Source organism: Saccostrea cucullata, unplaced genomic scaffold, assembly GCF_032062105.1.
Source record: "Saccostrea cucullata isolate Sc308-1 unplaced genomic scaffold, CSIRO_AGI_Scuc_v1 ctg2692, whole genome shotgun sequence".
Lineage (NCBI taxonomy): Eukaryota > Metazoa > Mollusca > Bivalvia > Ostreida > Ostreidae > Saccostrea > Saccostrea cuccullata.
Window position 1 is genome coordinate 1 of NW_026935117.1, and position 64,516 is coordinate 64,516.

Here is a 64,516-nt window from a genome sequence, read left to right on the forward strand (position 1 = left end):
TCTTAAGAGAAAATGTATGATTCAATTTTTACAAAAAATCAAAAGAATGATGCAAATAGGTCCTAGAATAAAATGTGTAAAAATAAAGAAAATTGAACCAGTGGATTGAGATATTTGGGCAATTAAAAAAAAATCAATGGCAAAAAAATAAAAGATTCAGTAGATGACGCCACAATATTTGACCTTTGACCTCTTGATATGACTTGAACCCTTGTAGTGCACAAAGATAGACTCCTTATAAATACAAGGATATCACCCCTCTACTATTTATGGAACAAAAGTTTCACTGTATTTTATAACAGACTGTTACCTGCTTGTTTATTGCACTTAAATAGGGTAAATACATTCCAAAATGAAAGCTCCAAATTAAAGTGACCAATACATAGGATTCTCTGATTTTTTTCACAAATATAATGCAAATATGCCAAACTTTATTATTTTTCTTTCAGGGATCATTCATTGTTGTTAATATATTAATATTATTCTTTTTTCCATCAGTAATTTTTAAGAAATGGGTTAAAATAGAATCCACTGGTGTTTTGTCCTACCTTAAGGTTTCAAGATTCATGGGGTTGTAGAATACGACGCTCCACGCTGGCATATTTCTTGAATCATCAAAATGGAGATATCAATGATCATCCATAGTAGTTCTTGAGAAAATAAACAGTTCTACTAGTTCCAAAGAATCTTTAAAAAAAAATGCAATGTTAACATAATTATATATATTTTCAACAAGCAAATAGTTTTTGTCCTTGAACAAAAGTATTTCTCAAGTGTGTTTACGGAAAAGTGACAAATTTCCGTACAGCGTCCGTTTGCCTCTCTCATAACAAAACAAAACACTTGACTTTAGTATGATGCATTTATAACATTCATCGGAAAATGCAAGATTTAGTGATATATCAAATTGATATCGCTTATCTTGAACCTTGGCTAAGAAATAGCTGTCTTAAAGCGGAAAATGTATCAGGATTTTTATGATAAACATTTATAAGAACAACATAGTACAATGCCAAATTCTCTTTTTTCGGAAATTTTGCTAAATACATAAGTGTACATTATATATATATATATATATATATATATATATATATATATATATATATATATATATATATATATATATATATATATATATATATATATATTTATATTTATATATTTATATTTATATATATATGGTTGTTAGGTCACGTTGAATAACTTAAGAGCCAATTTATATACATACATATACTCTTCAAAAAAAGAAACGCATAGCAGGAACAATGCCCTGAAAAATGTATGATAGTTTTGTCATGCCTTTTATTTTGGTATGGATACGATGTATTCGAGTAAAATGCATAATTTTTTAATGCAATTGTTAACTTTACAGCTATTCTTTAAGTCTCACAGACAAAAACACCCGATTTTGCAAAATTTCCCCCCAAAATTTTGAGATCAATTTTCATTTGTTGAATTCCGATGCAATTCCTTCAGGTACAAAGGGGCTATCAAAAGCGGGGGTTCTCGATATTTTGTATCTGGTTATATCTGAAAAATGACGTTTCCTAAAAATGTTGCATCTGAATGTTGCGTAGCACAAAAAGGAAAATGGGCAACTGGAAGCAGGGGTACCTACAATCTACAATTGCAATAGGTTTAATGTTACACACAGAACATATCTAACTTATAAAACATAAACCATTAACATCGAACACCCAATGTTCGCAAAAAATATGGTAGATTACGTGTAGCACACAGCACATCAGCAGCACAGCATCACTTCAGAGGATTACATAAATTGCATGAATGTAATGCAAAGATGTCATCTAAAGCATAAGCTATCCCTGAACTGCACAGATCATCTAAAAAGACCGTTTTCAGTTGACTACGAATTATTGCAAGAAGATTGTTCTTGTCATTGTTCCGACCCAACACCCCAAATATCGACTTCAAAGATTTCAGATCAATAGAGTATGACCACAGCATCACTGCTGAACATGTTGGTTAACCTACTAGTCCAGAATGTTTATTTGAATACCTCTTATAAGTTTAAGAGTGCTAATGCTTTGTAATGAATGTTAGACAGATAACTGCCTCCAGGACGTTCAAAAAGTTGGTGGTGGTAGTGTAATGATATGGAAAACGGTATTATAAGAAAGTAAGATTGATTTGGTTTGAATTCAATGAACTTTGATGGAAAAAGGTACTCTAACCATGTTCTACCTACACATACCCATTAAATTTTACAGCATCCTAGAGCCGTATTGCAATCTCACAATACACAGCCACATATGGCTCGTTTGACACACCTATTCTTGCAAAGAAACAACAGCCTGTTTCAGCCACATTTATCTAAAACGCTAGATTTAATCAAAATTAAGCAGCATTGGACAAAATGGATTGACATGATTTTTCTAAAGACAATCGCATGCCCAGACTCTGCAACAGCTGACCAAAGTTCTACATTTGGAGTGGGAGAGAATTCCTATACAGTTTTTATTACACACATTTGCTTCCATTTGATGTCGTTTGTGTCTATCATTTGTGTCTGCGGGGGGCATACCAGATATTGATCTTTAATGGTCTTTAACTGACTATAATTTTAAAATTGCTGAGTAATTATGACATTTAGATAGTATTCCTGTTGCTTACCACATTTCTGTTTTATTAGTGCATCATTTTACTAAATAATCTCTATGTTCAATGTGTCACTAAAATTCTACAATGCGTTTCTTTTTTTGAAGAGTATATATATATATATATATATATATATATATATATAGTTGTTAGGTCACGTTGAATAACTTTTAATTTTTTTAATGACCCCATCCTATTTTTGTCTTTTCTTGATTATCTCCCCTTGCGAGGGGATATGTCCCTTCATTTTAACAATTTCAATTCCCCTTCACCCAAGGATGCTTTGTACCAAGTTTGGTCAAAATTGGCCCAGTGGTTCTTGAGAAGAAGTCGAAAATGTGAAAAGTTTACAGACGGACAGACAGACAGACGGACGGACAGACAGACGGAGCAATTAGGACAAAATGTGATCAGAAAAGCTCACTTGAGCCTTTGGCTCAGGTGAGCTAAAAAAGTGGAAAAGTCTAAAATATAACAATGATTTTAATAATATTTCATTACAGTCATATTAAATTATTTAATATTTATATTGATGCATTTTGTCTTTGAGTTATGATATACAAAAGTTAATAATAATCACAATCTGGATATACACAGTATAGTTGAAAAAATTTGAGTTCTAAACATGATAATTAAATCATTGAAATCCAGTCATGTGCCACTCATTCGTGCATACATGGGACACACCACATGGCACTTTTGTTGATTTAATCCTGTGAAGGTTTGTAACCAATCATTGTTCTTTCACATTTGACTTATTGTACCAGATGGTACATGGTATGGTACATGTTTTCAAACATTTTCCATAGAGTTTGGTGTGCAAGGCAGGCCCCCTATTTTCATTTGAAAAGTGGACAGACTATCTACAAATCCTGTGGGGAAAAAATAAAAAAGATTTTTTGATCAGTGACAATGCTGTAATCCTGAATAAACACGATTAAATAAATCTTCTAAGAGTTATAACTAACTTTTCAAAAATACATAATTATGTAGATCATTAACGGCCAAGGGGAACATCTCTATTTATTAAGTTGTTGAACGGCACTTCACGATATATTTATTATTTATCAGTTCATATGAATTCAGCATAGATATGAAATTGGTCGTTGTTTTAAAAATATTGGTAGAAAATTGTTTCCTTATTTTGTAAATTAAATAAGAATATAAATTATGTACTACCGTAAAATATTATCGACAGCATTCAAGAGATGTCACGTCATAGTCTGCTGATGTCTGCATTTAAAACGTTTCCATCGACTCCACAGTGTAAAGTTATAAGTTCCGAAGTAGTCAATCGAGATCATTTCGTCATGGAAAGCTTAGATAAGTGATTGATTTTTCTAATATGTTGTTATTTCCTTAAAGAATGTGAAAAATCATGATGCGACAACATTGATTTCATTACAGGAAGTCTGTTTCTATACATCCCGTTGAGGGCGCTGCAAGCGCAAGAAGATAGTGATTGTGACGTCATAAGTCGGCAGTCCCTTCGTTTTAGGTCTATGGTATATACTAGTGGCCGATGTATAAAATGCATAAAAAATTATGAAAACCATCGGGATCGATGTACGGTTCCGTAATCACGTGTAAACATTATGGCATCCTGAGACGATACCGTTTTGTACGTCCTCAGAAAAAGATTCAGTAGCCAGTTTTACTAAAGGTCGTAAGTCAAAACGTAGACGTCAGCGTAGACGTAGCCGTAACTTACGCCGATTTTGCGTTTTACTAAAAGTCGTATCTTACGATTTGACGTAGATTTACGTGAAAATCTACGCGTGCCCTATAGCTGTCGTAGAAAAACACGTAGCCTTATAAATATTACTATAACTTTATAAATATGACTGGTACTTTAATGTGAATGTATCTTTGGATGATAAAAGTCATTAATTTTTTCATTAATACGATGCTCATGTCACAATTTTTATTTCCCGTGATTTCTTTTGAAGTTTATCGAATAATAATAACATTTCAACTTGTGCAATATAATGCCCTAATGGACATACTCGAAATTTTACGTGAAGATGAACTCTGCAATAAATTTTGAAGTCTAGAGTATTTATAAAACCATTTGTTGTTTTAAAATCTTACAGGAACAAGTGAGGGGGGGGGGGGGAGGGGGTTACAGAATCAGTTATTAAATTTATATACTGTATCATGTAAAAAAAAAAAAATCGTAAAAACGGGGATCCCATGTTTAATTCGTATTACGTTGTCACGTGAACTTTTAAGAAAATATAAAATTGAAAAAAACCCAGCAAAGCTCGATTTCAATCGCTTATAAAATTTGAGCACTTGCAATTTATTAAATTTCACTATCATGTTACACCTATAAATATGAAGCCTGCATGCGGAAGAAAACTTTAAAAAATACATTGCAAAATTTTATTTGTCACGTAAAAATGACAGAGTTTCTGAACAAAGGCATTTAATTAAATAAAAATATCGCACACTGTGAAGGCCAATCTTTTTTCCCGGAGTCATATGACGTCATAGAAGAATTTACGCAATGTATATCGAAAATTACGTCATAATTTGGGAATGCAAAAAAGAATGCGCCTCGATCTTGTAAAAGATTTTTTATGCAAACATGTTACATAATACAATGTATACTCTTATCAGTACTTTGTTATTCATTGTACGTAAAGAACAAATTTCTAAAAAAAAAAAAAAAAAATCACGGATCATGTGATAATTTCTGTGACATATTATCGCAAATCACATGGCCTTCTTGTACATTGATAAAATAATAAAAAAAAACTAGATATGTGAGAGAGAGAGAGAGAATAGTAACAATCTATGAGATTCGATTGTAAGTTTGTTGTTTTTCTGTTTTCAAATTTTTACAGAAAAGAAATTAGAGAAAGTTCCATCAAACCAATACTGTATATTGTAATTGAGAAAAATATAATAATTAACAGTATGCTTTTTCTATCATGAACAATACTTGGACTTTTAATCACTAAAGACTTATAATGCACGACTAAGTAAAATATTTTCAGCTATTTATTGAGATTTATGAAGAGGAAAGTTTTTTTGTTTTTTTTTAATTTCAGAGTTTTATTTTTCAATGCATGTTTTAAAATTGGTAGCGCGCAGATACATGTACTGTAAAAACTTTTCAATATGCCTATAACCTAACTCGTAATCGTATGCAAACAGCCTGGTAAAAGGTAAGTTTTAAAAAAAATATATGCAATTATTTGGTTCATAACTGTTGATTGGCTTCTAAATGTTTAATATCTTTCTCCCATTTTAAGATTATATTTCTTAATCAAATGGATAATTAAAAATCGCAACTGTCATTTATTCTGTTTTTTTTTTTAGAAATAAAGAATAAATGCTTATTTATTTGATAGCAAATTAATTGAAATCACTTAAAAAAAAAAACACTTCGAATTTTTTGTCAGCAAAATTAATTTGAAAATCAAGAAACCCCATCATATTTCTATTATTTCTTTTACTAGTAATTATTTTAATAGATTAATTATGCTGTCTATTCATTTCAGTTAATATTTCTTCTTGATTCATCTGAATAAATATAGCTGATACGCATGCGTAGCTTCCGTTACTAAGTTAGTTTTTCTACCTTTTACTGAAGAGTTCTTGTCGTAAGTTACGTGAATCTTTACGTGTAGGGCTACGTTTACGGGTGTAGATGCGACCTTTAGTAAAACGCTATCTACGCACACGTAAATTCAGTCGTAAAGTCTACGTTTACGTCTACGTCTACGGCAAAATTTACGACCTTTAGTAAAACTCAGTACGCGTGAATTGTAAACGAGTCTTCAGATTCTGGCTCTGATTTTGATGAATATGATTCTGACAGCAAACATTCATTTGGAAGCAAGACGGATGTAGTGATGATGTCATTATTGATGATACCGAATCAACAATGTTTGAATTTGAAGAAGAAACAGGTAGGTGGATCTTGGTTTATACATGTAATACTATGTATCTTATAAAAAGGCTTGCTGATATGTAAAAAATAAATAAATAAACAATTTTGATGGGAACTTGATTATGGACAAGAGAAGATTTTTTACAAGACACTACCAGGTCTGGTACAATCACTAGAATTAGCTACGTAGCTTGATTTACCTACTTAGTTAGCTTTATTTACCTACCTGAAGTAGCTTTATTTAGCTACCAAAGTAATTTATTTCTATAAAAATACCTACGTAGCTAAATCTAGTGATTGTACTGGACCTGAATATATACCTAGCAAACCTGTCAAGAGAAATTTGAAGGTTGGTACTTGTACATATAGCAAATAAAATATCTGTATAAATTCAAGAATATTGCAAAATATTCACATCTGCAGAATTATAAATAGCATAAGTAGCCTTTGTGGGGTGATGAAGAGGGAATGAAAGTTGAATAGGTCCAGGGTTTTCAAAGATTGTTTACTAATAGGGTACATTAAGAATTGGATAGGTGGGTCTTCACTGTCAATTAAATCACCATTATTGCCTCATATGTGGGCTGCATGATTATAAAGAATATCATTTTTCAGATATTTATGAAATGTTATGAAGATGGCTACAGTTATGATTTTCGGCTTTTCAATTATGATTAAAGGAAAAAGAGTTGTCAAATACTTGTGCAAACTTTTCAAATTAAAGGTCACCATGTGTTCCTTGACAGGTTTGTGTTTAAAACATAACTAATATTATGAATATAAGTCTGGGAAATTATACTTTGTAAAGAATATTTCCTTTCATTCTTATATTTCTCGTGCAATTTCAGATTATTCAAATTCATTTCCCTGGTTAGGGCTGGGCTTTACAATGGGATTTTCAGCTGTGGAGCTATAAAGAATTACTACATGGGGTTTCCAATGTAGCTTTGTGATAAGAAGAGGAGAGACAATGCAGATGCAGCATTAGCATTACCAATTACTTACCACTGCTGAGAAAATGGTAAAGATATGTTATATTATAATACCTCTACTGTAATTACTTTGTATAAATTAATACCATAAAAAAATCTCTATTTCCCCGAGAAGTGACTATTGCCCTCATCTGAGGACTACTCCCTGGAAAATCAGAGCTACTCCCTGGGACTACTCCTTCATGAATATTTATTAGTAATTTTAACCAATCAAAGTGTTCAGTGGGTGGAGCATTCAAGGAATCTCGAGTCCGTGACGTCATTTTATTAGCAATGTACATGTAGCTATGATGTCAAAACATTTTGACGTGCGATGTCAAAATCATACTTGAATTCAACCAAAATGAAAACAACGATAATTTTTCAAAATGTCAGTGAAAATACTTTTTAAAAATAATTTAATTAAGGAATATTTTTAAGTTTTGTGTGAGTTATTGGTGTGTGAATCACACAGACTTGTCACGTAGGCATATTTCATGAAGCGCGCTAGCGCTTCATGAAAAATATGCCTACGTGCAAGTCTTTGTGATTCTCACACCAATAATAACATTCCTTATATTTACATTTTACATGTTTGGAAGCAACTGAAATATACTTATTATTTGAATTTCTCGCTGCCCTATATATCGTTGCATTTTTACTAACGTCGCTGCAGTCTCATTGTGACGTCACGTTAACGCACGTTTCTCCATGTACCGGGTATATTTCTACACGTGAGTATACACGAAAATGTTTTTCAAATCAATTTCACAGTATGCTTACTAGAAAAACACAGCGAATGTAAATATTTGTTTAAGGACACGATGCTTCACTTATCATACAATGTGTTAAACCGCATGCATTTGTAATTATGCCTCTACAGTTTTTTTTAAAATGTCGGAATATCTGGTTAAAAAAATTTAAATCGCTTATCATTGTTCTGGTATAATAAAAAGTTATGGAATGGGAACTTGGGAAATAGCAAATTTAAAGTTCCCCTTGGCAGAGAACTATTTCCTTTGGGAAATAGTTTCCTCCCTGGGGAATCATAAATTTACTATTTCCCTCATACCCATTTCATAACTTTATACTATTGTACATGGATAGGAATTGCCTTGTCTGTCTGTTGATTTGCCACATGCATTTTTCCCTACTCTGTTACTTTACTTCAAGGATATATAAAGCTCTTGTTTTCTTCAAAGATAGTTAGAAGCTTACCCAAGTCATTTGATGACATTTTCTTCAATTGATAAATATAAATGTAGCATTATCATAAACATGACATTTATTTTAAAAATCTTAGAATATGTCTAGTATGGTTTATTTCAATTTTAATTTGAAAACTGTCCTTTTTCACAGGTACATGCCTTGAGTACTACTTTTGTGTATTTGGAGACAGTCCAGTTGTTCTTTAAGCCAGAAGTGGAAATTTCAATGCTTGTTAAATTTTCTCCAGAAGTTATTGGATGCTACATAGGAAGAAAATGGGGTCATACTGAACAGAATAGATTGGATACACGTTATAGATTTTGAAAGCTTGAGACCTCAAGATCAACCTAAATGGTGTTCCAAACATCAAGAAAAAAAGACAGTTTATGATTGAAGAAGCTTGTATAGTAGCCAAAATTTCAGGGTTTTTCATATATGTTAACTTATACAATTTTATTGGTACATGTACTTAAACATTGTTAACATCTTGATATTTAATATGTATCAGGTTTAACTTGCAGGAATACACAAAAATTCAGAGTAAATTTTAAGTGTTTGTTATGTTAGAAAAGATCAAAGATCAATGTTAACAGTGCTTTGTCTTACCAAATATAACACTATTATAAAGACTACATGTAATTTCCTGTATACAGGTATAGCAAATAATTCAGAATATGATTTGGGGAAACTGTGATTTTTTATTTTAAATCTTACCTTAATTTAGAACCATGATGTATACTTAAGCAAGTAGATTTTTTTCAAGCATACAAAATTTCAAGGTCATCATAATTTTGGAAGTGAATATAAAATATCAGGAAGCAGTCAAGCATTGTAATTTTTTTGTTGTTGAATGTACTAAGTTATTGAGTAATATTCAAATTTTAATCTGCAATGAAATTAAAAATTATAAATGTTTTAATTTGTTGATTTTTAAAACTTCATGTTCATTCATTTTGAGTTTGTTGCCATGACAATATGTCTGTCAAGAAAATGGCTCTGATATTCCTTTTTGTTCTGTTTGACCCTTGACCTTTGACATTGTGACCTCAAAATCTAAAGGGGTCCTCTACTTTTCAAGAAACCAGTGTACTAAATTTAATGTCTGTCAAGCAATGGGTCCGCAAGATTTTGAATGATTAAAATCTATATAATGGTATATTGAGAATTATAACTCTTGACTTTTGACCTTTCAAGCTCCAAATTAAAAGGGGCCATCTACTTATTAGTAGGTACCAGTGTACTATGTTTATTTATCTATTAAGCAAATGTTTTTTTAAGATAAGAGAGAACACACTTGGTCTACTGATTGACAAACAGGTACTAAGCAGTATGTGAATATTGCCCTGCTTAAAGAAAATGTAAATGAATACAATTCTGGTAACCCCCCCCCCCCCCAATTAACCCCATTTAACCCCCGAAGAATTAATTATTGATTGAAAACAAAAAATGTACAATATACTGGTATTTTTCAACAGCAAAATTTAATTTTTGAAAATGTTTAAATCAGCAAAATAATTCCTTGCTGAAGTTCAGGGATGAGAAAATTTGAAAATTCACAAAAAAATGTCCAACTTTAAGTAAAAAGTACAGCAAAATATTTGAGAGTCCAAAGACAGATTTTTTATATAATGTAGACAGACATGTTGTCTAATAATTGGTATGAGATTGAGTTGATTCTAAGCGTCACTTTCTGAGTTATAGGTTTTTGAAAAGTGAATATTTTCACCAGTTTTCAAAAATCTGGATATATGCCAGATTTGTGACCTTTTTGCACTTAAACGGGAGCACAGTTTGTGATTATGAAAAATTTTCTGAAACAAGTGTATCTTGTTACTTTCAACCATATATGGATATTTTTTATCATTACCAAGTAAAATGCTGAATTTTTAAATATAAAATCCTCTAAAATTCCTGTTTTCACCCTGCGTAAGGACCAAGAATTCTATTTTTAGTAACAGTGTCGATTTAACCCCTTAAGTGAGACCACACTGAAAAAATTTTGTGGCAAAATATTTCATACTATAGAAGAAATTTACACACAAAATATGAGGTTGATCCGAGAACCTTGCTCCCATAACCTCTTGCATGGTTTTCTCGTAGACATGCTCTTAAGAGCCATAGCGCATTTGATAGTAACTTTCGCCTCCTCTAGTAGTAATTGTTTTATATACATCGTTTAACAAAAACTTTGTCATACAATGTTACTTTTTACATATCTTAAAGCAAATCACACAAAAATAATTTGCAATATTTACATTCCCTCATATGATAGATATAAAAATCGTTCAGTTTATATGGAGAATATACATGTAGTAAATACTGAGAAACCCCCTAAAGAATGACAAACTGTAGCAACAAACCACCCTTAACCAGAAAAACAACTTCTAAATAATTTTATTATGATATGACTGTACATCAATACATTTAGATAATTTTGGTTAAAGGTGGTCTTCATATTGAAAATGTTGAAAATATGTATTTTCTTCTAAAATCATTTCAAGATTCAACAATCTGTCTTAAATTTACCCACATATTTCTCACGACTTCGTCGTCATCTTCATTAACGTTTTTTTTTTTATGTGATTTTCAAAAGGGATACTACTTCTTGTACTTTTCTAATTTCAATTTGTTGACATTTTTTTCAGCTATAAATAATAACTAAAATCATTAGGATAAAATGGCTTCTGTAAGCAGAAAACGACCTTGTAATGGCTCAGGAGATATGCTACCAAATAAAAGACGCAAGCAAGAAAAAGGTATAAAAGGTATTGAGATTATACTTATATATTTTTTATATATAACTGAACATATGACCATGTAGCAAAAATGATCTTTCTCTAGAAGACACAGTATTAGTCCCTTCCCTTCCATTGTTCGTTCGTTTAAACTTCGATCAATCCTAAAGATCAATCATAAATATCTTAAGGTACATTGTATGTTTAATAGAATAAACTGAAAAAAAAACCTCAATAGCATAAATTTCTTTTTCATCCATAGTTTAACAAAATTGTTAAGGTAAATTGTAGAAATATTGTAAATATTAATAACAAAATTATGATTTTTAACATGATCAAAGAAGGCTTATAAAAATTGATATCGATGCAAGCATACATTAATTTCTTGTATTATCTGTCCTTAATTGTACTTAGATATTTCAAAAAAAGACATCTTGCAAAAATTTGAAGAGTGGTTTCATCAGAAGCATGGAGCAATAAACATTAGACATTTATACATGGGAGATGTCTGCTCAAGTACAGAAAATTTGACAAAAGGGACAAGAGTTATTGTTTCCGTTATTGAGAGTGAGACAGCTATTGAAAATGAAAAATACCAATGCGATGGAGAAAAATTTGCTGTCGTTTATAAACTTTGGAAGGAAAATACTGTGTCGGATGAAACGGATGAAAATGAAGTTTATGGTCATGAAAAGATAAAAGAAATCACCAAGTACCTGAAAGAAAATGCAGATTCAATAATGAAAAAACACTCAAACCTTGAAATGATCCGTGCATCGGGATTTCGAATAAAGCGGAACAAAGCAAAGAAGAAAAAGGCTGTTTCTGAACCTTGTATAGCCATATATTGTTCCTATAAAGGCGTTGTTCCCGTCGGTGAAGAAGAATTTCCTACAGAATTAGATGGATTCGCTACGGATATAAGGGAGGGTTGTTTTCATTTGCATGGCAACTATGATATTTGTGCAAACTCAAAAGATCAGCTTGATCCCCTAAGAATGGGCGCAAGCATATCACGTGAAAGTGGTAAGAGTCAATATTTCTCTTCTTTCTCTTATATTTTTGCAATATATCCGTTGATTGATAGGGGAAAACTTGTTCATTTGGAGATTTTTTGGAAAGGTCTACTTACACTGTACCAGTCGCAACGGATAAATAACCAGCCTGCATCTGCATGACAATTTAAAATCATATTCTTTTCCTTTGTATCGCTCATTTGTACACAACTTTGTAGGTTTGTAAATATGGATGGAAACATTTTCTTTCAACTCTTTTAAAATTTGTAATCATGCTCAGCGACCTTTACACACTGTGATGTGAAGAGCTGCAACAAACTTTCACCTCGCTTACCTATCCTGGCACAGCCTACATGAAGACCAACAGGTTTGGTGTACGTCTTTTATTCCATTTTCCACCGTTCATATACATGCTGTTTTTAGCCTCACTTTTTTTTTTGCCAATAAACGGTAACGTTTTCACTATATAGAGAGAATGAAATTGTTTGAAACAATCTGGGATTTAGTATAGTTCAAGTTCATCCTGGCAAAGTGTGTAGTTTGTAAATAATATTAAGGAGGAATGATTTCAGTCTGTGCATCCAGAACTTTTCCTTGCTTTTTCGCTGAGCTTTTGTCCATTTTGAATTGTGGTCAATAACTGCCATTTCCTTCAATTTTTGACCTTCAATGTTGAAATATTTTCCTTCGGGTTCATTCAGTTTTTTAGTCCTAATGGTCAAACGCTGATTATTAACTCTTCTTCGGAGATCTCCTGTTTTTCCCAAATTACTGTTTGGTGCAAACTTTGCAATTGATGTGATAAATGCAGTTGTCAGTATGACAGGACAAATTCCCTAGTACTTTGTAGCTGCGGCCTGTAACGGGGCTGTTAAAGCTGTGTCAGAACTGTGCTTACAGAGAGGACATCTTCTTTCAGAAAAAGTTTTAAAACCCCAGTTAGCTAATGGAATGGCCAATCTGGTTCTTACTTCCATGTCCTTTAGGTTCCTTGGGCGTCTGTATGCAGTCAATTAAGGTAATTAAAGATCACGCAGTTATGATAAGGCTGTCCCAAGGCTTAAAATGTATCGAAAATATACCTTTTTATTTTAATTTCAATACGTTATCCTTGTTTCAATTTGCAGTCAACTTGTGATGAGTTTAATCGGGTATTTTAATAAAGCATCACGTGACGGACATTTATGATTTTCTTAAACTTTGCACAAAAATCGCATCTGCACAAGTGCAAAACAAAATTATTGTGAAAAGTTTGATACATAGATCAATTCATCACGATCTCTGGTACATATAAAGTTAGCTAGGGGCAAGTGTGATTTTTATTTCTTAAGAAAATATTTGACGAGAAATTTAACTAACCAACATAAAAAGGTTTATTTTTGAGTTATGGCAGTTTATACAAAAATGGATTAACTACATACAATCCCCCAGTAAACTTCAGTTAGAGGACTTACTTCTTCTGTGGATTCACACAGAATATCTTCCATTTTTCCTAGTTAATCACTTGTACATGTCAAAAATAAACCTGATTAATAAATTTTACTCAGTTTACGGGCGATAAGGGGAGCGTTTGACCTTCAGTTTTTCGCTATTATTTAAGGAATCACTGTTTAGTTTTGAGAGTATGCCAGGGTATCAACAATAGTGGGAAACATGGGATAATTTGCATAACGGGCGACATATTAAGGTTGTTTGGAAGAGTTACTGCAGTTTGAACCGTTTGATATTTTTCGGATAGCCTTATCCTAGCCGCTGACCTCTGCCATTCGTTCCTTTGAGTGCAGAATTGGCGGGTTCTTTATATGGATGCCGATTTACTTGTTACTGAACTGTTATGCAACATACACTTAATGTTCACGTCATTGAAAAAGAAACTTACCATTTCCATACAAGCACCTTATAGCGTGGTACACGTTTCTCAAATGTTTAGCATAAATAATATAAGAACGAAATATTTGAATTTAAGATTAAATGAACGTTATAAAATTCTTGATTGCCGGGATACAGTATATGCGTGATTTTGCGTTAGAAATTCGAAATGGTATATGCGTTAAAATGCGTGACTGCGGGGAAGGGGTTAACGATGGGATGGAATGTGATTTAATATAGTATATCCCCTTTGAATCAGTTCATAATAAATTGTAGCAAAATCATTGTATTGTTTTTTAAAGTTGGGATGAAATGAATGATATATAAAAAGATTAATGTAACATCAATTTTAGATGCACCATTTTGCATGAAATTTTGTTATTGAAGTATCTAAATGTATATAATTCTAAATTGACAGGCGGAGATGGACATGGAACACTTGGTGGATTCGTCCAGTTGAATGATGGTGAAATTGGATTCATAACATGTGCCCATGTTTTGCATTCGGTAGATGAAATGTTGAGAAATGCATCTAATTTGCAATATCCTGTTGTTCAGCCATCCGTATGGTACGAAGGGTCACAAAGATGTGGTAATGTTTTTAAGTCAGTTTTTCCTTCCTCTGCCATTGTAGACGGAGTTAGTGTTGATGCAGCAGTTGTCAAATTGACAAATCGGATTCCAAAGAAAGCATTACTCGCAGATCTGACGACGGCAAGATTGAAAAGACTCGGTATTATTTTATCACAATCGTTTCATTTTTCTTTTTTTCAGTTTTTGTGTGTATATAACTGATTGTTTAATACATGTATGTAATGTCACTTAATGAATTTTTATAATAGTTAGATACTTCTGGTGTGAAATTAATGAAAAGATTAAAATAGATGGTTCAAGAATTCTTTCAAATATCCACAATAAGAAAAAAAAACATTTTTTTCTCACCTCACGAAAAATTATGAAGAATATACACACTTTTCTAATGTAGAGTTATCCTGAACAACCCTTCATTGCTCAGAAATAAAAAAAAAAGCCTTAAACAGCAAGCGCAAGTGTGCTGCTTGTGAAGCTTCTCCAGGTTATAACAAGCCTCTATATGATCTCTAAAATATGGCTTAGAATTAGAAATTTTAGCCTGTTATTAGAATTATTACAATAAATACGTTAATTTAATATTTGGCGACAATAAAAATTTTAAGGCGCAAAGGTGACTTAATTAGTAAAAAGAAATCAAGTCCTGTACTACTATGCTACATGTCTGTAGTTTTCATTCTTACTTGATTTGGTTTAATCATATTTCTCTCTTATTAGGTCACCTGAGTCACTCAGGTGACTTATTGCCATCCGTGCTTGTCCGTTGGCGTCCGTTGTGTGATAACATTTGAACATTTTCAGCTTCTTCTCTGAAACCACGAAACCAATTTTAACCAAATTTTGTATACAGCTTTTTGTGGGTGAAGGGGAAAAAACTTGTGAATTTCAGGGTCCCTGCCCCCCTAGGGCCTGAGAGGTGGGGCCAAAACCACTAAAATTATCGCAATCTTTAAAAATCTTCAATCAGCAATGAGTCCTCTACCAAAATTGTGAAATTCATGGCCCTGGGGTCAGGGGTTCTAGTGCTAGGGTGGGACTAAATAAGTAGGTAGTGAAAATGCATTATTTCTTTGAAAGTCTTCTTCTCTGCTCCTGGGTACTAAATAAACTAACTAAGTACATAGTTATGATGAGCAAGAGTGCCTTTACCAAAATTGTGTATTTTATGGCCCCAGGGTCAGGGGTTCTTGTTTTAGGGTGGGGCTCCAATGATTATATAGTGAAATGCATGAATTCTGTGAACATCTTATCCTTTGCTCCTGGTTAATGTGCTAATGATCTAATTACGTATTTAAGGCCAGGATTTATTTTTTTTTCAGTTTTACAAACCCTCCGCTCAAGGTTTTGAATTTTCAGAAAAAGATTTTAAAAAATTCTTTCCGATGTCAAATTTAAGTCGGGATCAAGATTTCAAATCTACGAACTCGCACTTTCGGTTTTACGATGAAACGGCGGGTAAATAAAGCTAGATCTGAGAAGATAGCTTGGTTTAGTGTAAAATTCATCGATAAGAGTGCCATTCAAAACGTTTCACCCGTTCAAAGGACAAATAAAATGCTGACGACTTGACGTAGCACAATGACATGCTGGTGAGATAATTATGTATTCGTTTCAAAAGTATCTGTCTGTAAATTATTTTCCTCCCCCAGGTTTTAAACTGCCCGTGATAGCTATTGCATATTGCCAGCGACATTGTTTAGGTCTCTGTTGTAGCTTACAGTATCATTCTTCAGAGAAAGGTTGCTTATGCATCAGATGTAATGAATAAAACTATGGGAGAAGTTAAGTCCATTGGAGGAAGAAATAAACAATAACCTGAAGAAAAAAAATGAACTATTAAAAGGCAAGAATATACAAATATATACAGGCATATACATGTAGTATCATTTGTATCAGCCAGAAAAATTATATCACATTTAATTGAAGAATATTCACCCTACTCCCCAATACTCCCTGTCTGTTTTATGATAGGAATTATAATTTTATGCATCAAGAAAATTTTAGAACAATGTCTACACGTATTAAAAAATGAAGATATGTTGAAAGACTTTTAAAGATTTGATTTTTTAAAATATATTTTGATCAACATCACAAAATTTATAATATGTTGACGGTGCGACCGTTAGAGCGAGCGCAAACTCTTCTATTGTTTTAATTTAGATCGGGATAGTCACACTGCACGTGACATTTGGTGCGTCTAGACTCTGACGTCACATGACGTCATATGTAAGTTACAAATACCAAGTAAAAACTGAACAGTGCTGAAAGTTGATGAAAAAAGTTACGTTTACAATTTATCTTCAATATGTATCCATTCAATCAAGGCGATTAACTTTTTGTTGAACATTTGCCGTCATTCTCGCGAGAGCGCAACTTTGCTAAGTGATGCATTATGGGTCATAATTACTGCGGCAAAAAATTCTAAAGAATGAATGTGCAGTAGTCCGAATTTTCTCTTCACCCAGGCGTTGTCATTAGAGCTCGCAGTTACGAGCGTCGCTTGACCCAAACTGGCAGATGAAATAAGCAATTAAATGTTCTACTTTCCTATTTGTAAGCATTGTGTGTACAGTGGTAAGGAGCCTATTAGGATAGCATAAAAAAGAATGTACAAATGATAATAATTGATTTATTAAAAAAAAATTTATTTTCTTCTCCTTCGGGACTTTTTATTCTTATGTTCATAACTAAGCCTAAGCATAAAAAAATGCTGGCCTTATAATGAAAAAAAGGGTCCTCTTTCAAAATAGATAATTTCAGTGCCGCTGGGTCAGGGGTACCAGGGGGGTACTTTGACTAAAAATAAATTAATGCTTTGAAATCTGCCCTTTGATAAGCAATGGTGCCTCTTTAAAAATTTGTGAATTTCATAGCTTTTGGATTAAAACACGAACCAAATACAATCGCTAGAAAGTTGTTACATGATACTCAGGTGACCTATAAGGCCCGTGGGCCTCTTGTATAATTGTACTCCTGTGTAAGATATTTGTAAAATTATTTTTATATCAGGGCCTTCTTTGTTAGATATACCATTTTTTCATCATAATAGCAAATATTCCAATTTTTGTAGGATTCTCTAGAAGTTTACTTCCAAAGTTTTGTTGTGGTAAAATACGTTCTGGGGAAGAATCACAAGATCATTCGAATGAAGGAGTCTTGAAATGTGGAATGGTATCAGGATTAACCCTTGGAAAATTGGTAGAAGGGGAAATATTTGCCAGATACCGAAATATCGCACTCTCCGATGATCAACAACGCGTTTCAACCACTTATATGTCACAACTTGTCATACGTGGAATACAAAATGTGCCCTTTTCTGAAAAGGGGGATTCCGGGGCTCTAGTATTTCAGTATAGCGATCTCAATGATTTGAAATGTATAGGTATGATTGTTGGTGGTGGTGGGGGTTTATCTATTGCCACTCCAATTACATCTGTTCTTGAAGCGTTGAGTGTGACCCTCATGGATTTTTAGTTCAACGAAAATTTAAAAAACTGGAAAAAATACTGCAATTTTTCTTTTAACCCTTTCTCTACCGGCACATTTTCAGCGTTTTTGCAAACCTTTTGACATATCCTTATAAATCAATTTATAACTTTTTTATTCAAAGAGTAATCTAGGCATAATGTATACCATTTTGTAGGGAATTTTCTGGAGATGATATTTCATAACTATGCAGGTACCTCACAACTGACCTTGCTAGTGGAAATTGAGGTCAAAGGTCAAATTAGTGCAGAATTTTATTGCATTTTTGACACATTTTAATTTTCAAGTTAAAAATTAACAGTGATACACATTGAAATAGGAAATTCAGAATAAACCCACAAAAGGGCATTATCCTGTACTACATTAATCACATAAACTTTTTTTTTTCAATTCTGCAAACAATGACTTTAAAGAGGTTGCTAAGCAACGGAGTATTTTTCAATTTTCAGGCAGTATTTCTTGTTCTTTGCTCATCCCACACACATTTATGCATTCCATTACATTGTAAAGTCAAATGTGGGGTAATGATACTAAATAATATACATCAGATAATTGTCTTAAAGTTTGACCTCATCAGATTCACTTTTTTTGGAGGTCAAAGGTCAAATAAGTGCATAATTTTAGAAATCTTTCCCAAAACTTTTCATCTTTCTTGCTAAAATTTGTAACAATGGATGCTAAAGAAGAAAATTCTGAATTTACTCTTTAGAAGGCATCATACTGTATTGCAATATCCACATATTATTTTTGTTCAAATTTGTGTTAAATGACCTTTAAATGATTGCTAAGCAACAACAATATTCAATTTTTTGGCTTTATAGGTTTCTTACTTCTTATTCTAGACAGTTTTCCATGGTAACGTTTGTAAGATATAAGGTCAAAAATAATGTATAAAACATCCAACAAATAATTGTCTTCAGACTAAAGTATTGACCCTGAAATTTCTGTTCTTTGGGGGTCAAGGTCATATCAGTACAGATATCTGCCTTAAATTGTAAGTATATATCAAATTTGAAATGCTTCAATTATTATGGACATATTGTCCAATAACTGACACATAAAATTGTAAACAACAAAATCAACAGAGATATCACAAAAGTGAATAGTTTTGTTTTACTTTGTTTTTTCTTTTTTTCAGATCTTGGTTGTCATTCAAAAAAATATATCTCTGACTTAAGTAAACTGGAACAAAAATTGTAAGATGTGTTCTCAAGTATTTCAATCTTAGTGACAAATACTATTAAAATCATATTAAGGTAAAAATGTATTGCAACCAGTATCATTTTTTAATTACACAAAAGAGAACTTATTATTTTGTCATTTTCAAAAACTTAGTCAAACACATTCTTTGTCATCTAGAATACATTGTATAAGAAAACATTTACAATTTTTCTTTTCTTACAAGAATTATTTTACATTTTCAACTCTTTACTGGGTCACTTGTTAAAACAACTTTTGTCATTTTATAAGCATATGAAAAAACAGCAAAGATGGACAAGCACAGAACTTCAGCTACAATCTTTCACTCATCCAGTTTATGTGGCATACAATGACTGAATTTCAGTATCCAAGGATTTCTTTAGTATTTGCTACTCTTCTCACAAACCCTTGACTTATGCTGTCAAAAGTCAGAATTCCTTATATCACATGACATGATCTTGAATAACCACTTGCATCATTGATAGAAATAAAGAGCATTCCTAAAAGTGAAGTATCCGGCAAAGAATAATTATCAAGCAGATAGGCTTATTTGCTAGTAAGCTTGCAGGTTTTTATCTCTAACTTTAGATTCCATATTACATTATGTGCACATCATCTTCATGTTGAATGAACTCTCTGCCATCTCTCTGAAAGACCGAGGGAACTCCTTTGATTTGACCGTGGCATGATCAGTTTCTAAATGTATTCTGTCCCGACTCCTGTAACAAATTTTAAAAAAAAGTTTTGAAAAGCTTTTCTAATCGAATATGTAGTTTTAATCAGATAATTCAGTTTATACAGAAATCTACAATTGGCACATTGATATAACTTTCCTTATATAATATTGTTAAAAAGTCTTTATAAAGCATATCATATATATTATATTATATATGTCATATTTTGTCATACTTGTAGTTAAATGGTTTGTGGAAGTCAATGTATTATGACTGAAATATTGCAAGCCTTATACTAAACAATCAAGGTTAATCAATTATAAATTTTAAAAAATAGCATAATTAACCATTAATTTTATCAAATGCATGAAGTATCCTTTTTTAGTTTCTGTTGTCAGGGTTGTTAGAGAAAGGGCATGTTGGACTGAAAACTGTTACTTCAGAGAAAAATCCCTGGGACAAGGTGTTTATATATATATGGGCTTGTTTGTATGTTATTAAATGTCTCTCTCAAGAATTTCTCTCTCAGATGGAGACGCCACCACTTGTCGGTGGACAGATGCAAATTTTGTTCTACACTCAGCACTTACAGCTATTCAGCTGTGAGGGATCTTTTTCATGCCAGCACCTACTGCGACAAGGGACCTTAATTGGGTTATATAAGTATAATATAAGATAAGATATTTTTATAGTGTCTCATCAGAAGAACAGGTCTCCATGTCTCATAGTAAGATTCGAACATGCGATGTAAGGATCAACTCCTTACTTCGTGACTATAGGGCAGAGGCTCTAACCACTGCGCCAGTCCGGCTACTCATGTACCTGAGAGTGTTGACAAATAGCCGTCCAGTGGCAATGAGGAATTTTGACTGCAATAAAATTGACTTACTAATAACTAAGCACCTATGTTCTCCACATCATGGTCTTTTCTGTGCATGGTGGCCATTGGTGGGATTAGCAAGTGGGTCTTCATAGATGAAAGTTCTGAAGCCTAAATGGTACCAGCACACTACATGTGCTAAAAAAAATTTATGTATTTGTGTTAATTATGTCATGTTTCATTTTTCTTTGAATGTACTTAGAGGTGGTCAAGAAAACTTACCCACTTCAAAAACAACACAAAAATAAGTCAAACTTATTGGAATCCATCATCGCAAAACACGGTTTGGATGTTCCGGCCCACAATACAAAAATTGATTTGTTTGATGTACTCTGACAGGTCCGGCACAATGTCTTGATTAAGCTATATAGCTTGATTTAGCTATATAGCTTTATTAAGCTATTCAGAATAGCTTAATTAAGCTATTTTATCACAATTTTTTCTCAAATGTTTTATTTTTTCAGCATGTGCAAAAAGTCGCACCTTGTTGCAGTGGAAATATTAAACTTTGAACTCTTCTGAATACAATGCATGTAAAAATCACTCACCAAATTGTGTCTCCTTGAGAGACTTTGTATTCAAATTTTTTAAAGTTTGGGGGCTATTGATGAGTGACCACACAGTTATTTCTTGAATGAAATTATAAAGGAGGTCAGTTATGGCCAACAGGATAACTGATTGGTAACAGTTCAACACAATGAGAAGCAATCATACTTATCCACGCCAATAATTTTTTCAGCACTGTAAACTTTTATTTTTCTTTTTAAATTTACTAAAATTGTTTCATTTTAAAGCAAAGATGTATAATTTCTATAGGATGCTTTTTGACTGAAAGTTTTTATAACAATAAACTTGTGTAGCTAACAAACATGTCAAATGTGTACTGCTAAGAAATCTGTGATTTTATGACAGTTATCAATTTTTCAGCAGTGTAAACCACACGAAAATTAACCACCTACCTACCCATCTTGAAAATGTGGATCGGAGGGGACAGAGTACATCGAACAAAAATATTTTATTGATCAGTCAACACAGTATTCAGATTCCATATTGAGAAAACAGTGACATTGTATTGTAAACAATTTTGTCATCGGAAAAAAAAAGTTTTTGTGATCTTTGAAAGAACCGAAAAGTATCATTTTTGGGTTACCGACGATGTCAAACCAGCGAACGGCTTCATATCACATGTACATGTGTAGTAGAGGTACTTTTATTTAAAATAATAAAAGTTAAGTGATTTTTAATGATATAAAATAAATATTAAATATAAATTAATATAAATTAAATAAAGTATTAAATAAGTTATAAATGATAGTTTTCCGTTAAAGTTTATTCTTTTCCTTCTTTACTAACTTGATTATTTAGTGCTATAGTTATACACCCCTTTGGATCCACACCTGTACATACACTTTTACATGACCACACACACATCTACTGGTCAAGGTTTGAAATACTCGGTTTTCATTGGTTGGATATTTAGTCTTTGTGGGGTAGTGAGTTTTATTCAGTTTAAGCTCTGAAATTCTGACTTCTAATGGAGAAGACCTAGTTTGTTTTGCTGTTGAAATAATTTATTTCCTAAGACCTTGAGACCTAAGACAATTCTTGAAATGTAAGTTTTTACTTGTTTTATGCTATTAAATATGTTTTCTATAATATTATGTTAAAAATGTGGAAAACAAGATATTTTACTTTTAATTGTTACATTATGAGTTATCTGTCTATTTATTCAGATATTGATAAATCTGATGAAGTTTTCCAATAAATTAAATAGTATATAAACCTGAAAATAGTTTAAAGTGAAGATTTTGGTAATAAGATAATCTAAATAATTATTTAGTTTGAGAAAGGTATTTGTATAGAGCAAGTCCTTATTATTACATTTATTGTACATAGGTAACACCATAAAATAAAGAAATGTATAGTTGAATTGGAAAAATTTCAGTTCCATAAATTGGTATGTCTATCTGTATATATATTTTTATGATTTGTAAAGAAATATCAAAGAAAGATAACTCTTCACAAGATTTTAAAGTGTAATTGTGTTATAAGAGTTAACTCCCTTATATCATGTGTAAAGTATATTTATGTGTTATCATAGTAAATGTTGATAATTAATTGTGGAAAGGGAAGACAGATAATTTGTTATATTTTTTATAATCGGAATGTTTAATTGAAATACTATTTTGTACATATTTTTATGACGCAATTTGTATATTGCAGGACTTCCAATATTTCCACTCATTATTTCCATTATTGTCCGTATTAATCAACTAAGATGTCATCATAATAAACGTTAAAACTACAACTGAGTGTTTTCCATCATATGCCGGGAATACCCGCTACACATGTGTAGACAGGGTCCAGTCTACTACTATAGTATATAGGTCCTTGGTAGTCTATAATGTCGTTTCATTTCAGTCAATGTACTCTAAAATACTTTTAAACTTTTCAATCAATACTTACTCACATCATGCCAAAGAAAAGACCCGTCATATCTGATGAATTGACGTGTTCTCCATCGTAAAATAATCATAAAAATCCATGCTCATGATGCTGTTCAATAGCCTGTTGTTGTTTACTGCTACAGCGGAAACACGTGTTAATCTCAAATAAAATCAACTCATACCGTAATGAGTCGTGTAAATGCGAGATTTTGTATTAAATCATTGTGTTTCAAAGTTTTTAAAATTTCATGTCAGTATATGTTTAATTGTATTTTATATTAAGAATATATTTTAAAGCAAACAGCAATAAATCTGATTTTTTTGACGTAGACCTTTAGGAATCAAACATTTTTTTTTATCAACACTGAATGAACTTATTGCACATTGCATATATAAACAAAAATACATATGTACTATATTTCTCTAAAGGTGTAAAGATAATTACTGTTATTTTAAACCATTTTTTTTAAATAATGCATCTATTTAAATAAAAATATTTAATTAAATATAATAGTACTAAACATGTTGTTCCGAACGAGGCGCAACGAAAACGACCTTGACGTTAAATATTGACTACATTCAAATTTTCTACAAAAATTACGCGGAGGTTCAAAATTCAAACTATGGTAATTCAGAAAATACAGAAAATAAAGAGACCAGTGAAGGCTTGTTGAAATGGAAATTTTCTCTACTTATACCAGATGTATTTTGTTTTCCATATTTCAACACAGAAATAAAGGTAAAACTGCGTTTAATTTAAATATTACGAATAAAACCCAGAAAAATCACATGCGTGGAAGAAAATTCTTGTTTTTACAAAATATTTAAAAGTAAAAGCAATAATTTTTACATATTTTAAAAGCAGAGAAAATATCCTTTTTAAATATATTAATTTTATTTAAATGATTTAATCAGGAAAAAATATACCTATCGTCAGGATATTCGTCCTTGCTTTGGAAAATTGCGTCATTTTCAAAAAGTCATGAATGTCTTCAAAATGTAAAATCTATTCATTACCGATTAATAAGGCTCGAAATTTTCACAGGGTCTGAAAGTAGAGAAAATTTCCTAAAAGATGATATATAATTTATATACCTTAATGCTATTATTAAAAGTATACAGAGGTCCTGTTATCGCAATGTCGTGTTTTAACGCGCTATCGGTCATATTGACCGATGCGGTAGAGAAGGGGTTAATTAAGGTTGCTTAGTTCCCTCGGTTTCCTGATTTATTATGCACATGTTAAGAAGACTTTAAATTTATTTCAAAATTTTAAACATTTAAAAAAGTCTTATTGACAAGAAAAATGTCTATTGAATATCAAATAAATTAAGCGTAGGATAAGTGCAGTATTTGAATTTACATGTACTTAGTGTACATGATATCGAAAAGTGATATCAGTAATACTTTATCCTTTGAAAAATATGATGATATTGTCTAACATTTACTCAAGTTATTGACGACAAAAAGTTCGAATTCCTGATCAATGAAAAAAAAAAACGTTTTTAAAGTAAATTTGTTCGAAAGTTGTTTTATATTTCTGTTTTACAAGTTTTATTCAATTCAGAAGTTAAGACGGGTGTCAAGGTTTTATAGTGAAATGAGGTAAATGTGAAAAAAGACAAGATTGGCTAAGGCCCTTTCTGGCTCCTGATTTGTGGGGTCTTTCAGAATTTACTTATCTTGTTTTGGTCATTTGCAAAATATTTTGCTAAACAGATTCTGATTGCACACACAAATACTCTGAAGTGGACATGAAAAAGATGCTTGAGTTTCTGATTGACAGTATCTATTTGGTTTTTGGAGACCAGGTTTTCGACCAATTTATTGGAATTTCCATGGTACCAAATGCGCTCCGTTATTAGTAGACCCATTTTTGTATTCATATAAAGCAAACTTTGTGCAAATGCGTAAAAGAAGAAAACACTAGGCCTTCAACTCGACATTTAGATATATCTACGACGCATTTCAATTAACAATGGGAATTTCCATTCCTATGTCGATACGATATATCCTGATGAGCTTGAAATAAAAGAGTATGACAGATCTGTTAATACTTGGATGTTTTACTTGAAAAAGACATTCATGGTAATTTTGCAACCAAGTTCTATGATAAACATGCTGACTTTTATACATTTATCACCTGCATGCATACAGAGTTTATTTATCTCAGTTGATTCGATATGCAATAGCATGCTCTATGTATGGACAATTTCTAAAACGAGGTAGATTAATGACAAAAAAGTTGATGAAACAAGAATTTCGGCTGTCTCCTTTAAAGTCATTATAAGGTCTATGACAGATACAATGACCTTGTCAGCAGATACAATTATGAAGTCAACTGCTGATTGACGTTTTTCATACTATGTTTTATATTTCGATTATGACAAGGAGCACACGGTAGGTGTGACCGGCCGGCAAGAGATTCTTACTCTTCCATGGCACCTGATCCTTCCTACGATGTTTTGGAGGTCCATGTTTGCTCTGCTCCTATTTTGTATTGTTTAATGATTTTTTTTATCTTGAATACTGTTATACTGTCTGTTATCTTCATATGTTTTTTATTTTTCTTTACAAAAGTTAGTTTGGTAAGAAAATAATCACGAATCTTCTAAATAAGGATTATAAAGTGTCACTTTCAGTTTGACGTGATATTCCTATATTGCAGAAAAATGTTGGTTTAGTACACTTCAATCGCCCTTGAGTCTGTTCCAAAGAAATATTCTTGTTTTTTTTTTATGAAACAACGTTTTTGTACAAAAATCAGCAAACTAATGTATTGAAATTGAGAATTTAGGAGGAAATGATATTTAACATTTATTTCAATGTTTGCTAATTTTTCTAATGACTTGAGTATACTGCATGTGTGCATCACTTAAGAAATAAAGTCTGCATTATCGTGAGTGATGTAGGATAACCACCGAGGTCGAGAAATATCTGAAATATGGAAGCCGAGGCATTTCAAGACCGAGAAGGTTGTCCTGAATCATACACGACAACAAGGACTTCTTTCTTTTCTGCTAACAGCTTAATTGGCTTACAAATATCCTTTCCTGATTAAAAATAAATTTGTTTGTAACATGCATTGATTAATTTTTATGAAACAAAATCAGTTGTTAATTTCATCAGTTTTAAAAATCATCGAACGTAAATGCTGTGGGTATTTCCATGTAACAGCCCCACTTGGCTATAAAAAGTATTATTTCCTATCTAGCTTGTAACACGAGCTTTGATTGGTTACAAATTCGGGTGTAAATATCCGTGCACCCGACTTGAGCCGGGTGTAAATAAAATAAAACGTGACGTCACAATGCATACTTTCTCAGTACGTAGATATCTAATCGATAGATTGAGACACATTCTGATGTTTACAAAGCATTTTTATTGGTACAAAGGAAATAAATTCGTTATCCAGGTTCAATCAAGGGTGTACGGGGATTTAATGATTCCAACACATGGAATAAAACCCGGGGTAAATCCCCGCACACCCTTGATTGAACCTGGATAACTAATAGAATTATCAACTGTTCATGCAATATACTTTTTTCAGACTGCATAAGATGACACATCGTTGTAGTCTTAAGTATTGGATTCTAAAGTGAAATTTCATTTTTTTAACTGTATAGGATTGACGATGTGTTTCTGATCTGATAATTTTTTGATGACCGTCGTTAAAACTGTAAATATACCATAATTATAACCCTTTTTGAAATCCCACGCATTTTAAACGCTGGAAATTGAATTTTTACTACCAATGACAGAAGAACAATTCCATTTATATATCCTACACTATGCGTTTAGCAGGAAGAAATACTTTGTTTAAAATCCTGCAGTTTTTTCAAATGTTGGCAATTTTTTTTTCATTCTTGCACTCTATTACATGTAATGCTTAATGGCCTGCTGTTTCTATTGCCATACAAATATAGACATTTTATGAATTTTTTTCAGTTCATTGAATTATATATAGATGACTTTTGCATACCGAACTTTTAATTTATTGCAATATATTGAAATATATTGATTGAAACATGAATAAGTAGCAGCAGTAGTACGCGGGCCGTTCAAAATTTACGCAAACTGTGCTTTTTTTATACAATTATGGACTTCAGTGTAGGTCGATATGTGGTTATAAGGACTCATGGCAATTGATATTGACCGAAGACACGGAAAGTGATAGCGACCGAGCCTGCAAGGTCGCTATCATTTTCTGAATCTGAGGTCAATATCAATTGCCATGAGTCCTTATAACCACATATTGACCGTTCACTAAAGTCCATAAAAGTTATATTATATAATCACTTAAATTGAATGCACTATACAGTCCTAACTGAACGGACTCGGCTGTCATTACGTCACAAAGGTTAAAAACACGCTTCTTACATTATGACGTCAGGTCCTACGTAACTTTAGTGCAACCGAACGCTATGTCGTGCGATATCTTTTTCCATGGACGCGCTTTCGCGTCGCTATCGTAAATTGAGGAATATCACGTGACGTCCTTTCGGCCAATGAAAACTACGAAAATAATCTTCTTATATAATATTTACTCATAGAGGTAATCGTGACTTGACGGAGCGCCACACTTTAGTTAAATTGTGTATAATGCTCGAGATCCAAAATATGCATAATAAAACATGTAGTAAAAGTAAATAGGAATTTTAGACCATAAGACCTCTGTAAAACGGCTATACGGGAGTACGTGAAGAGGATTATGGACGAAAACTTTATCTGGAATGTAAAGAACGTGATTGAGAGTCATCAACATCACACTATACCTCATAAATACCTGCAGTTTTTGGTTTTCAAACAAAAAGAATATCCTGCTTGTTTAATAGATTTTAAGCTTGACGAGAAATGATGTTTTGATGTGGAATAGATAAGATGACTCAAAATGTACAGGTACTCTTGGGAAAATGTTGAGAAAATGAAAGCTCAATCACATATTTTTCTATAATGTCTGTGACGTCGAAGATTTTGCTGCTCCGTGACTAAATGATATGTCTTGAAAAATCACTCAAAATTACCAATTTACAACATTTTGATATAAAATTTTGTAGACCATATAAGTAAAGATTCTTTTATATTATGCGCAACATTTTGCCCGATTATGTCGTCAAATATTTTTTTTTCTGTGCAGCAAGTCCTCGTAATTATTGAACGGCCCTCGTAAAATGTGAAAACTTGGAATGCACCGTTTTCATTCCATAAATTTTTTTAAAAAAAATACCATTTTCATTTATTGACATTTTCACTTTACTTGTCAACGATGAATTACTAAGCAGATTTTTTTTGTTTGTGGCGGCTCGGAATTTATATTTAAGGCAGCTCGGAATTTATATTTGTGGCAGCTGGGAATTAATTTGTAGAATTTTCATAAGAGTTATAATTGGAGATTCTGAAAGGTATGTGATAAATATAGTTGAATTTTTCAATCATGAAAATGATTTTAAAATGATTAACAGGAAAGAAAGACATATAGAAATCAACTTCTTGATATACATTCCTTTTTCTACTTATACATGTTGGGACTTTTTTTCCGATTATATATATATGTATATTATGCATATTTTTTTTATATGATTGACAAAATTTTGTACAATGATGGTAGTTACGACTGTTTTTATTATTATTATACTTAGAGTAATGTGTAAAAATTATACATGTATGTGCTTTGAAAAACTGTGTATGATATATTGATTTTACGGTGAGAATTAGCATCTCTTTGAAGAGCTAGAGAAGAGGAAAACCTAAATTCCATCTAAAAAGTACCTGATGCTATTTCCAGTGAACATTCCCTTTTTGCGACAAAATATCAAAAATTTTTAGCTTATTGGAGCTCGAAGCTCAAGTAAGCTTTTCTGATCATAATTTTTCTAGTGTTTCTCTTTTTGTCTAGCTGTCCATCTGCTTGACAACTTTACATATTTTACAATTCTTCTCAAGAATCACAGACCTTATTTTAAGTAAACCAACAATACATCATCAGATTGAATTTAAAGTTGTTCAGTAAAGGCTTAATCCACTTATAATGGGAGATCATTAAGAGTAAAAGAAAAATTAAATGGCATCTATTAAAACCTTAGGAAGATCTACTGGACAAGAAAGGATGAAAGGATTTTCATGTAGTGCAGATTCAAGTTTGTACGAAACATGACCCCCAGGAAAGAGTAGGGTCACAAAGGAGGAACAAAACTTTACATAGAAATATACAGAAAAACTCTTTAAAATATTCTTTAAAAAAGGTTATGATTACTCAAATGTCTATAGAAGCATATTCAAATGATTTAGAATCAAAATTGCTTAAATATCATGAATCCCAGGTATAATGTTTTGCCAAAATGGGTGATCGAAATATTACATAAGAATTTTAGGGTAAAAACTTTTCAAGACCACCAGAGCCATGAATAGTCATACTTTTATGAAAGCATTCTTAGGTAGCATGGATTTAAATTAATTTTAATTAAAATTTGTCGACATTAGTACCCTTTGCGAAGTCAATGGCCTCAATGGGTAATCAGAGAATTACAAAGTAATACATGGAGAAAAATTCTTAAGATTTTCTTTTAAAGAATAACAATTTCAAGTTTAGTACATATTTATAAGAAGGCATCCTCAGGTTGTGTTTAATCACTTTTTTCAAATCATGGCCCCATGTGTTGGGTGATGCCACAATATCACAAAGGTTTTAAATAGGAAACACAAATCTGCTGTCTAAGACATAGATATTCAGGTGAGCGTTGTGGCCCATGGTCAACTTGTTTTATTTATGCATGATTTAATTTTTGAAATTGGTGTTTAGTAAAATATAGAATTTTTGTATTACATTGTGTATTTCATCTTTTGTATTGCTTCATATTATCATCCATTTATTGTTATTGTGTGACTTTTACTTTGTACTTATCAAGTAAAGATTGCTCACATACCATGATAGCGTAATACATACATATTGTAAATTCTGTATGTGGTCAGTGTTGTTCTTAAAAAACAATCTTAAAACTAGTTGAGTAAATCAGAAATTGCCAAACATATTGAGTTTACAAAGTGTGAAATTAAAATTTTGGCAAACGTTAACTTTAATTCCAGTTGCAAAACAGATGCTGACCACATTTGGATAAGTAACATGGGTACCAAGAAAGTCAACAAGTTATGGCATCGTCATTCAAATTTGTTCTGGGGAATATAATATATGTGCGTGCTATAAAATCATTGGTTGCAGTTTCTTCAAAATTAATTCGTAAACTTTTAAAACTTGTTTTCTTTCAATGTACATAGTTCAATAATGATATATTAGCAATATGTATGTTATCTTATTTTAATATTACAAATTTTTTTCATTAATATTTTTAAAGTTAACCCAACTCAATTATTACATGATCAAATTTTAAATGTTAAATATTCGTAATTGTGTTTTTACTTTTCAAGGTGTTTTTGTTAAAATTGTTATTTTGTTGTTAACAATTATAGTTGCGGTTTCTCCATAATAAATTTGTAAACATTTATAAAGTAGTTTTTCCTTAAAAAAAGATAAAGGTCGTTAAAAAATATTTACAATGATTTTGTTGTCGCCCATACAAATCAATTAAAAAAAACAACACAGCTAATTTCTTATATATACTTAAAACTAATCAAATTATAGGTAATACAAAACAGAACACAACAAATACTAGTATCTAATATAGAACACAACATAGACAATATTAAATGAACAGGTCGAAGATAACGAACAAAAATCGATTTACCAGAAATCTATGAACAATACAAAACTGTGAAGAGGACAGAACACACTCGACCCCTGGAAAAATTCAAAAGGGGTCAGGTGCCTAGGAGGAGGTAGCATCCCCTAGCTGTTGACAGGTCACACATGCCATGAGCTATGTGTTGATCAGATAGAGCGAACATTCCAAAGTCAAACTTAGTATAAAAAGGGCCTAGCAATTGGTATGAAAAAAAAAGCCAAAATACGACCTTATGAAAGTAAATCTGGAATTTTTTGTTGTAGATAATTTATTTGCGAGTTCGCAAAATTTTGAAACGTAAAAATGAATCAACAGGTTTTTGACCAAGATTCGCAAAATAAAATCGACATAAGAATTTCCAGATTTACGGTATACGTGAAGGTCATTATAACGACCATAGAAATTACAAATGTTAACTTTAAGGTAGCCGACTCACATTAGCCTCAGATTCAATGGAACTGAATGCATAACAAACACGTATGAGCATAATACTCAGCATATGAATAAATATAATTTTCATGTTTTTGTATCGGTATATGTAAAAACGGAAGTTGTCCTGTTTATAACCTTGTCCCGTCTTTGAGGTATTATTTCCAGTTTTTACTCATTAAAAATATCACATGCTTGATTGATTGATTGATTGTATATTGTTTAACGTCCCTCTCGAGAATTTTTCACTCATATGGAGACGCCACCATTTGCCGGTGGAGAGCTGCAAATTTTGTCCTATACTCTGCACTCAGGGCCATTGAGCAGGGGGGAATCTTTTTCGTGCCAGCACCTACTGCGACACGGGACCTCGGTTTATACGGTCTCATCCATAGGACCGACCTCCACGTCCCGCAGTGGGATTCGAACCCGCGACGTAAGGATTGCCTCTTTACTTCGCGACTCTAGAGCAGACGCTCTAACCACTGCGCCACGCGGGCGACCCCCTGCTTGAAAAGTAGTTTTTAATTAATTTTCAATTCCGAGTGATTAAATGCATTTTTCCATCACGGCAGTTATTGATATGCTTAGTCTTTATTTTTTCCAATCATATTCAAAAATGCCCCTTTTCGAAAGACTTCAAAGCAATCTTCACTTATTTAAAATAACTGCTTATCAAATTATATGATTTTCGAAAAATTAAGTAAATCCTTTTCTATTATAAAATGCTTTGAAATACCATCAGTCTGAGAGTGTTTATAAATGTAATAGTGGTCCTTTACTTATAAATAAGAATAAGTCGCCACTTGTGGGTTCATCATTTATTACATCATTCAAGTGTTGATATGGATGGATCGATGATATATACAGGTGAAGTAGTATGTAGAATAATAAAAATATAGCCCTGTAATAGGAATAAACAATAGTCAGCATAAAAGTTTAACAATAAGCTTGCAAGGGAATATATGCACAATAGAAGAAAGATAACTCTTGCACTAGTTCAAATTACTTTACAAGTTATTCCCCTTGACTGCATAAAATATAAAATCATTAATTCTGATAATGAAAATTATCCATGTACAATATTGCTGAATAAATATATACATTCAAATGCAACTATTTTATGTTACATTTATCTATAGTAAAAACATAATTGATTATCAATTAATCACCTGTTTATGGAACAAGGCTAACTCAACATAGTTCTCTGAATATGTCTGATGTAATTATCAACTGTAAATAATAATTCAACTATATAACTTCAAAATAAATAATCGGGTCACATCAATGAAATTGATAACTGATATTTATAAATTACCAAGATCAAATGATAAAAGTAAGAGAAAGATACTTTACAATCAAATCAACTGAATTTACTCATGAATGATAGAAAATGCATAAATTAGATAATTTACAGAAATATTAAATATGATATTAATTAAGATAATAAAATATAGAGTGCACTTACTATCTGTCAGTAGTCAGTAAATCTGGTCATTCAAGATTACTGGTACTAAATATGGCAGACTACATATAGATACAGTCTCTGATAAATAAAGCACTATATAGGACTTTCCTCTATGAAATCTAACTTTGTTATGAACAAAGGCAGTTCACCAAAAGCGGGAAACTACATACTGTAGGGTGTGAAAATAAAGACATCAATCAGCCAAACTTGTCCATGAAATTTATTAGGACCCTACACTCTAAACCAAATTTTGCGACATTCTTTTGCCTTTGGAAATATAAACATTCATAAATGTATATTGAAATATAGTAAAGAAGTATTTATTGGCTACTAAAAGCACATGACATGAATCGCATGTCTGAAAATGACCACATAGGTAAAATAGCCATAGGCATTAATTGAATAAGTCAACTAATGATCAATGTATAGCACAATAAAAGAACCAAGGGAGAATAGGGCAAAACAGTAATATGTATCCAATTGTGTTTCAATTCAAATATATACAAAATGATGATGATGCTGCAAATGATGTAGATGATGATCAAGTGAAATAATAATAAAATCAAGAAACACAGTATTCCTAAAAGATCATTTATTAATCATAAATGTATAGATAATATCACCCTATTACATAAACACAATTGATACTTAAGGTGAAAAAATTAGGTCCTAATATTGATTAGATACCTTAGACATGGTGTCGAAATCCTTTTAACATCAATCTATTCATCAGTAACTTGTCTCGATTTGGATACTGATCATACTTGGATCATGCTCTTTAAGTATCGAAGAAACTTGAGTTTTTATAACAATGTGTAGATGTTAACGGAATACTACAGCCCAGTAGCTAATTACTTGAGTACTAGCTTGAAAATAAGGATATGTGTAATTGATTGCTGTGGAAAAAGTTAGCATTGTTTTTCAGAATAATAAAAATGACGGTTATCTCCCTCGTTCATCAGCTCTGATTCTTCCATCCGGTCTGGTTTTAACCTTTCGTTTTTTTACAAAGTCACGTGATACCCGACACAGAATCTATAGATAAAATGGCGACTACAACCTTTTCAACGTATAAAGTTAATGAGGTACAACTTTTCTTGAAAAGAAAGGGGATTTCTGTTTCAAAATTGAAACCTATGGATTTATGGAGGCTGTGTGGTGCAGTTGTGAAGCTTGGTTTACCAGATGATCCTGATCAGCTTCTGTCTGTGCATGATATTCTGAATGAATTCTCAGTAGAAGATTCCTTCCGGATCCAGGGGCTGTCGAATGAACTAACAACGCAGGGGGAATAAGGAAGCATACAAAATATTCTACCTTGGCTAAATCAGTGCTGCATTATGACGTCACAGTAGGCAAGATGACGTCAATTTTTGAAATCAGGTTTTCGTAATATTGGTACTTAGCTACGTAATTTAACTCTAGTAAATGATTAGAAATGTGTAAACATTTACAAAAATAAAATGTTTTTATTTTGTTATGCTGTAACAGTCATTAAAATTGAAATCTACCACCGATGACGTCATATGTGTACTTCAAGTAACTTGGGAATTGATCATGTCGTGTAAAGAGAATTTGGCTAAGGAGGCATGTTCAACGATATGTAAAATGGAGTTTAAAAGGAAATATCGGAAATACTGTGTTAAATTCGTATGGAGTTCAATTAATTTAACAGGTATGTTAATTTATTTTCATCGATTATGTTGTCTTTCGAAGACAGTCAGCTATATTACGTATTCTGGTCGGCCTATCGTCCGTCATTCTTGACCAAAAAATGCATCAGAACAACAATAAGCTGGATGTTTTAAAACACTCGATTTGTACAGATTGTAAGTTTGCATTTTAACAAACTTGGAAAGTGCTGCTAGAATCCCAAGTTAATCATGGTTGTACAAAAAATCTCGATTCATCTGTATAAAATTCAAAACAAAGGGTAAGGTTTTGTGCGAATGTGTGGAATTAACCCTCTGGCTGCGGGAAGGACATATATGTCCTTTTACCGTTGGCTGCGGGAGGGACATATATGTCCCTGGCGACGTCATAAAGTTTGAGACGTCTTTTCACTTTTTAAATTGTAATTTATATATTATAATAATTAAATTTGACTGCAATTTATTTTAATTAAAAGTTTAAGAGTTATGAAACAATGTTTTGTCCATATAATCACTACCTTAAAAGTAGTTTTACTAGGTATATTTACTAGATAACATAAGTGAATCTGGAATTTATAAACAACTTTCACTAGGCCGGTATCTACGTATCAATACGACCCTAGCTCAACAACTCACTTTCTTAACCAGTAAACTGAAAACTTACTATTCACGACAAATGATTTACGATGTTCACTAGATAAATCGACTAGGTTTTTCTTTTAGTGAATACTTTTTCGCAAATTCAGTTCTAACATAAATACCGGTAATACATGTATCTGTAAACTTAAATTAAGGGTAACAGTCAATTTTGTTGAGGAAAAATTATAATTGTATATGATAAAAAAAAATTATATATTTAAATTTTCAGAAGAGTACTAAATGAAAATACTAAGTATTCATTCTCTCCTAAATTTGGGGGTAAAAGCACGTTACAGTGTATAATTTAGAAATATAATTTTCAAAAAAGTTTACAATATTACATTTTTATTTATTTACACATCTTTTCCAACATTTAAAAAAAGAATTTTTTTCTAAAAATGATCTTGGTTTTTAGTTTGAATAAGAAATTAAACTGACAGCGAAAATGATGTTCATCTAGGTCTGCCTTCGGGTCAGTTTTGAAGAAGTAGCTAGGACATTTGAATACTCAGTCACACTCTAGCAAATATTTTTCTCGATCGATCGACCTAGGATGCTGTTAAATCCAACTTTCATCGAAGAATCCCAGTCAAATCTTCAAATAATTAATAGATTATCTGTACCTGATCAATTTAAAAGCTTTATAGATTTTCTTGGAAGAGGAAACAAGTCGCTTTGCAGAGCTGAACAGGTTTTATTTTCGCAACATGACCCCAGACTCAATTCAAGTATCGTTTCTCCATTGCAATGACTCCATACCCCTCAGCATGTCCAAACGCACAAGTCCATTAGATTTTATTTATAGATAAAAACTTATTCTACATTTCTATTTCATATAAGCTATAAAAATCTTTTAAATATCGGAGTTACGCGGGTTATGTAAATTTTTTCTGCAATAGAGCATCGTACTGTATTTGCGTTCGTTTTAGAAGATCCTGAAAAAGGATACAATGTCGCCCCCTGTTTTTTTCTGAATATATAATATATATTGTATTTTTGCCATAGTATCCTGTCTATTCGGCTGCCGGTCGCCCCCCCCCCCCCTTCCTCATTTTTGTTGTCGTAAGGTCAATGTAAAATTTTAAGACATGGACATTTTTTTAATTTTGCTAACTTGTCAGATTGAAAAAAACTCTCATGTTTTCGTATAATGTAAACTTCAGAAACCATTGCTAATATCACTAACATAACCACACAAAGTTTTTATGTATTGTCAATATCTATGCTTTCAATTTTCAAAATTAATGTAACCCACACACCCCAACCTTACCAGCAATTCTACTATAAAAATTAATTGAGATCCAATTTATATAGTCAAATGTTTCATTGTAAAAAAAAAAAAATGAAAATAGACCTGACAACTATGTAAAATAAATAAAGAATTACGAACGATAGTATTGTTCTCCCGCCTACCTCTAAGTCAATTCTCAAAAGTTAACATAGTCGAATGATTTTCAGAATTTTTATAGATATTAATATGAATTTTCATAAAATGTTACTTAATTGGGATATCAAAGAGTTTTGTGTTTCATGGGGGGGGGGGGTGTATGTTTATAGACAAAAAACGAATAAATGCTGATTTTTCACCAAGTTTAAAGCTATTTACAACTAAATAATTGTATTTTATTAATTTATATATGTTTTATTTATTTGCGTAAAACATAATAAAAAATATGAAATACATTTTATGATATTTCAGACTATTTCAAAATATGGTGATTCTTGAAAGTTCGATTTCACCAGAAAATATCGTCTACCCCCCTTTTCTCAAGAGCTGGAAATAATGATAATTTACTGTCTAGCGCTGGAACTATAATGATTAATCAATTACCATAGAACTGTTCTTTGTATTAAACAAAGATTTAATGGTCAAATTGCCATTAATATTGAATTTAATGTGTGCAAAATGTAGGCGGGAATCAAGAGTTAGAGTTCGTAGTTCTTTTGTAATCCATGTGCCCTCCCGTTGACAGTGAAGCGATTAATCTTAATGATATTTTTGGCGTACTAATCCATTTTAATGATAAAAAATGAAACATGTGCTGCACATGCAATCAAGTGATATGATTTGTAAATACGACCCAGGGATTGGAGTGGGGGGTGTTATTCGGATGTGCATGGTTATTTTTCGCTCTCCTGTGTTCTAAATATGGACGTTTATTATTTCCACTTTTTTCGATTTTAGATAAACCTTGTACACACGATTTGAATATCGTGTCAACAAACACGCACGATCTTGTTATATATTCTGTAACATATCAATAAACTTCGGGGAACTGTTACATGTTACTGCAACAAGAACACGGTTTAATACAAGTTTTAATCTGGATCTTGATCCAATGCATATTTTTTCTGTTATGCCTGCTTGAAATTATCGAAAAAACACGATCAAAACATTTATTAGACTCCATGTTAGAAACAATACGATATTTTGCAGGAAGAATAAAAATGCGCTTGTCAAATGAATTCTCTCTTTTACAAGACACTATATACAGCTACGAATAGCAGCTTTCTAAGTCTTTTTTTAAATATTCCATTCATTATGATTATGGCGAAGATTACATATCTTTTTAAATCTTCAGATATTAAATTAAGTTTTGAATTATCATAATCCCGTCAACTTCTCTAATAAGAGAACAGTACTTGTGTATTTTCTAAATCATCATTTATACTCAACTAAAAATTGATTTTTATTAACATCAAAATGAAAAGTTATAGAAAATGGTGTCCCTTAGGTCATTGAGTAGCCGTGTCGACTTGTCCAAAAAAAAAAAAAACAACCCCGGAAAAGAAAGGAAACTCTCATTAAATATTTACTGTTGAATTTAGCTTTCAATAAATTTAAACACTTTTTTTCTAAATCATGTAAAAAAGACAAATGGATTAATTGTTTCTGATGGTCTAGATATGGAAAAACCCCTACATAAACAAATACATGGGCGCAGACATTTTGGACACCCAAAGTTGTGCGGAGGAGAAAATGCTAGCTGGCGCGTGATTGGTCAATAAGAGAAAAGACTTGTTATGTATTTGACAAGTGAAATAAAGTTGATAAAAATCTCATATCAAGACTTGGGTTTCTTTGAGGTATATAGGAGTTACAGGTAAAAATTTGAAGGGAGGGATGCACTTTGGTTAGAGATTTTCATTTGGTGTCAAACGCACCTAGTTGTAAACAATTGGAAATTGAAAGTAAAAGTGCCGCGTGACGGTATATTTTTTCTGGCATTTTTTGTTTTCCAATATCTCGAACTTTCACGACAAAAAGGTCATTTGCCCGAAATTCAATATATGTATCAGTGAGAGGGGCTAAAGTTTGTATGGAAGTCTATGGGAAAACATTTGGTGGTGTTTGTCCTATAGAATAGGTATGATTTCATGGATAAAAATTGATTAGAGCCAAAACATCAATCAGTTCCTATTTTTTTGGCATTGAGATTATATTTTAGTTAGTTTTGACTATTTGTTTAGAAATTAGAGGGTTTGGGTAAATTGAGGCTCACAATAGGGACTGCACATAGTGAAAAAATGCCTAAATTTTTGCCCTAGCTCTCATATTTTCAATAAGTGTACATTTAAATAATTTTTAATAAATATTTATACCGAAATTTACTGTGAATATTGTAAATAATACAATATCAATATTTATGGGCATCATCAATACACAAAACATATGAATATCCCCCTCGCAGTTTGAGAAATTCATTTAAATCCATGTATTTTATGAGTGTAGACATTGGAACAGATTGAGTAATCCTCTTTCAAATTTGTGTTAATCAGGGTTGATTGGATAATTTATAACAAAATTTGACTGCTGTTAACTAAATAGGTTACTTTGTTTTCACATAAGGGGCATAATCCAGCAGCAAAGTCAGATTCAGTCATGTAATCAGTGCCGGCTTGAAATAAAAGTTATACTTTTGGTGAAACTTAGAGATAACTAGTAGGAAATTTAATTTAAATTACTGTACAATATATTTTTGCAGAAAATACATTGAAAATGCAATAAATATGCAAAATTATAACTGAAAAAATTATGAAAAAGGTGTCTGAATATCCCTCCTCCTTGCCATATCCAATCTTGATATTCAGCTGAAAAGGGGGGGGGGGGTAATTTTGTGCTCTAATGATGCTGAAAAATGAAGGAATTTTGTTTAAATATGGTTTATTTGAATAACAAGAGTCATGCTTATCTGCAGTTATTTTTTTTCAATTTCTTTGATATTTTTTAAAATAATTATCTGAGTAAATTCTATTTAAAAATGATTATTTTAAAGGTATTACATCACAAATGCTTACAAGAAATTTAAAAGAAGTTGTAAATAATAAAAAATTATGATATAAGCTACTAGATGCATTTACCAGTATGTTTTAATAAAATAAAATGTATTTCAGCAATGCATTCTCAAGAAGGAAGAGATTAATGAACCCTACCCTCTTACAATGAACAACACATGGACACTCTCAGGATGATCTCTTTGCTTTCATTAAGAGTTCCAAGGTATGGTTTTCTTAGAAAATCTAGTTAATCTCTTAATATTTAAGTTATTTAGAACTTTTTATAGATTATTTGAAAATAAATTTCCTCAGAACTGCAGTTATTTAAGCACTTTGCTTACAATGTGAGCACTGTATTCAGTCAGACAATATGATTTATCTGCCCTTGGCATTTAATCAATTTATTAATTATGTCAATTATAAGAAATGATATGCAAATAATTATACTTGCCTTTTATGAGAATATACATATTTAACATCAATTACATGAAATATTCATGAAAATTGGCTAAAATGTAGGTCACCCCCCCTTCAAAATTACAAAATTTTCAGTGGGGATGTATTTGATTCTCTGATGCCAGCAACCCATTGCTGATAAAATTCTCTTTAATCTTATGTACATTTGAACTAGATATAATTCTCTTTCTTTCCATTGATTATTTTATCTACATTAGTTTTTACTCTTTCCATAACCCAGCTTTTTCTTACAAAAACCTGCTGATTTTCTTCATTTTTCATTAATAACGGGTACCTGCTACCCTGAATAATTAACATGATCTACCTTGAGAAATTATTAGAGATAATAAGAAAAACAAGCAAAACATATGCTAGATTAATCATTTTATTTTAAAAGTTTGAAAGAAAAATGCTTCAATTTATAGACATCTTTTCTGTTTCACAGATGTGGGTCTGGTTGACTGGGGTGTGAAATGTAACAGCCAATGATGTACTTAAGCTAAGACTGTCAGTCCCAATATTTAAGAGGTGAGATAAGCAATGGATATGTGTTCTAAATTTACTAAATTGACCACTTTTTATAAATGTTTCTTTTACTCTATAGGAAAAACCCCTACATAAACAAATACATGGGCGCAGACATTTTGGACACCCAAAGTTGTGCGGAGGAGAAAATGCTAGCTGGCGCGTGATTGGTCAATAAGAGAAAAGACTTGTTATGTATTTGACAAGTGAAATAAAGTTGATAAAAATCTCATATCAAGACTTGGGTTTCTTTGAGGTATATAGGAGTTACAGGTAAAAATTTGAAGGGAGGGATGCACTTTGGTTAGAGATTTTCATTTGGTGTCAAACGCACCTAGTTGTAAACAATTGGAAATTGAAAGTAAAAGTGCCGCGTGACGGTATATTTTTTCTGGCATTTTTTGTTTTCCAATATCTCGAACTTTCACGACAAAAAGGTCATTTGCCCGAAATTCAATATATGTATCAGTGAGAGGGGCTAAAGTTTGTATGGAAGTCTATGGGAAAACATTTGGTGGTGTTTGTCCATATATTTCACAGCTAAAGATTTTTAATTTTTTAAATTTTTTTCTCCATATTTCACGAAAGATAATTTTTGATTGAAAACGTCTTTTATGAAATATATATGCAAATTTATAACATGCAAAACACGGGGCTTTGTACCAGTATGAGTTGGGTATTTTTTTCTAATTTTTGCTAAACTAAATATTACACCGGAAAGTAAATTTTCCGTAAATATCGACATTAAACTGAGCAACTTGTTGGTAAAGCTTCATAATTCTTGGATTAATTATCGGTAATCAGGTGTTGAATCATTTAAAGTCAACATTTAATTAATGTCTAGTAAATGAAATATTTAAACAACTTTAGATTTTATAGAATTGTTTTCGATAAATTTTAATTTGAATTCATTGGTCAAAGTTATTATGTTAGAAAATTTTTCTTTAAAAATAAAATTTTTTTTTGGGTATAATTTAATTTTGGTTTTTATTCATTTTTTGATGAAAGCGATAAATCTGTGCGCCGAAAGACAGAATCAAATATTTGAATTTCTATTATTGTTTTTTAGACCGCACAACGTGAGAAATTGCAATGCATGCAGATGAAGAATACATGTAAAATGAGGAACATAAATTACTATTATATTGGTCTATACTTTTTTTTCAATTTTATTTAATTATACTTACAATTACTTTTAAAAGTTTAGAAATAAAGGATAATCATTGTATATCACACTGTTTTGAGTTTGCGTCTGATTTTAATGTTTATTCATTTCTCGCAATCGTTTAACAGTTTTATTTTATTAGAATTACATAAAAAAAACTAATTGAAAAAATCTTAATAAAATAATTAGAATTTACGCAAATTGTATAAATATAGAACTTCTTTATAGTTTGTTCATATATATCGCAAACGAATAAACCCCCTATACACATTCCTATAAAAGACGCGCACTTAGCGTTAACCCGAAATATTGAAAAGCCCGCAAAATAGTGTCAACGAAATTGTGACGTCGTTTTATTCTCGCAGTGACGTTATATTTTTCTGTACATTGACGTCGCAGCCAGAGGGTTAATATTTTACGGACAAGATAGTGTGATTCTAGCAGCACTTTTTAGACAAAATAGATGTTTTTCAGCTATATTATATACTCAAAGAGATTATCAAACTCCGGGGTATTGTTGTTCTGCTAGCCTTTTTATTAAGGAAAATTTTGCTATTAATAGAAGTCACGTGATGCCGTGGCGGTGATGCACGCCTTTGCTTTAGACACGCTTTTAACTGTATGCAAAAGTAAAGGACAGTTTACGTTTATCAGTGGCTTTGGTAAATTATTAAACTAAATTTTCTTCAAAAAGTCTAAATTTCCCGAGAAATTACTTATATGCTTCCTTAACATACCCGCGAAGGCTACAGTAAAACTCCTATAGTTAATTCTCGATAAACCGCCACCTTTTGTAATTTAGAAATTATGGAGGTATAACGATTTTGGCGATGAATTGAATTTCCTATCTTTTAGAAAACAAGAAGTAGAGTTACTCTTCTTAGAAATACCATTTAGCGTTTCTATTCTTATCATTACATGAACACGCATTTAAAAACATATTTCTGATTGAAAATACTTCAAGTATTTTTTTAATGGACTGCAGTTATGAAATAAAGATAAGTACTTGTGTATGCATAAAAAAATCTGCACGACTGATATTGAAAAAAAAACATACTGGGTCGATCGTCGTGATATTATTGCCGATAGTACGTAAAGTGAATTCTTGAATAAATTCATTGTTTCTGGCATCATTGTTAATGAAACGTTCACAATTTTTACCGTATAATTATTTTTTCAGCAATCTTGGCATTGTTTAAAGTAGAGATCATCAAAATAAAATTGTTATTACTTTAACAATGACCGCTTTCGTGGCGAAGCTGTGACTAAATTTTTTTTTATTAAACAGAAAACAAAATTAATTTAATAGTTTATGTTAAAATTATTGTTTATTTAATTCTTGTATAATCACTTAATTGCATGTACCTTGTCTGCCTTTGCATTTTTTACAACAGGAATAGCGTCAACCAATTAGCCGCGCTTTACAGACCACATACGCCTGTGGCGGTATATCGAGATAATTGACCCTTAAAAATGGACAAGTAGTCAAATGTGTGTACATATGTGTTTACATTTATGTATACAATATACACTATTATGGCTGAGAAAAAATATTGTCCAACAGAATGTGTGTAAGCTACATCTCATACACTTTTCAGGGGCGGATACAGGATTTGTGGTTAGGGGGGGGCGTGGATAATTTTGTTGAGGCAAGGGGTCTGGGGGCCGCCTTAAGGCCCCCAGTGGGTCCAGGGCGAAGCCCTGTTGGGGGCCCGGGGGCGAAATCCCCAGAAGGTCCTGGGTTTTCGTGTATTTTAGAGTAAAACCAGGCACAATAATAGTGCATATTTTCCAACTATTTTTGTTTAAAGTGGCATATAGGTCCAGAACGGGATGTTTGAATAATAATTGTATTGAATGTTTCTTAATTCTCATTGTATTGTAACGCATGCCACTATAATAAACGAATTAATTACTTATTACTTACTAATAGTGGTATATCGCTTAGCGATGTACGGCGTGTTTAATACTACAAATGTAGTCATATCATAATTTTGAATAGTGGGGGTCCAGGGGGCGCAGCCCCCGGAAGATCCTGGATTTTTGTGCATTTTAAGAGTAAATCCAGGCAGAAAACCAGTGGTTTGGTTAGTTTTGTACCAAAATGTGGCATTATAAATATAAGTCACATCATACTTTGAAAATTTTAGGGGGGGGGGGGGGCGGGCCCCCCCCACGCCCCCCCCCCCTTAAATCCGCCAGTGCTTTTTCTCTACAGAGCTGATGGTACATGTAGATACCGTCACATTGGAGCAGCATTATATGAAATAGAAGCCTTCGAACTCAAGTCAGTCACTGATTTGGGCAATTCATGGGCTTAACGACCATGTCAACATGATTGCCCAGTTCCCATGAAACAACTAAGATCATGAAATCAAGGTACACGTATAACGATAAATTATCCAATTTTGTCACACATAGGTTTAAGAATACATCCTACCATGAATTTTATTGGTTGTTTTATTGATGGTCTTTTCACATGCAGATGTCATAATAGTACTATTCTTGAGGTAAAGTACCCATTTAACTTAAGGGATGAAGATTCAAAAGAAGTGTGTCTCAGAAAAGATTGTTTCATCAATAAGAAAGGTGAAATAATTGTGACTGAAAACTCTGAATACTATCACCAAAGTCAAGGTCAGATGGGTATGTTTAAATCTTATTATTTACAAAAAAAGGAATCTGTGTTGCTCAGGCTGAGTTTGATCCTTACTTTTTTGATAAAATGCTCAACAAACTTGGGACATTTTTAAACAGCATATAATGAAGTGTTTTACGCAAGAGTAAGTGCTGGTATGTACATGATGTATACATGTAAGTTAATGAACGTTTATACTTTTAATAGAATTTTTTTTCAAAGTTGCATTCTGCCCAACTGCCTTCCAAAAGAAAATGGAGGAATATTTAATGTGGCACCCTTCATTGCTAAGTCGCCTCTAATAAGAAACCCACGATCAGCAATAATGTCATCGCCAAGTTCAATATTACCTGCCAAAAAAAAAAAAAAACAGAATATTTTTTCTAGTTAGATATGTTACAAGTATGTAAATCAGAGATAAATCAGAAAGAACCTGCGGGAGTTATAGCCACAAGACCCTTAAATGTAGTAAGATATTTGTAATTCGAGTATGTAATTCTCTGTGCAGATGGAAAACTGGATTTTTGTACAAACATTTTGTGCACTCTATTATATTGTTTTTTATGCTTAAAGTATGTAAGACGGATATGGAGATAACAGTCAGTATTCAATCTCAAAGTCCATATACCAATACAAAACAAGAGCAGAGCATACACGGGCCTCTGAAACATAAGAGGTGGGATCAGGTGCCATGGAGGAGTGAGCACCCTCTGCTGACCGGTCACACCCGCTGTGTGCTCATTGTCACGATCGTGAAATAACGGGAAAATCCGTCGTCAATACAGTGTATAAACAATGAACTAACCATTGGTATAAAAAAACGTCAGTCAGGATTTGACTCGATGCTAAATTGTATTTGCTGACAAGGTCATTGTATCGACCATAGAAGTAGATTCTAAGTGACTTAAAGTTAAATCTAAACTTGCCAGACCTAGATGACAAATAAGCAGACATTTAATTGCCTTAAATATTGAGGATCATTTGTTTCATTGCTTTTCAAGTATACTATTAAGGATGCCTTTAACTTCAACAGATTGAATGATTGTGAACACAGCAAGTGATAGTCTTGATTGATGATTAAGCATAAGTGTTCATAAAGTAGCTGTGTATCAATATAAAAGAAAACAATTCATCAACATGACTTGTTATTTTTGAATATGTAATCTATCAATAGTTTTCTTTTTGTGTACCCTTTATCAGTGAAGCTGTTATCCTCATTGCCAGATACAGTACGGTCAACGCGGATTAGGCATTAAACCGCGCTCCCCCCGCGGTGTTTTGATCCTTTCCGCGATACACCCTCGCGGTTATTTCATCGCGGTCCTACCTGTAGCCAGGTATGGACCGCGGCGGTGTGACTTACCGTTGACTGGCTTATCGGATTTATTTTACCTGTATGGCCGTATAATATCTATAACTGAATAGTGTTCTTTCGATCTGTAAAATTGCAGGTTTTGAGTTTTAAAAAGTGGTGCTATTAGAAATATTATACAATGTAACTACTACCCGAAGAATTAAAAAAAAAAAAAAATGGCTATGATTGTTTTTTCAAGCTATTCTGATGTTTGATAAATGTTAGTTTTTAAAACATGTTTTTAAAAAATAAATTATATCCTCAGCATAAGCATAAACTTTATTTCTCTAAATTAATCAGTTAATGACGATATACCGTGTATCACTTTTACAATGAAACGCATACATGTTTCGATAAATATTCGATGGATGGAAGAGCTAGATATTCTGAAACATGTTTATAGGCAATGTGCAGTAAATCTCTCCCTCTCTCACGTATTATTTGTTTTTTTTTAATCGGCAAAATTCATTTTAAACGGCAACACATTTCGGCTTGAAAGCATACAAGTAATTTCTTGTAAGTACGAACAATGTTCATGAGAATAGCGTGTTAACTGAAAACACTGAGTAGTAGAAATATTTGTATGCAGTTTAGAGTGTTACTTAATTAATTAACTCTCAATGTGCAAATAAAATAAGAGAAAGCTTAAAATTTTCTTTCCGCATAATAATAGTATATAGATGAAACGGGGTGCTTTGTTGTGCATACGGTCGTGCATAATAAATTGAAATATCGTCCTTTTGCTATACATGTATATGTAAATTTAAAGAATTAATATTATTTCAACGATTTTCATGTACACCTCTATATCCTACCCTGTCAACGTATGGGATTAACTACGCGATGAAATACATTAGCTTGTCGTAATTTTGTAGGAACATGTACACAGTACACATAGAACAGCCCTCGGTGTTAACATTCCAATTTTTTGTATTTGTAGAAGACCATGCATATACAGGGAAAGTCACTTAAATTTATTAAGATCAATCTTTCTTTGTGAATTTAAATGTAAAATTAATGTTTTTGAAACATACAACCTTATGTTTAAAAAAAAATGAAGTATATGCAGACGGCAGAAGGGGGGAATCTTTGGGGCGGGGGGGGGGGTCAAAAATTATAATCCACCCGGTTTATGATTTTATATTTTAAAACTGTCAAAATGTTGCGAAAATCCAAATCCTTTGTCTTTCACAAAGGTGTGAAATTATACCCAGTACAGTGTCACTGTGAGACAGGAAATCCCTCTCCGCCTGAACGCGCACAATACACAGGAATCCACCAGTTACTAAGGAGACCTCGATTAATCCGTGCAGCTACATGTACACTGTGTATACATGTACTACATCTAACAAGGACAAAAAATTACTTACCAATGCAAAATGTACCTAAAATGTTGTTCCGATATTGTTTGTGGTGTTTATGAATTTCTTTTTCAGTAATTTTTTGTTAACGCGCTGTAAATAGTCCGAATAGAATTTTGCAGTAATAAGCTTGGTAGATTTTTTTCCCCACTGTTTTGGTTGAATTTTCATACATAAATACAATATTTTCTAAATCAACTTTGCTTCTATCTACTGATATTGGGAAAATAACACCCCATTCAAAGTTGTGATTGTGCTGAGTTTTGTGTAAGACACATTAATAGAGTCCAAGTAAATAAGAGGGGAGGGGATGATTGTTACATCAAAATTGACTTTTTACACGAAAGTAATCATGGTAATCTGCATATCGTAAATTTAAATAATTAATTCAAATATGTATTAAATTATATGATCAATGTAAATGTCATTATGAAGTATGTTAAACTTGTACGACAGTTGAAATTTACTGACCCGCTTTCGGGCACGCACGTGTACACCAGGGGAAGGGCTGGTGCAGGGGATCGCACCTTGTCCAGTGTACAGCTGTGAGGACCAAGTATGCGTACCAGGTCTAGCTCTAGACATTATGTAATTTTATTTTATCTTCTACGGATTGGTAGACCATCAACTTACACACACATACACACTCTACTGTTTTCATGAACATTGCCCCAGAATAAAGGAATGACACTTTACAGACGACTCGGAGAATGCTAATTACATAAAAATCTTCTGCGTATTATAATCCTATATTTGAAGATTAATAATTTTAAAACACTTTCATTTATAGCCCCACTGAAAGTGACACTGCGATAGATTGTTTCTTTAATCAATCCACTATTAAAATAAAAAAAAACACACGCAACGAAAATATAAATTAATATTGAATATCATGAATAGCACACTGGGTGTTTTATCTTGCATTGTCGAATAAATATATCACATACAGTAATTTATATCGAAAGTCCTGGATCTAAATAGAAGGAACACATTAAAAAAAGTAATTAAAGAATTAGTAAACGCTATTTGAAAATTGCTTAGACGATTCTTATAATTATTTAGATACATGAGAGTATATTTTTTTAGTAAAATTAATTTTCATTTTGTACTTCAAATATTTCAACAACTATAAATTTTAAAATATCATTAATTTCGTTTGATTTTGTTTTGGTTGATATTTTCAAAGGGAGGTAACTCGCGTTTTAGACCAAGACTGTTTTTTCACCTGTAATCGGTAAGATGCACCGCGACGGTGGGATTTACCTGGATTACTGAACCGCGGGGGCACGCGGTTTTTACCTGAGACATCTGTACTAACCGCGATGAAATTCACACCGCGGGGGTGCGCGGTAAATGCATAAACCGCGTTGACTGTACTGTATCCCCTCCATGTCAAGGTTGGTTTAACTTCTAACTGACACACCAGTCATGTGCAAACAAGTGGTCATGCATTAAAATTAATTTAATACCATAAGCTTTACTATCTTTTTTTCTCAATTATTTTGATTTGACATTTCAAAATAGCTGATTTTTATTTTCAGGAGTCTTCTACAAAGGCGTTTAATCTGATGTGAATATAGATTTAAAAGTCATGCTTTAAAGTTTACAATGATTATAATTTAATGTAATTATTTTAAGAAATCACTCTTCGGCTATTTTGTATTGTGAAAATTGTTTATTCATACACTGTTGTGCTGAAATGACACTTGTTCACTTCTAACCCCCCCCCCCCCCTTTTCACTGTGACGAACAAGGTTTGCTCTGGACGGTCTGGCATAATGATACATTCAGTATTAGGCACCTTTCTTGGACCAACACTATCTTTATTTTGTTTTGTTGCTCTGGAATCACCCGAGGTGAGTCTGCGCTCACTGGATAAGGGTGCATATCAGTAGGGCGACCGTCAACGAAATGCTTACTGCATACATGTGTATGTTTATTGGTTGTCCACAGGAAAGAATTTTCGTCCACACGCTTTCACCCATCTTTTGGTGTCTTCCAACATAGATTGTGGATTTGGAAAAGGAAATAATACCACCCCTTTCATATGGTCTCTGTCCATTACCTATTGCCACACTTGCAACTGTCTCACGAACAACGTTTACCAATTATTACTGATTATATGTTTTTGTAAAATTCCGCCACTCCCTGTGACTCTGCCCCTTGCGTACTTGAAAAATTGTTTCTATCAATGAGAATACAAATAACGACTATTTTCACAATCTCCAATAAAAAAAAACTTGTTGAACAAAATGGATTCCCTGTGCCCAATAATGTATCATGTGAAGTAAGGGAAAAAATTGGCCGAGTTGTTCTGGGAAGGAAACACACATTAAGTAGTGGGGAGGGACATGCGCCAATATCAAAAATTTACAGATCAAAAGAACCTTTTGGAAATATAAAGATTTCTTAAGATGAGAAGTGATTTATACATTTAAATTTCTCACTAAAGAATCTTTTGCAAAAAAAAAATCAATTAATTTTTTTTTTCAATTTTAGTAATATCATTTAGTTCGCTAATAATGTCAGTATTATATTCCCCCTAAACCTTTGTAAGTTGTAAAGATTTTACAGTGATTTGTGTTCTTACAATTTTCTCAGAATGAATTTTGAGGAAATTTCAAGTATTCATATGTATAAAATATATCATGCAAAAGTAAACATTTCGCTTATAAATCAGGCCCTGACTCATTTTTGTAGTCTAAACTGCACTGCGTTAATGCGTTATGGATACTTCCAGTAGCGAAAGTGATCATATTGTCTTATCCACAGCATTATTTTATGTACCTGTTACTTGTTATTTATTTGTCAATCATAAACAACAACAACAACAACAACAACAACAAAAAAAAACAAAAACAAAACGAAAAAACATTCCGTTTAAAAAGTCTTTCAAAAGCATATAACTTTGTTTTTGACGTAACTCTGTGTGACAAAAGGCAACCAAGGTCATTCATCTTAACTCAAAAGATATTTAAATTATGTTTATAAAAAATGACTGTGTACTCAAATACAACAAGCAATTCTTAGAAATTTGAAACAAACCTGACAGGATATAATTCATTCCAGGAAATAAAACATTTTGTTTTGCTATACCGATTTCTTTCTCATTTCAATACATGCGCTTAAAAACAAGCTGTGAGTGTCGATTTATAAAGTCTTTATTCAGATAGGTAAGTGTCTTTTGAGGTTGTAAGAGACGTATTTTCATTTAATTTTCTTAAAATTTTGGTAATTCTTTTTTACATTTAATTTGTCCTTTTATGTAAAAAAAATAGTATCTATATATAGGTAATAAAGACGATGTGCTCTTCTCCTCATTTTGCTATTTTTTTTTCATTACGATTTCTAGTATATTAGAATCTTGAAGATGTGTTTTGATATTTATAAAATGAGTAAAAATACTTCATGGTTGGAACTTTAAGAAGACGCCCATGGGCCTTATAGGTCACCTGATTATCTTGTTACCATTTTCCTAAACCAAAAGCCATGAAATTCAAAATTTTGAAAGAGAAAACATTGTTTATCAAGATTATACACTTAGTATGCTTAGTTTGGTTACTTAATATCCAGAAGTAGATCAGAGTAACAAAGAGAAACTGCACTTCCACTTCATAACCACCAGTTGTGCAACCAGTCCCAAAGGAACCACGGACCCTTGTGCCTCATTTTTCAAAAGTTTGGATTTTTTTTTATAACATTTACCCAGGAAGGAAAAGATTTTCAAAGAATCAATCTATTTTTACTATGTAATCATGAGAGCCCCCCCCCCCCAATTACAGAACCAAAGATCAAGGGGCTCTGAACACACAAATTGGGAAGAAGCATCCTTCCTCATCATAGCAATGTATATAGTTCATTGGTTTAATACCCAGGAGCCAAGAAGAAGATTTTTAAAGAATTTATGCATTTTTACTATATAATCAATGGAACTTCGCCCTAACACCAGAATCCCTGACCCTGTGATTCACAATTTTGAAAGAGGCAGCATTATTAAACATAGCTATGTACTCTGTTAGTTTATTTCATACACAGAAACAGAGGGAAGGATTTTCAAAGAAACAATGCATTCTATTATATAATCTATGTAGCCCCACCCTAATTTTAGAACCCCTACCCTGGCATCATTAATTTCAAATTTTTGGTAGAAGACTCAGTGCTAATTACACTCATGCCAACAGTTTGACTGATTGATGTCTAGGAGTAAAGAAGATTTTTAAAGGTAGCATTTATTTAATCAGACCCAAGGGGAGCAGGGACCATGAAATTCATAATTTTTGAACACCCTTTATCCTTATATGCTTTGTGTCAAAATAAGTTGAAATTGGTTAAGCAGAAACAGAGAAGAAGATGAAAATGTTCAAAAGATTACGACTGATTGACGAAACTTTAGTGACTCAGGTGACTTAAAAATGCACATTAGGTTTGTGCTATTTGATGAAGGGAATTTATTTAAATAACTTGTAAATGGCTGGGCATTTATTTTACGATACATGCAATTGCATCACGTAGAAAAATTCGATACCCGGAATATACACTTCCAAGAAAGGAACAAGGCGTAGTACGGCAACAATAGTTACCCGAATCCTTAATTCAGAGAACGTTTAATTCATCCAAGGCGGAAACAAAATGCTTCAACTTCTTCATATTATAAATTTAGATCTTCCTTGACTAATTTAAAAAAGATTTCATTTATATAATTGGCTCATAAGTATATATCAAACATATTTTACATTAATCTTTAAGCTAATATAACTGCCTAAATTTAAGAAAAATAATATAGATGACACCATAAATCACTTGTACAAGTATACCAGCTTCCACCCAAGGTTGAACTTTAAATCTGATGAATCATTTTTCAGTTGAGCAGGAACAGCATCCGGGACGGCTCGAGGCAATTTAAGAAAAATTTTAATAAGGGTTAACGAGCCTTAGCTAAACGTTAAAAATGTGTCATTGAAATGTAGAAGAAACAATTTTTGCCTTTGATGAATTTCATAAGAATCGAATCTCGAAATAAAACTAAAGGTGTTTTTATTTTTATTACTTCAAGATTATATTTTTCAATTACCAGACGAATTATGTCAGATCGGGAAATTGATGCCATACACAAGTATGAAAGGTATCTTGAAGAATTTGTCAACCAGTATGAAGAGTGGGTAAGGACTAGAAGAAGGGCCATCAGAGATTTAGAGCAAATTGTGGCCGACATGGACAGTGGTGAATTTCAAAACAATGTCACTCAAATTGTAGGTAGTAGCGTTGGGGTGTTAAGCGGAAGCATAATGATTGGAGCTTTGCTTCTTGCACCCTTCACAGCAGGTGCGTCTGCCGCCGTTGGTGCTGGAATAGCAGCGGGGGTAGGTTTAGCTGGTGGAATAACCAACCTCACTTCTGACCAAATTGATAAGAATTATGCTTTGAGAAAATGCAAGGAAGCTGAAAACATCATACTAGGTGACCAAAAAAGAACAACCGACCTAGATGAAATCGTTTTACAGAAGCTTTGGAAACTTTGAGGGATGTTGCTAAATCTACAAAAAAGGAAATAAAAACGATGCTTAAAACCATTAAAAGAGGAAAGAAAGTTGCGCAGGTCATGTCGAAAACGGCATGTTTGGTCGGGAAAGGAGGTCGAGGAATCGGGATGACTGCCGGAAAACTAATTGGTAAAATGGCTGCTCTTGCACTTGTTGGTGTAGGTTTTGATATACTCTTCAAAAAAAGAAACGCATAGTAGAATTTTATTGACACATTGAACATATTAAAGATTATTCAGTAAAATGATGCATTGATAAAACAGAAATGTGGTAAGCAAAAGGAATACTAATTCTAAATGTCATAATTACTCAACAATTTTAAAATTGTAGTCAGTTTAATACCATTAAAGATCAATATCTGGTATGCCCCCCGCAGACACAAGAGATAGCCACAAACGGCATCTAATGGAAGCAAATGTGTGTAATAAAAACTGTATAGGATAACTCCCCCACTCCAAATATAGAACTTTGGTCAGCTGTTGCAGAGTCTGGGGATGCGATTGTCTTTGGCAAATCATGTCAATCCATTTTGTCCTATGCTGCTTAATTTGGATTAAACCTAGCCATTTAGATGATTTTGACTGAAACAGGTTGTTGTTTCTTTGCAAGAATAGATGTTTCAAACGAGCCATATGTGGCTGTGCATTGTGTGATTGCAATACGGCATTAGGATGCTGCAAAATTGAATGTGTATGTGTAGGTAAAACATGGTTAGAGTACCTTTTTCCATCAAAGTTCATTGAATTCGAAAAAAATCAATCTTACTTTCTTATAATACCTTTTTCCATATCATTACACCACCACCACCAACTTTTTTAACGTCCTGGAGGCAGTTATCTGTTTAAAATTCATTTCAAAGCATTAGCACTCTTAAACTTATAAGATGCTTTCAGATAAACATTTTGGACTAGTTGGTTAACCAAAATGTTCAGCAGTGATGCTGTGGTCATACTCTGTTGATCGGAGATCTTTGAAGTCGATATTTTGGGTGTTATGGGTTCGGAACAATGGCATGTAAATTCCTCTTGCAATCATTCTTAGTCAACTGAAAACGGTCTTGTTAGATGATCTGTGCAGTTCAGGGATAGCTTATGTTTTAGATGACGTCCTTGCATTACATTCATGCAATTTACGTAATCCTCGGAAGTGATGCTGTGCTGCTGATTTCACACGTAGTCTACCATATTTTTTGCGAACATTGGGTGTTCGATATTAATGGTTTATGTTTTATAGGTTAGATATGGTCTGTGTGTAACATTAAAACCTCTTGCAATTGTAGATTGCGGTACCCCAGCTTCCAGTCGCCCTTTTTCCTTTTTGTGCTATGCAATATTCAGATGCAGCATTTTTAGGAAGCTTTATATTTCAGATCAAACCAGGTTCAAAATATCGAGAACCCCCGCTTTTGATAGCCCCTTTGTACCTGAAGGAATTGCATCGGAATTCAACAAATGAAAATTGAGATAAAAATTTTGAGGGAAATTTTGCAAAATCAGGTCTTTTTGTCTGTGAGACTTGTAGAATACCAGTAAAGTTAACAATTGCATTAAAAAATCATGCATTTCACTGGAATACATCGTATCCATACAAAAATAAAAGGTATGAAAAAACTATCATACATTTTTCAGGGCATTGTTTCTACTATGCGTTTCTTTTTTTGAAGAGTATATTTGGGAAATCGTCTCCTCAAGTAAAGATATCACTAATGGTTCAAAGTCTGAGCTCGGAAAAGATATAACAAACCACATCGAAAAGATGAAGGAATCATTGAATGAAGTCCAGGTATATTACTCTGAAACTTACGGAATAACTGACTAAGTTGTTATAAAGACACATCGTATGTTTCTAATTTCTCTACCTTTTTATGTGGACAAGCTTTTTAATTCTTAGATTTGAAAATTAGTATGGATTGAAAGAACAAGACCTTCATAACCTTTTCTTTAACTGTATAATTATCATTATTTAAATTTGTAAAATATTAAATTGATATGTATTTAACATGAGTGGTGTTTGCTTTTTTGCATCAAAAGTGTTTAAAACACATGATTTGCTGTGTATTACATGCTACAAGGCACTAAAACTCTCATAGTTCAGAATTCCGCAGGTTTAATCCCCAGTATAACTACCATTGGACAAATAACGAGTTTTTCTCTTTATCCAAAATTATCGGGTTTATGTACTCAGAAAGAAAATTCCTTTTCGATGATCGGCTTCCGTCAATCATAATTAATTCTACTTTAGGCACCCGGCATATATAACTGTTTGTGCACACATGACAAGTTGAACAAGTTTGTTAACATTGACGAATTCAACATGTTCAAGTAAATCTTGCATTATGTATACATATAGAATATTTTCAAGCAATTTATTTTAGATGTGAGTATGGTTATAGTTACATTAAAAAAATAGAATTATAACGTTTTCTTAATTAATATGCACGAGAATTCCATCAATTAAGTATATAAACAGAAGTACATTTACGTCCCCTCCCTAAAGTGTAAAGATTATTTGTTCGCTAGTAACATGTTTATTTCCTTCATCTGTTTAATAACATTTTAGGTAATTGACTGGCCTTTAATATGCCCTGTCCCTTAAAGCTGTACATTTAAGAATTTGGTTGCAATTCTTTCAAATGTCTTGAGTATTTTCAAACTTATTCAATGTGTTGTGGTATGTCTTTTTCCAAAAAAGATTCCACTGTTTCGATTGATATTAAAGATTGTTCTTCACTCAATATATCCCTTCAAGCTAATATTAAACAAATGAAGTCCAATGTCCATTTTTATATGTCTTTTATAATGAGTTCTTTTTTTTTTCTAACTAAAAGGTAAAATTTATTACACCCTGCAGATTTTTCTACAATATAATTTTCCTTTGAGGGTTATTTTCTTTTATTTGATTTTTGACTTATGGGATTCTGATTTGTAAGGTTTTGATTGATATTTGGTAATTAACAATAGCAGAGTTTATCGGGTATATGAGTATGTACAGTCTTATTCATGTTTTTGAAGCGGTTTATTCGAACAGTTGCTAAGTCTCAAAACAAACATCTTTACGCTAGTATATGTTCTTTTTCTACGGAGATCACGAGGCGGCAAAATGGCTGTTCCTCCTTGTCAACATATACAAACTTTGCCATTTTTATCAGATATAAAATTGTCATTACTGGTTATACGTACCCTGGGGGGATGGAATCCTCATAACAAATCTTGATCGACAGACCTTTTTCAGTATTCTGATATGCACTATATGTTATTGATAAAGTAACCCTTTTGTCCCAATAAGCTATATTTTTTTGATATACTGTTTTCGACTTATACATAAAAAAGATGTTTTAATGGCTCTAAAGAACGAGTGCACTTATGGGCCCCGGTAAAATGTGAAAAAATAAACAATCAAATTAAACAAAACTTTTCATCTCAAATCATTAATTGATATCTAAACCATACGATTCAACAAATTTTACCGCTGTAATCCACGAATATACAAAGAACAAAACTATACCATTTGGTAGGGGTCAGCCAACATTGGCGATTTTCTATAGTAAATCTAAAACGGTCATTCACTTCAAAGCCTTTGTTAACTATGAGCCTAACATTGTGCAAACCTGTGCAAATGACAAAAGACGCATATTACATTTATAAAACTTGTGTGAAAGTATGAAATTTGCACACGATTAGGCTCGTACTTAAAATTTTAAAAATGTATAAAAAGTACAATGTTTTTCCTATAGCAAATGAGAGCTATTTACCTGTATGACCCATGTTGAACCCACGTTTGGAATAAAGTATTTAAAATACTGATAGTCACATGAGTTCTACCCAGGTAAACATTCCTCAAAAGTGCTCACTGTAAAACAAAGGCAGGTTTTGTTTCAGTAGGTCAAAGTCGTGCCGCTTAGAGATTTTTGTATAAATTTGATTTTAAGAACACGGGAGGGTAAAGGGATCTAAGTGTCGTTCATAAAGTGTCAAACATTTTTAACCTTCATGCAAGACAATGAAACAGGTATTGAAAGCCACCTATAACACTCCTTTTTAATTTCAAAATCAATGAAACTATTATTGTAATTTTTCAATTACAAGAGTACCAATTTCTTAGTTTAATCATTTTAGATACAGGCAACTACACAACTTCATTCTATATTTCTAAAAACAGGTTTGGCGCAAGAAATATCATTTCGCAAACGCGCCCGATTATGATCCACTATCAGATTATTCAAGTATCGATTTAAATATCTATTCCCTTTGATTTACATAAACGAAACTAAAAGAATGTTCGGTACGACTTATCCGGATTTATAGGGTATTCATAGGCCTTTCAAAATATTCAATTGTTTCAAATCTATGCTGATTTAAGTGGCGCTCAACATGCTTTTTGATTAGAAATATCCTTTAGTATCTAACTATTATCAATACCGAACCATTTGGTAATATATTCTGAAGTAAAATGGCACTTAAAAGGGGCCCATTAAGTATTGCTTAAGTGCACTTGTCATTTGCAAAAGTTTTATCTATATTGAATAATAGCTTTTACGATATTGCAATTAAAAAAACAAAATGATTAAACGCCTTGTAGATCATAGGATTTCTTTTTTTAACAACTGGACACATACTAAACAACATCTTTCAGATAACATGAGATCTAATATGACGGAAAAAAGTTTTGTCGGTGATAGCGAGGAAAACTAAGGACAATCAACCTAAAAAACCCTGAATGTTATATTTTTGGTACACACTGTACTTTGAAAGCATTATTTAACTTACAGGACTGAATCAGATGTTCTATTTTATTCATATTATTATTATCTGGACAATATGAAGAAGGGTGGTAAAAAATAACGCCTTCTCTGTCATTATTAACTCTTCAAAACATCATTTGAAATTGGAATTTCACAGAACCATATTTCTTAAGGATTAAAAAAAATATTGATAATTTTATTAATTTTATTTGTCAAAGTCTGTTAGCATGTTTTGCTGTTTTGAGGTTATTAGAATTATTGTTCGGAGCATGACAACATTTTAAAAAGCAAAGTTTTTTTTTCAAACATTTCATTTTTTTTTAATTTGTAATGGCATCTAACAGTTTCTCTAAAAAAATATTGATATATCATTGTGTATATATATTTGAAGTAAAAACAAAAGAAACTGAAATTTTTCTCCAATGTGATCCCTTTCAAAACACCTATAAAAATGACATCGGATTGTGTCATTCAGTAGCACATCCATGACGCCAAAAGATTCAAAGCATGACTGATAAAACTGATGTGACCAGAAGTATTCCCACATCTCTATAAAAAAGTAAATAAAAAGATTTAAGATAATAGCACCTGAGTTAAAGGGTATTCCTGGAGGGAACAGAGGAAGATAATCGAAAAAAATTCTTTTAAGGTTCATCGAAACTCTGAAAAGAAAGATAACTCGTAATGGCATGAAAGTCTAACTAAAAGTATCTTCTTTGCCCAATTCTGTCTCGCAGGCTATGCTATTATTGTCCGTATTTACTCATTTCTTATGGAAAATCATCAATGTTCTAGCAACATTTTATATGAGTGAGCACAGCGTTTATAAACCTTTAAGAATGTCATTATGTGATGTTAACCGACATCAAATTATATTTAGAAAATTATTCCGGTTTGGGGTTCAGATCAGAGCATGCTCGTTTGACAGTTTTTTTATGCTTGACCAGAAATGCAACATGGATGTTAATGTGGGGTAGTGAATACGATATTGAACCAAACCTATAATAGCAAAAGTAAGGAAGTTAACTTCAAAATGAATAAAAATATAAAATAAATGTCTAAATAATCAAGTAAGGGAACACTGAAGGAAACAGGAAGAAAAGAATGATAGAGACAGAAAAGAACACAGCTTCAAGAGTTTCATACACATAGACATTTATAGCAGCCATAGAAAAGAGTTCAATTTTATCGGGACATCTAGAATTAAGTAGGAAATATTTTGAGATCACATAACAAGAAAGACCTCAGACAATAAAACGGTTTTCACTCCTAAAGTACTTATACTTGATGCGTTAAATGTGAAAATGAATCATTTTAGTACCAGCAATATAGATGAATCCTAAGATGCATATCAGGCAGATTTTATGTACGGAGTCTTAGTTCTAACATAATTTTGTTCCCCTCTGTCTTAATATTAATCTCTTAAAATCTTAATATCTTAAAACTTAAAACTTCCCCAAAATTTGATGAGTGTTTGCGATGCTCAAAATCTCTATAGAAAATAAATAAAATCAGAGTTATCTTTCTTGTGATATTGGGTAATTTACGATAGCAAAGTTTATCGGGTACATGTACATAAACCGGTTTATTCATGTTTTAAAGAGATTTATTCAAACAATTGCTAAGTCTCAAAACGAGCGTCTTTACTCTAGTCTATGCTCTTTTTCTACGGCGATCACGGGACGGCAAGATAGCTCTTCCTCCTTGTCAACAACTTCCAACTTTTCCCTTTTATCAGATATAATTATACATTTACGTTACTGGTAATACCTTCCCTGGGGGATGGAATCCCATTATAAATTCTGGGAATGACAAACCTTTGTTTTATTTCAGTATTCTAATATGCACTATATGTTAGGGATAAAGTAATCATTTTGTCCCAATGAGCTATATTTTTTAATATATCGTATCAACTGATACATGAGAAAAAATATTTTAATGGTTCTTAAATTTCCTAAAATTTTCATTGATATTGAACAGTATTTTAGGTATAACGGTACGTCAATTTAGAAAACAAAATGATTAAAGGCCTTCCAGATCATAGGATTTCGTTTTTTTACAACTGAAAACACACTAAACAACGTCTTTTACATAACATGATATCTAATTTAACTGTAATTTTTTTTATACGTGATCGTGAAGTTAAATTAGAAACTAGTTACCTTTAAAAAAAATATGAATATTATATATTTGGTACACACTGTACTTTGAAAGTATTATTAAATTAAAAAGACTCAAACAGATGTTCTGTTTTATTCATAGCATTATTGTCTGGACAATAAGAAGGAGGATGTTTTAAAAATACGCCTTCTCTGTCATCATTACCCCTTCAAAACAGAAAAATAGTCTTTAAAAAAATTATGGATAAATGTATTGATTTTATTTCTCACATCTTGCAAGAATTATTGCTGTTTGATATAATTGTTAATATTGAACGGCGCATTGACGAAATAAAAAATAAACACAAAGGATTTTACACATTTTTATTTTAAATTTGAAAAGATAAATGATAGTTTCTATCAAATTCTTTTGAATATGCTGTATCATTGTGAATCAAGATTTCAGAGGTATTATTTGAAGTACAAACAAAGTGAATTGTATTTTTTCTCCAAACGTTCCTTCAAAAGATACCTCATGATGTGACTCATCAGAGCACTTTTATCAAAACATATACCATGGTGCCAATATTGATTCAAAGCATGCTTGATGAAACGTTAGTAACCAGACATATTCCTACATGTGAATAATAAAGTAAACAAGATGTGTTTGTGAAATACTGATGCCCCAGTGATCAACATAGCGAAGGTTAAGCTTTCTCTAATGCTGATCAATTATGTTGGCATCTTAAGTAAGGCCTTTTCAGAAGAAATACATATGTGAAAAAAAAAACACATAGCACCACCTGTTCAAGGGTTATGACCAAGGTAAACATTTTTAAATGAAGGACAAACTCTGGGTCAAGGTCAAAGGTTCAACGTTAATGGTTTCAAATGAAAGGCCTTGTCTCAAAGATTACATATGATAAGTATGAAAGCGCTGGCCCTTACTGTTCAACAGATATGGCCAAGGTGAAAATTTGTAAGGTCAAACTCCAAGATCAAGGTCAAAGTTGATGATATCCAATGAAAGGTCTTCTCACAAGGATTACATATTTGAAGTATGAAAGCCCTAGCCCTTACAGTTCAAAGTTATGACCAAGGTTAAAGTTTTTTTCGTAAGTACGGAAATCTCTAAAGTCAAGGTCATAATTCTTGGTTTTAAATGAAAGGTCTTGCCAAAAAAAAGTGATATTTGAAAAATGAAATTTCTAGTAACTACCGTTTAAAAATTATAACCAAAGTAAAAATATGCAATTTTTGTGTAAAAGTGGGTCTAACTCCAAGGTCAAGGTCAAGGTTTTTGGTATCAAATGAGAGGTCTTGTCACAAGAATTGAATATGTGAAGTATGAAAGCCCTAGTACTAACCCTTAAAAAATTATGGTCAAGGTTGTATTTTTAAAGTAAGTCAAACTTCAAGGTCAAGGTCAAAAGGTCAAGGTTCTTGGTATCAGATGAAGCGTCTTTTCACAAAGATTAAATATGTGAAAAATGAAAGCCCTAGCAGTTTTAGTTTAAAAGTTATAGCCAAGGTTAAAGTTTTTTTGTAAGTACATAAATCTCTAAGGTCAAGGTCAAAAGGTCAAGATTGTTGAGATTTAATGAAAGGACTTTTCACAAACAATATACATATCAAGTATAAATGTCCTGGTATCTACTGTTCAAAAGATATGGCCAAAGTAAAAGTTCAAAATTTTTGTGCAAAAGTGGGTCAAACTCCAAGGTCAAAAGGTCAAATTTGGTGGTACCCAAAGAAAGGTCTTGTCGAAAGGAATACACATGTGAAATATGAATGCCATAGCTCCACTAGATCAAAAGTTATGGGCAAGGTTAAAGTTTTTTGCGGACAAACAGAGAGACAGACAGACAGACGGACACGACAAAAATTATATACCCCCGAAACTTCGTTTACGGGGGCATAAAAACGAATTTTGATTGTTAGATCTGAGTTATAAAAGGCAATTCTGAAAGGAATGGAAATAAATGATCAGCAAAAAACTTTTAAGAATGTGACCGACGTCAAATTATTCTTAGTAATATTTGCAATTTTTAGGGGTTTAACACAAACCAGACCACGCTTGTTCAAGGCAATTTTATGCTGGACCAGAAATGGTTTATGGTTGTAAGGATGTAAATGCGGAGTGATGGATACGGTATTAAACTTAAACTACAATTATCATATCAAATACATGATCAAAGGAAAATGTTATGAGAAACTGAAAGCTCACATTTTTTAAATACCTTTGAATTCGACTGCATCTTGAAATCATGATATGTCCCGTTAAATAATCTAGAACTCTAATCATTTAGAAAATCCTAGGGATGGGAATCGATTGCAGAATTGCTAATCGGTTAACCACAAGACGTTCCGATCGATAAACCGGTTAGTCGTATCAAGATATACTATGTACACATAAAGGCTTCAAAGATGTTAGAAGTTACATTGTGTTTATTATTTTGATCAGGAAATTTTATGCATAATAGTATATTTTATTTTAATTTCAATAGACAAGAAAAAAAATTAAGAAAACCACAATTCTTGCTTGAGAAATAAGACAGGGATAATTTTCCAATGCAGATGTTAAAGAAATTAATTCCGCGTTGTCACCATACTCTGAACTAGTCTGTGTCTGAACTTTCACTTTATTTACAATTTACAACGTTCTTTATAATAATATAATTAAATGGATAAAGGCAAATATAGACATACAAAAATTAAAAGTGCTTAACGGTGGTGTCATTGATTTAATATCATTTATAAAAAAACACGGGACTATCTGGGTAATGGCATCGTGTTATAAAAGCAGTAATTAACACATACAAATTGACCAATTACCCTGCGATCTCAATCTGGAGAGCTATATACATTTAATTATCTCCAAATATTCTTAATTATAATGTGTAAAAACATTGAATAAAAATCTCTGCAGCGCTTTCCTTTCTAAAAAAAATACAGAAGGGAATTTAAGGAAACTGCGCTCAAATTTACATATATTTTATTTTTTTCTGACTAACCGATTACGGTTTTGCTAACCGATTAGCATCGTTCTGACCAATTAATCGATTAACCAGTTACAAATTGCCATCCCTACTAAATTCTGATATAAAATTTTGATAACCATATAAGTAGTTTATATGATTCTCGATTTTTTGCTTACTTACGTCGTCAAATATTTTTTTCTGTGCAGCAAGTCAACGTTATTGTTTAACAGACATTAGTTTTTAACTGCAAGGGTACTTTTATATCTTTGCAGAATCAGTTTTAACAAGCGTTAGATTTTAAGTAATTGATTTATTTACATGTCCATTTAAAATCGTTTTACTTAAATTTTTCTATCATGAAAAGAAAAACATTAGATTGATTAAATTGGACTGCACACATCCTGTTTTAGTACTTAATAATCTAATTTGACTTGTATCAAGCAATCTCCTTGGCTGAATTATTCAGAAGAACATATAATATTTTGTACAACAACTTGCCAAAGTCACAATGTCAAAAGCGTATTACTCCGCTTGACGTTACTTTTAAAATAATGCTCAATTTGAAGCCTTATTCTGAGGGATAAATTGACTCATCGTCTACACTGAAATTAAATTATAAAGAATAAAGCTAATTTCAACTTATGTTATACAATATAAAAAAACTTGGAGCAGTTTACGCTTTTTTCATAAACCGCTTCGCGGTGTATAAAGCGTAAACTGTCTCAAGTTATGTTATATCGTATAACATAAGTTGAAATTAGCTTCATTCCTTTAATATATTTGAAATTCATTACTTTTATACAAAGACTGAATGTGCTCTTTTTAACGATCTTGACCATATGCTTCTCTTGAATTAATGCATGCAACCATCAATATAACCGATGAAATAATACCGTTAGTTTTAAGTCGACCCTTTTGTATAAAGCAAAAAATGTTGAATAAATTTTTTGTTGAAAATTAATAGCTTGTTTCAGTATAAAAACATATTTGTATTCTTTAAAAAAAAAATTAACAGGATCTCATAAACAAAAACATGGAAATATATATATTCTGAACTGAGATTTGAATATTTATAACTTGAAGGCCACTTTGACTAGAAGAATTACGTAAAAATCTTAATATTATATCTTAACAAGGAAACACTGAAAACAATTTTGTTAAGAATAAGGAAGAATTAAAACATAAAACGAATGACTAAAAGGACTTGTAAAGGAACAATTACAGGGTTACAGGAAACAAAAGGGAAAAACAGACAGAAAAAATAAAGACCTTCATATACAAAGCTGTTAATGGCAGACATCTAAAACAGTTCAATGTTATCGGGACATCTAATTCAAAGTAGGAAATATTTCGAAAAAGAAAAATTAAAAAGAAAGGCCTCAACAAATTAAACGCGACAGAAATTGATACCCCAAATTTGAAATAAAAATTACCTTAAAGTTTGCCCTTTAGAGCATGTAAGCAGTATAGAAAGCTGTTTATATTACGATATTATATTAAAATAAAACTTGATACTTTAAAAACTTTGTGCATGACGTCTGAAGGGTAATCCTTTAGAGATCTGTAAAAAATGAAAGCAATAAAATATTTATGAATTTCAATCATGAAAATTTGGTGTCAACAGATTATCAAACATGAAATTGTTTACAAGAGATAAACCACGAGTTTAAGTTAGCAGCATACAATAAGTTGAATTTTTTTCTACAAAATAAGGTCAACTGGAAGTTGAGATGATTTAGTATAGGTATTTAGACTACTGGGCTATATGAGAGTCAATGACTGTTTGTTATTTGATTTATAACTAGGGTAATATCCCTGTGGAATCCTCAAAAACCACCTATAGTGATCAAGAATTT

At 32.1% G+C, this 64,516-nt stretch overlaps 2 protein-coding genes and 1 long non-coding RNA gene across 3 annotated transcripts; all 3 read left to right on the forward strand.

Annotated features, from left to right (window-relative positions):
* The first annotated feature begins 11,854 nt into the window (after positions 1–11,854).
* Positions 11,855–18,429, forward strand: LOC134241921 (uncharacterized). Its single transcript, XM_062723931.1, has 3 exons — positions 11,855–12,461; positions 14,739–15,053; positions 17,982–18,429. Exons 1-3 carry the CDS (start codon positions 11,933–11,935, stop codon positions 18,383–18,385), a joined length of 1,248 nt encoding a protein of 415 aa, XP_062579915.1. The 5' UTR covers positions 11,855–11,932; the 3' UTR covers positions 18,386–18,429.
* A 19,998-nt stretch (positions 18,430–38,427) lies between these two features.
* On the forward strand, positions 38,428–41,013 carry LOC134241923 (uncharacterized). Its single transcript, XR_009986760.1, has 3 exons — positions 38,428–38,890; positions 39,918–40,023; positions 40,702–41,013. It is a non-coding gene; the product is annotated as an uncharacterized LOC134241923 (long non-coding RNA).
* Positions 41,014–50,335: 9,322 nt separating this feature from the next.
* On the forward strand, positions 50,336–52,971 carry LOC134241924 (apolipoprotein L3-like). Its single transcript, XM_062723932.1, has 2 exons — positions 50,336–50,472; positions 52,374–52,971. Exon 2 carries the CDS (start codon positions 52,381–52,383, stop codon positions 52,816–52,818), a length of 438 nt encoding a protein of 145 aa, XP_062579916.1. The 5' UTR covers positions 50,336–50,472; positions 52,374–52,380; the 3' UTR covers positions 52,819–52,971.
* The last annotated feature ends 11,545 nt before the right edge of the window (positions 52,972–64,516 follow it).

Bases quoted from the DNA above. Each gene is read 5' to 3' on its own strand.
- LOC134241921 (XM_062723931.1), top strand. From the start codon at position 11,933: ATGGGAGATGTCTGCTCAAGTACAGAAAATTTGACAAAAGGGACAAGA. The intron at 12,462-14,738 runs GTAAGAGTCAAT...CTAAATTGACAG, and splicing joins AAGCATATCACGTGAAAGTG to GCGGAGATGGACATGGAACA. The intron at 15,054-17,981 runs GTATTATTTTAT...CAATTTTTGTAG, and splicing joins GGCAAGATTGAAAAGACTCG to GATTCTCTAGAAGTTTACTT.
- LOC134241924 (XM_062723932.1), top strand. From the start codon at position 52,381: ATGTCAGATCGGGAAATTGATGCCATACACAAGTATGAAAGGTATCTT.